At 31.8% G+C, this 72,089-nt stretch overlaps 2 protein-coding genes, 3 non-coding genes and 3 pseudogenes across 5 annotated transcripts; 4 read left to right on the top strand and 4 right to left on the bottom strand.

The window, feature by feature from the left end:
* Positions 1–945: 945 nt before the first annotated feature.
* LOC131179132 (uncharacterized) lies at positions 946–2,694 on the top strand. Its single transcript, XM_058145083.1, has one exon. It carries the CDS (start codon positions 1,040–1,042, stop codon positions 1,826–1,828), a length of 789 nt encoding a protein of 262 aa, XP_058001066.1. The 5' UTR covers positions 946–1,039; the 3' UTR covers positions 1,829–2,694.
* Positions 2,695–2,867: 173 nt separating this feature from the next.
* On the top strand, positions 2,868–4,588 carry LOC131183088 (rust resistance kinase Lr10-like; annotated as a pseudogene).
* A 21,146-nt stretch (positions 4,589–25,734) lies between these two features.
* LOC131183085 (rust resistance kinase Lr10-like) lies at positions 25,735–58,800 on the bottom strand. Its single transcript, XM_058152998.1, has 2 exons — positions 58,565–58,800; positions 25,735–26,787 (listed from the first exon to the last, which is right to left on the bottom strand). The coding sequence occupies exons 1-2, from the start codon at positions 58,798–58,800 to the stop codon at positions 25,902–25,904; spliced, it is 1,122 nt and encodes a 373-aa protein (XP_058008981.1). The 3' UTR covers positions 25,735–25,901.
* On the top strand, positions 34,059–34,165 carry LOC131170013 (small nucleolar RNA R71). Its single transcript, XR_009140962.1, has one exon. It is a non-coding gene; the product is annotated as a small nucleolar RNA R71 (small nucleolar RNA).
* Positions 44,217–44,323, bottom strand: LOC131169846 (small nucleolar RNA R71). The gene has a single exon (XR_009140775.1). It is a non-coding gene; the product is annotated as a small nucleolar RNA R71 (small nucleolar RNA).
* Positions 49,076–49,183, bottom strand: LOC131169796 (small nucleolar RNA R71). The gene has a single exon (XR_009140706.1). It is a non-coding gene; the product is annotated as a small nucleolar RNA R71 (small nucleolar RNA).
* A 5,029-nt stretch (positions 58,801–63,829) lies between the features above and the next one.
* On the top strand, positions 63,830–66,412 carry LOC131179131 (rust resistance kinase Lr10-like; annotated as a pseudogene).
* Positions 66,413–66,628: 216 nt separating this feature from the next.
* LOC131179130 (protein GAMETE EXPRESSED 2-like) overlaps positions 66,629–72,089 on the bottom strand; it is a 15,642-nt pseudogene continuing 10,181 nt past the window's right edge.

Here is a 72,089-nt window from a genome sequence, read left to right as displayed (position 1 = left end):
AAAGTTTTCAAGAATTCAATAACACATCCTCATGGATAAGAATGGGGACAGCAGTGGTGGTAAAGAGCAAATTGGTGACTTCTGGCAAGTGATGAGAGAGACTGCAAATTTGAAACATCAAAGTGGGACCAGTTTTTAAGCGATGACTGACTGATGACTGATGTTGAGTGGAGAAGACTTTTCTACCATCAGTTTATATTAATTAAAATGATAATAATTTTATTAATATTAATTTTGTGTATTTCTTTTTTTAATATTAATTTTTTGTAACAAGAATGTTATTTGCCTTTTATTATTATGGTAGTTAATTTTTTTAATATTAACTAAAATTATGGTAGTTCTCACATGTAAGGAGAATTTTTAATATTAATCTTTTATGGTTATTGAATATTTTTATTTAAAATTATTAATTAATTTTATTTATTTATTTATTTTGCCATGTAAGCGCCAATAATACAACAGATAGAGCCCAGAAACACCGTTAATGAGACATTGGAGAAAGGCTCATCATTGTTTTGCTGCTTTATCACCCAAATGATTTGCAATTAATGCTACGGAAACAAATCACTATGCTCCTTCTTTACGTGGGGATATCCACAACATTAGTTGCCCTTTCCGATTACAATCTGATCCTAATAATTGCGGACACCATAGATTTGAGGTTTCTTGTGACAATACTATGTTCAGTCCATCAATTGCGATAATTTCCACCATCCGACTGGTGAATGCTGACGTCCATTACCTGATTTGATTGGTCCACCATACAAACTGTCAGAAATTTGATTTTAATGGGTTGAAATTTTAATCAATGTCCAATTTCATAAGAAATTTAAAATTAATTAGGATAAGAAATTTAAAATTAATTAGGATATATATATATATATATATATATATATATATATATATATATATATATATACACACGTCAACATTTTTTCCCAATATAAAAATACGGTGGCTCTTCACCACCACCGGTACAAATGTTACGGAAAATATAATTCAGAACAAGCTTATCGATCGATCTCTTTGCTGTCCTCCCATGACTACAGAAACGCTCATCTTTCTTTTCCTGCTTTTCTCCCAAAGTTGCAATGGAAGGGATACAAGTCTCTGTGCCCCTTCTTCATGCGGCAATAACCACAACATTCGTTACCCTTTCGGATTACGAACTGATCTAAATAATTGCGGAGACCATAGATTTGAGCTTTCTTGTGAAAATAATTTCACAGTGTTAAATCTATTCCGAGGAAAATATTATGTCCAGTCCATCAATTACGATAACTTCACTATCCGACTGGTGGATGCCGGCGTTCATCAGCATAATTGCTCCTCCTTTCCTCGTTTTCCTTTACCAGTTGATTATTTTAATGATGATGAGATTGTTCCATATTCCTATTATAAATACCAATGGACAAAGTCAGAAGAAGACAAATGGGCTAAGTTGGGAGAACCTCCCATGTTATCGCAGATGATTATTTTCATCAAGTGCCCAAATCCAGTGTACTCTCCCCTTTACGTGGACACCGCTCCTTGCGTTTTACGTGGATTCAATTCTTCTGTATCTGCTTTGAAGAGGCACTACTCTTATGTAAATATCGGAGACATGAAGGCATCCGAATTGATGGAGTCGTGCAGCGTGGAGATGATAAGTATGTTTCCAGTTTCAGCAAAGAAGAACATGTCCTTTATTGAAATTCACAGGGAGCTTGCATTTGGGTTTCAGCTTTCCTGGCACAAGTACATCATCAAATGTGAAAAATGTTATTCTCGGAGTTGCTATCGGGACAGCAGAAACCGTGTTCGATGCATGTACATGCAGGGTGAGTAATGCTTTCATCCATTTTATATATCATAATAATTATTCACTTTCACGCGCAAATTCGTTCGATTCATAAATCACACGATAATATTTCTATATTATTATTATGAGATAAATACATAAAATATATATTATAAATAGAGACATAATACATATTATTGATAATTAAGATCTACACTCAGATCTAATATATGCGATGTACGATTATTTTATTCTTAATTTGTTCTTTTCAGTATAACCTAATCACAAAAATAAGCCAAAATTTTTTCGTATTTTTCAATCTAATCCAAATATTTAAATTTTGAAATAATTAGTTAAATTTTCAAATTTTGTAAATATTTTATCCAAATTTTTCATAATGTTGAAAAATTGTTATCATTTTATCTAATTTTTTTTCTACATATTATTTTCACTTTGTTTTCTGGCTGATCTAACCTTACCATTATCATCAATAATTTTCAAATTTCATTTAGATATCTATGATGCATCAAAATTCTTAATCCTTTGGTCAATTTGGTTTCTTTGTCATGGATTCTCTCTCTTCATTACCACCAAATCTCATCATTATGTGATACTCAATGGTTATGAAAATGAAATTATAAAAGAACCGGTGAATGTGGTAAAGTTGGATAGTTATAAACAAGTGAAAAAATGAATTCAACATTCAATTTATAAAAATTGGATAAAATTTTAACAATTTTTATAAATTTAGCTAATTTTATTAAATTGAAGCTTTTGGATTAAATTGCCAAAACGTGATAAGATTTGAAATTTTTTCTTTAATTAGGTATCTCATTATTAGATTATAACTTATTAATTCATTTAATGTTAGTTATTAGCAAAGTAAAATTTATTTTATAAAAAATAAAATTAAGATAAAATTTATTTTAAACAATGATCCGCTGCTCCTGAGCCCAAAATATGAAACATATATATATCAAAAAAATATATATTTTGCTCCTTTCATTTGAATCCAATACGTTTTCAACATTTTTTTATGCATAAATGAATTCAAGAAATAAAATTAGAATCATTTTCAATTATTTTCTTCCACAATTTGTTTCTGCCAATGACATCATAAAAGTTTCTGGTGAATATATTTTTTAATACTGACTTTTTTTTTTTTTGTTTTTCCTTAAATCGGGAATCATCTTTTGGATAGGAGGTAAGATCTCTCTTCATTTATACAATATGTGATCATATTTAATTAATTATTACTTCTTTTAACGATTTCTTGTACATTTATTTTCGCAGTGTATTTGCCAGCGATATTGACTATTTTTGGTAAGAATTCCTTTCATAGATGATTCTAGGGAAATAGAGTCTAATTATATGTAGAGACAACATATATAAAAGCACATGACACATTATGTATAGCTAGTTAGATTTTGTTGGGTAGACTAAGTCTATATCTTTAAATATGGACCAAACCAATGATATTGTGGGATTCTGAATTTCATTTCAGCATTTATGTTCTATTCTAAGTAAACTTTTTGAATTTAATTCAAAATACTGCAATTTCATTGATTTAGTCTCCTAAATTTGGTTTAAGCAAGAATTAAACTTTGCGCGATCAGAAATAATATGAAATAACTAACGATGTTTTATACCCCTTGATCTTGATTGTTTCCATATATTTCATCAGGAATGTTTCTTCTTGTAAGAAACTTATGTGGGACACCATGTGTAATAGCATTTCTCATTTATAAATGGTGAAGGAGATATTTATCAGGATATAATGCCATTGAAGAATTCCTTCAGAGTCCCAATAACCTTATGCCGATAAGATATTCTTATTCTGACATTAGGAAGATTACTCGAGGTTTCAAAGAAAAGTTGGGCGAAGGAGGGTTTGGTTTTTTCTATAAAGGAAAGCTTCGTAGTGGTCAATTTGCAGCAATAAAGACGCTGGGTAAATCTAAAGCTAATGGACAAGATTTTATCAACGAGGTTGCTACTATTGGGAGGATCCACCATGCCAATATAGTACAATTAATTGGTTTTTGTTCTGAGGGATCAAAGTTTGCTCTTATATATGAATTCATGTCCAATGGGTCTCTTGATAATTATATTTTTTGTAAAGAATGATCTATTTCTTTAAGTTGGGAAAAATTATATGAGATATCTCTTGGAGTGGCACGTGGCATTGAATATCTACATCAAGGATGTGACATGCAAATTCTCCATTTTGACATCAAGCCTCATAACATTCTTCTGGATGAAAATTTCACACCAAAAATTTCTGATTTTGGGCTGGCTAAACTTTATCCAACCAAGGGGAGCATTGCATCTCTTACGGCTGCAAGGGGAACAATAGGATATATGGCACCAGAGTTATTCTACAAAAATATTGGGCGTGTCTCATACAAAGCAGATGTGTACAGTTTTGGAATGTTGTTGTTGGAAATCGCAGGCAAAAGGAAAAACTTAGAAATCGCAGGCAAAAGGAAAAACTTAAACGCAACGGCTGAAAATTTGAGTCAAATTTACTATCCATTTTTGGTATATGACCAATTCTCAAGTGGAAAGTTAACAATAGAAGACTCATCAGAGGAGGAAAATAAATTAGCTAGGAAAATGATTATAACGGGATTGTGGTGTATACAGATGCAACCTTGCAATCGTCCTCCAATGAACAAAGTATTGGACATGCTTGAAGGAGATTTGGAAAGCCTAGAATTGCCTCCAAGGCCTCTTCTATATCCTGCAGAATCAATGAATATGGATGGAGAAGAATCGTCATCAATATCAAGTGATGTGACATCTTAGATACATACTATTGTCTCATTGAAATAGTTGGTCTTCAACTTTAAAATGTCTGAACATAAATGTTCTGAATCCTCTTTTACTTTTATAAATTGCTATAAAGTCACAGACGACTTGATGATAGATTGTAATAATTCTGTGTTTAACTTGTGAGTGTAAGGTATCCTTATTATTATCATCTTCAATGTATGATAATGCATTTGCATTGGCTTCACTATTTATTAATTTTGAATTTCCTCTGTTCTTAATAACATGAAATTCATGCGTATACCTTTGAGTTCAGAAAATCATGACAGTTATATATATATATATATATATATATATAGAGAGAGAGAGAGAGAGAGAGAGAGAGAGAGAGAGAGAGAGAGTTGATATTCAAGTAGCTATTTAAAAGTTACATATATGAAATTATTAATTAAATGAAGTTGAAAAATATAAATAAAATAAGGTTCCATTCTTTTAGTTGTAATATATGTATTTCCAGTATTAATACCTTCTATCATAATCTCAATACAAATATTAAAAACACTAAAATAAGAGTCCTAAATTATATATATATATATATATAATTACTTATTTAATTAAAAAAATTTTTATTTAAATTAAAAAAATTATTTTTTAAATCACAAAACAATTTTGAGTCATATCCTAATAATATATGGGTAACAAGAAATGAATTATTAGGTTGAGTTATCGTCTTAAAAAAACTGAAAATGATTTTATTGGATCAAAGTTTTCAGGACTTCAACAACACACCTTGTCATATAAGAACTAATTGATGACTTTTTTATTATTATTATTATTATTATTATTATTATTATTATTATTATTATCAACAGCTAATTGATGACTTCTTGCAAGTGATGAGAGAGATTGCAATTTTGAAACATCAAAGTGGACTTGTCTTCAAGTGATTAATGACTGATGACTGATGTTGAATGGAGAAGACTTCTCTATTTTTAGTTTATACGCCTAATTAAATTATAAATATTATATATATTAATTAAAATTATGATAAATTTTACGTGTACTTTTTTAATATTAACTAAAATTATGATATTTCCCACACGATAAGAATTTTTAATATTATTTTTTTGTGGTTATTTAATATTTTTATTTGAAATTATTATCTAATTTTATTTATTTATTTATTTAACTCTGTAAGAACCAATAATAAAATAGGTACAGCCGAGAAGAATTGAAAATGGAGATAATCACAGAGGAAATACATCCATCTCTCTCTAATATTAATTTTTAATTAATTAATTATATTTATTTATTGAATAAACTACAATTAGTCTTTGTTTTCCAAAACTACCTAATTTAATCTCCGAGATTTGAAAAAAACTTAAAACTTAGTCTCTACTATTACAATTCCATTAAGTTACTATTAATTTTAGCAAAAATGATTGAAATACTTTTATCTTTATTTTATGAAAATAATTTAGTCCTGTGATTTTATTGTTTTAATAATTTAATCTATGAAATTTTATAATATTAATAATTTAATCTCTATATTTTTAAAATATAGGTCCCATTAAATTAAGGATTAATTACCTTAAGATCGTTAGCAATTTTGAGTAATTACAAAATTGGATATATTTTATAAATTGATCCTTAAATATTATAATTATTTATAAATAAGCCTTTATAACTTTAAAAAAAATCTATTTATGTCATTCTTATTTTAATGATATATAAAAAATTATATATATTTATCAATTTATAATATTTTCATGTATTATATTATACAAAAAAGGAAAAAAAATATTAATATGGACGCAAATTGTTATTAAAATAAAACTTCAAGAATTAAATTGTTTTCAAATTAAAAATAAAATTAAAAGTATTTTGATATTTTTGTTAAATTTAATGAGAATTAATCATAATTCTAATGATATGAACTAACTCATAGATTTATTAAAATCACTACAAGAAAATTAATATTTAACGAGAGGAAAAATCATCGTTAAAAGTTAAAAAGTAGTCGTTAATAATAATTAACAACCACAAAAGTTGGTCGTTAAGTCGTCGTTATAGGCTCCGTCGTTAAAAAGTTTAACGAGGACTTTATATAACTCGTCGTTGATACTAATAACGATGACACAATAAGCGATCGTTAAAATTATAGTATTAACGACTATTTTAGCCGTCGTTAATATTATTAACGACGGAGAAAATGGTCATCAAATTTAAATTAAAAATCGTTATTTTACAATGTAACGGCCTCTAAAAACTATTAACGATGAAAAAATTAGTCGTTAAAAAATATTAACAACAGCAAATAATGCTCGTTAATGGTTATTAACAATTAAAAAAAATGTCGTTAAAAAGGATTAACGAGAGCAAATGATGATCGTTAAAAACTACTAACGATAGTAAAAACTAGTCGTTGAAAATAATTGAGGATGAACATTAAAAATTAATAACAACGATGCAAAATGGTCGTTAAAAATGATTAACAACTATAAAAATAGTTGTAAAAACATATTAACAATAACAAAAAGAGGTGATTGACAATCAATATGAATACAAAAATCATCATTAATGATGATGATTTAATTGTGTTAACTTTTAAAACTCTAAAAAAATTAATAAGCAATTAATAATAATAAATAATATGCTTCATAAGTAAAAAAACATTCATACATCAATATGAAAAATGTCATAACCGTCTCAAATGTCGGTTTAATATTAATTATTTACACTTAATTTGTTTATGTCAATAAGGAAACTATAAATACGTGAAGGCTGCAATAAAATTCAACAATATCTTCCAAGTTACTTTTGAACACCTTCACCCAAAAAAGTTACTTCAATGCTTTCACTATTTGCCTAATCACATCTGCATCAAAATATAAAAATATAATTAGATTGCAACAACTATGAAATCCACTAATAGCTTGAAATGAGTTTCACATTTAACTTAAAATTTGTTAATATTTTATTTCTAAACAGTTTAAGTATAAATATCAAATAAAAAATTTGACAAAATTCCGTTTGTATTTTGAACATTTTCAAAATTTCAAATAAATAATTCAAATTTACAACTTGCATAAAACGTAAATTCAAAAATAGTCATCAACTTCCAATCCAATTTCCGTGCTCTTTAATTAAATTATATACATTTATCTTCAATAAATATATAATAGTGAATATTATATTTCCATTTATAAATGTACAACTTAAAATATGACCTATATTAAAAACAATATAAAGAATATAGTAGATGAAAAAGAAGATAATTTACCTTATCACAATCATGTAGATTGATCTGTAGATAGCGGAGTTCTAGATGGAGCATTAGAGTATTGGCTCAATAATAAGTCCTCCAGGTGTTTCATCCTAGTTTCTACTTCAGACAAACGATCCTTAAGCAATCGATTCTCCTCTTGAAGGCCAACATTGGAACGAGATTTCTTAACTTCTTTTGCCTTTATTCCACCCCCATAACCAATAACTTGATCACGATGTCGTGTTTCAAAACATTGTTCTACTACCTCCATATGAGACAAAGAAGGGTTGGATTGGATGACATCACGTATTTGATCCTATAATAATTATGATTAATCAATGACACAAATATAATAATTTATAAAAAGAAACAAATTTGCAATAAAAGTAATATAACATACATATTTCTCTTGAACATTAGAGTCAACCAAATTTGCACCCTTCTTATGAGTTTCAAAGAATATAGTTCCAATATCTGGTGGATTGCCATCCTTGCCTCCCTTTACAAAATACAATATTGTTACACAATAGCATAATATATTTAATCTCCAAAATGCAAAAGCATGAAAAAATTTCACTAATATTACCAAATCATAGATAATTTGTCCTGTAAGGTTTGCTACCAAGATCGATGAAGCATAGTTAAATTTTTCCTATTTTCAGAGTTTCGAACGCTTGTTTCCTACATTAAAAAAAATATTTAAAAACATTATGTTAACCCTTTTAAAAAATAATAAAACTGAAGATAAAAATACTTATATTTAATTTACATAATTTTTAATATTAGTAAAATAAAATGTCATACCTTAAATTTTCTAGTGCAAAAATGGTTCTTAACTAACCACTCCCAATCTTCTTGATGCATCTCTTGAGGAACATTTTTCAACATCTCTGGAAAAGAACCACAAGGCTTTATATTGTGGCGTTTCAAATCCCCTCTCCAATTATTCCACAAATGATTCATATGCTCTAAAGTCTTTTCTCGATATAGCTCAATGTCAAAATTTCTAAATTTCTCCTATATAAAAAAAAGAATGAATAAATAAATGCAAATTAAATTAATCTAATGTTTTATTAAAAGTAAAGGTACCTTGACTGAATCCCACATATGATCTTTTGCATCTTCTCCAATTTGCTTCCATGAGTGCACTCTTATTGGACAAATGTTTGGGTCACGCACTATTTTGCCCAAATGTCTTGACCATTCTGCATGATTTTCTCCAACAACTCGATTATTATAAAAAACCCCATCCAGTTTCTCTCCATCCTTAAGTGCTGCAATCTTTTTACCCTTGTTCATTCCTCTTGTTTTTCTCTTTTTTTGTATAGTGGAAATATCTAAATAAAAAAGTCTCTAGAACTTCATTAATAATATAGAAATAATGCATCAATAATAAATATAAATTATTAATAATACATATGACAATAATTATTTGAACCTTCTTGTGTTTCTTCCTGAGCTGGATTGTTATTACTTTGATGTTGCCTTGTTGTATTACATTGCATAGTATCAAAATCTATCAATATTAAAAATAAAAAGTAAATTATTAATGTAAACTAAATTCATAACGCTGAATGAAATAGAAAAATAGGAGTTGAACCTTCATACACTTGTTCAGGTATTTGTTCTTGTATTCCACCATCTTCTTCCCTATGATCAACATCTTGAACAAGAGAGATGTCATTATGTGGCTCTAACGAACAACGTGCAATTGATACAGTTTGACTTTGTGTAGATGTCATAGGTAAAAATGATCTTGATCGATGTCCATGTCCCCTTGCCCTTCTTAATGCACCCGGTGGTATAAATGAATTCTTCACTATATTTGTCCTAGGTCCTTTCTTTTTTTGTGACCCCATTTCTAGCGTCATTTACCTGGAATATTAGCACATCAAATATATGTGAATTTTTTTTCAAACCAACAAAATATATCATGACATAAATAAATATGGGGAACAACATAAATAAAATATGGAAAAAAGACAAAATGAAATGTAAACTACATTGAATAACTAAATTACACATAAACATCCAAAACAAATTATGTATATGTTATAGAGTTTATTTTGAAAAGAAATATTATACAGTAGCATTCAAACAATAATAATTAAATAAACTTCAAGATCCATGTTTTCTTTTCTTCTGTGTTGAAGATATATCAATTATTTGTGGCTCTATATCCATCCTCTTCCAACTAATTTGGTCATTTGCATCAATCAGTAGTTGTTTCTCCAGATTCAAGATTGATAGATTCATCAGCTTGATATGCTTCACTGAATTGATTCAAATCAACGGGGTCAATGTCTTCTTCTAATGGGATGTCATAGGAATCTCGAGGATGTGCCTTTATCACACAATGCCAGCCTTTGTGAATATTGTCTGGAACATAAAAGACTTGTGATGCTTGGTTAGCTAAAATGAAAGGTTCATTTGTTTTCAAAGTTCGTTTACAGTTAACACTAACCCCCCCATATTCATCAATCTTAACCCCCCTCACTCGATCATAAACATCCCACCAATTACAACGAAATAACACCACATGTCTTCCTCCAAGATATTGCAATTGAATAATCTCAGTTAAGACACCGTAGTAATCTATGTTGTTAACTTCATCACCAATATCTCCAATTACAACAACTCCACTATTTTGTGTCCTCAAACCTTGGTCATGATATTCAGTATGAAACCTATATCCATTGACAATGTAACCATAAAAAGATGTCACATATCGAGCAGGACCACGTGATAATGAGAGTAGGGCTCCCATCATTGGACTTGAGTCATTTTTATGCAACCATGCAACCTATAAAAAAAATTTGTTTGAAAAAGTGAAAAAATCAATTCCTAATGGTTACAAACAATTGAAATAATTAATTACTCAAAATACATACAAAACTTAAAGTGTACTTACTTTCGTCTTAAACCATCTAACAAAATTTTTATTCCATTGACCTTCTGACATACCTACTAAATTGGTTGCTGGCAATTGTGAATAATCTCTAAGGGGCAAAAAAAAAAAAAAAAAAGAGGATTATAGGCGATTGTGATAAATTAAAAAAAAAAAAGAGTACATACAATATGAATAAACAAAAAAAAATATCATACTCGATGTATGGCTGGACTTCATCACAATTCTTTAATACATAAATATGAGCTTGCTCCCACTGCTGTGTATCAAGATCACGAGTTTTACTAGCACCTAATCCTTGTCCTACTTTGGAGAAAATTGATAAGCCTCCTTTATTTTTATTACTGCCACCATCATAGTTGCGCTCCATTCGATTGAACTTTGTCTCAATGCCATGCAAGTACCTTGAGCAAAGGATATTCAATAAATAAATATTAAAAAAAATTAAATAACATTGATCACAAAAAGGATGGTGCCAAAATATTATATGAAGTGGAAATTTAAAAGTATGGTCAGAATGGAGGAATTTGAAAGACAAAGAACTATAAAAGTGAATTTTCTAAATACAGAAGGACTTATGGAATAATTGTGCATTGATCAAAGAAAGGGAGACACTTGGTAAAATAAAAGCCACTCCTTTTTGTTCCTAAATCAATCAGCTGTACTCTCAATCTCCCTCAATTTTTCATTTTCCTTCATCCTCTATTTTTTGTTTCTTCTTTTATTCATTTTTGTTAATTAATAATATATATTTATTTTATACGTGTATTAGTATTTTTATATTTTAATAAGATTATTAAAATTTAAAAAAATATTTAAAAAAAAAAAAATAAAAGTCATTTTCCTTAAATATGGCATAATTAAAATTTATATTTTTAATAATTTTTCTACTTATCTTTTAATTTAAAAAGAAAATCAAAATAATTCCATTTTTTTCTCCCATTTTCTTTTAATCTAAAGTAAATATTAATAATTGACAATAAATAATAGCTAGTTACAATATAAAATTTTGATTTCTAGTTCTCAGCTTACCTAAAATCTCACATTCCTTACTTTTGAAACTCATTAATAACAACCTTCAATCTTAAGAACTAATTTGGGCATGAGAACATTGGTTATGGGCTAGGCTAGCGGGACTCATCCATATTCCATAGGCCTATTCTTCAATTTTCTCTAACTATGGGCTAATCTCTCTTAGTTTGAGCTTTTCTCATAAATTTGGCTCCATAGATAGTTCTTAATTTTCATTGGATTACTAGTGTTTTATTATGAGGTAAAAGCTTCCAGTACTATTAATGGTAGCTATAATGAGATTTCTACTTATTATCAATCTCATTATTCATTTCTACAACATATTATTTATATCATATAGGGATATTTTTATAGTAAGTATATATTATATAAGGACCAATTTATAAAAATATAGGGGCTTAATTGTAAGTGTTTTTATTGTATAGGGATATTTTAAAAAATATAGAGGCTTATTCATAATTATTTATATTATATAGGGATCAAGATTGTTGAGTCAGGTACTTTTGATAAGTTAATGGACTATGCATAAACTAGCACAAGATCCTTACATGTGTAACATATGCACCTATTGTGGAGCTTTTGAACTTAAGGGTCATGTCAAATTATTTTAGTCCAAAGTGTCCTAAATTTTCACACTCTAATTAAATTAGTAATTAATTCAAGGCATATTTCATGTTGACTATAGGAGAGGAGGTCATTATCTAGCTAATTCAACTAAATTATATATATATATATATATATATATATATATATATATATATATATATATATATATATATATATATATATATATATTCTTTCCATATTATGCTTATATTATGGTTAGTTTATATTATTGTCATTTATCATTTTTATTAACTAATTAAAAAACATATGCTTGGTGTTACCTAAGCACATGCATAAGAAAAGGTAGGCATTATTTATCATCTTCACCACTTTAAATAATGTTGACAATAAGGGATAAAATGCAAATGAAGGAATAATGCTAACTTGTGCTTGGTGGGTTGTTGAACTAAATGCTAACAGATATGTGCTCTAAACATCACAAGAACATTTAGGAGTTTAACAAGAGATGAGGATTAAGGAAGTGGAGGGAAAGGAGAAGGCCTTGTTGTTCAGTTAGATTAGAAGGTGAAGGGAAAATGAAGGTAAATTATTTCCCTCCCTAACAAATTAACAATTACACATACAGGTATTAAAGCACTTAGAATTTAAAAATTAAATAGGGAGAAAAAGAACCCTAGACAGAACTTCCATTTGGATACTCACCTTATCCTTGATCAGAAGTAGGACAGTTATCAAAACAAGTACATCTTGTATTCTAAGTCCTTTAGGAACACCATCTACAATCAGATGGAAACAACATATTAGCTGTAGATCAAACAAAGCATCAAAGAATTTGTAACACAAGATAATATAAAATTCATGATGAGAGAATCAATCACCTGCAAAGTTTGGCGAGTCAGTTATATCTTCAGTAATGTGAGATAAGAAAAGAACCCCATAACTGAAATTGAGGTTGAAAAGACACCACAGATCAGTAGAGAAATAGGCACAACATCCGGTTCAAAAACAAAGAATAAATGAATTCATACATATTAAACTTGGCAGGAAAAAAAAAATGAAAGCACAGCACTCTTTGAGAAAGTGATATGGAGGTATGAAAATTAGATTACTAAGCTAAAATGCCAATATGATTCCAGCCTGCAGCTGGAGTTATGGATACAATGATTCTCTATAAATAAGAAGATTTTAGATGCATCTCAAGCTCAACGTGTGTCTTGAAGAATGTTCTTATAATGATCATAAATGGTATTTAAGACTTTTCACAAGATTTAGGCATTTAGATGAATGTCGTAATTTTACACTTTACAAATGGGCTTCCTAAATTTGCATAAAAATGTTGAAAATATATGCTTCAATTTCTCAATAAAAGAAACCATAATTGCGTGAAAACTAAGCAAATGCATCTTCTAGCAATTATAGGCACATGCATTTCGCAACAAACAAAGAAATAAAATAAAAACATCAATGCAAGACTTGAAATGGATGGTAATTTGATTTAAAAAAAGAAGAGGAAATGTGTAGAAAATTTATGTTTATTTGCATCATTTAGTGGCCATTTGGTACTTTAGGAGCATAATGAAAGTAACAGCCAACAGAACAACAGGTAAGGAATTCATTCCATCATTGTTGATCCTTAGGCATCAAGCCCTTTGATAACCAAAACTATTCTGCTTTTAATGCAAATAATCACTGTAGAAGGAATTTCAGTATAACACCATTCAAAATTTATATAAAATTAACATATAGTACAGATGATAGCCGAGTTAATACCATTCCTCATATTACACTGCCAAGCCTTTCTTCATACTCAATGCCATCCCCATCTTCAAATAGCTTCAAAAACTGAGCTTGCTCTTGCTCCCTTTTCTTCTTTTGCTAGCACTTGAAGGCTATCACTATCCCAAGAATCAATATAATCGAAACCACAGCACTCATTAAAATTAGCTTGTTCCCTTTATTATGCAAACCTGAGGCAGAGTTGGAATCTGAGACAAATGGAGAATCCAAACCATAACCATTCTTCTAACGAATAAAAGATTATACATCAAGTCATGAATTAATTAATATTCATATATAATGCATGCAAAACACATTGGAAGCAGAAATTTTCAAAGTCTAATGGCCTTAGAGGTTGATTTAAATATGCAATATTTAAGAAAATAATAGGTTGATTAAGGTGTTCAGCAAAAGTATTAAGTGCAACTGATGAACTGGAAACATGATGAATGAAAATACTAGTCATTGCCCAAAACGCAAAACCAGATTTATCCCTTATTGGCACTACCAAAAATATCTAGTATCATTGGGATTAAAACCACATGCCCTTAATGTTAAACAGAGCAGTCAATAATGCAGAGCACAGATGAAACTAGCAGCTAGAGGTACACAGCGTGGAAACTAACAAGACCCAACAATCCAACAATCCAACAAAACCCAACAGGAAACTAACAAGCTTAGTGGAGTAAGGAATGGAACGAAAAACAATGGAAGAAAAAGGATAGTTTGAATAAGCAGAAAAATAGCTCCTACGGCAAATGTAGCCACAAAAATGAGATTGAAATCAACTGCGTCTATGCCCAAAGCAAACAGGAATGCCATGAACATTTGGAAAATAGAGGCACCAACCAACCATGAAGCTAAACAAATCGCAGGGTGTGAAAGTTTCAGATCATATAATTGTGCCCAACACAAGATTATAGATGCTGCCACCGAGAAATTCAATGCTAGCAAGTCATATAGAAAATATAAATGCTTGAGGATTTTTACTTTTTGAGATAAGTAAATCAACAAGACCCAACAGTCCAACAAAACCCAACAACCAAGAAGAGCATAAAAACCTCCAAGAATCTCCATATCACAAAAATCACAACAGGAAATAATTAAAGTGCCTAGCTGAATGGATGAAAGAACACCACAAAATAAAATCAAGTTCTTCCATTAGAACACGCAAGAGAAAGTTTTTTCCTCAAAAATAGAATCAATTACATGGTCTGAATCAAAACTTGCTAAACAAATTTAGCATCAAAAGGAACTCAACAATTGGAATTGAAATTGTAAATGTAAAACATACCTATTGAAGACACACCCACACAGCAATACTTCCAAATCCACGCTTGGCAACAGGTGAAAGCTTTCAAATCTAGGTTGCGAGAATCTGGAACACTCAATTTTGAATGAAACCCTAAGGACCAATTAACTCTACTCTTATAGAACCCTATGAAACACGTATGTTAAGGCTGCAACATTAGGGAGAAATTGGTTTTGTGTGGAAGTTACTAATTGGAAGGAATTAGGAAACCTTAGAGACAAAAGAAAAAACCCGCCGCTGGAGGGAAACCAAATTCTAAAAGGAAAAAAGTATAATTAATCAACAAGGGCAATATTTTTCCTTGTAAAAGACTTTTAAAAATTAAGAAAATAAATCAATAAAAAAAGTTTATATATAACGACCAAATTTTATTGTTTAACGAGGAAATTTTATAATGGTTGTTAAAATTTTACATAATTACAACCAATTATAGCATTGGTCGTTATTCATATATTATTAATGAGGAAATAATAATTCGGTTGTTAAAATTGGTCGTTAAAAGTAATAATTCTTGTAGTGAATGTCAAGGACTCAAGTACTTATTTTTAAAAATACAAGGACTAATTTATAGATTTAACTAAATCTCAAGAACTAAATTAATAAAATAAAATCTCAAAGACTAAATTATTTTCAGATTAAAAATATAGTTAAGGGCATTTTGCATTTTCGCTAGAATTAACGATAAATTAATTGAAATTTTAACAACAGGGACTAAATTGTAGGTTTTATCGAAATTGATAGACTAAATTACTTGGTTTTGAAAATACAAGAATTAAGTTACATGTTTTATCAAACCTTAGGGACTAAATAATAATTTACCCTTATTTATTCATCCAAGAATGCTTCTCACTGCAAGAAAAACTTATGTGGGACTCCATGTGTGATGGCAATTTTGATTTGTAAATGGCGATGGAGACATTTATCAGGATACAATACCATTAAAGAAATTCTTTTATAGTCGGAATAAACTTTTGCCAATAAGATATTCTTATTGAAATGTTAGTAAGATTAATTACTAGTGGTTTCAAGGAAACTTTCACTGAAGGAGGGTTTGGTTTTGTGTATAAAGGAAATTTTCGAAGTGATCAATTTGTAATAATAAAGATGTTGGGTAAATCTAAAGCTAATGGACAAAATTTTATCGACAAGGTTGCTACAATTGGGAGGATCCACTATGCTAATGTAGTACAATTACTTGGTTTCTGTGCTGAAGGATCAAAATGTGCTCTTGTATATGAATTCATGTCCAATGGATCTCATGATAATTATATTTTTCATCAAGAAGACTTATTTCTTTAAGCTGGGAAAAATTATAGAGATATCTTTTGGAATGGCTCGTGGCAATGAATATCTAAATTGAGGTTGTGCAATCCAAATCCTCCATTTTGACTCAAGCCTCACAAAATTCTTCTTGATGAAAATTTCACACTAAAAATTTTTGATTTTGGGTTGGCTAAATTTTATTCAACCAAAGGGAGCATTGCATCTCTTGCAAAGCATTGGATGTGTTTCAGACAAAGCATATGTGTATAGTTTTGGAGTGCTATAAATGGAAATCACAAGAAGAAGGAAAAACTTAAGTGCGTTGGCTAAAATTTGAGTCAAATTTACAATCCGTTTTGGGTATATGACCAACTTTCTCATGGAATGTTAGAAATAGAAGATGCATTGAAGAAGGAAAGTACAATAGCTAGGAAATGATTATAACAGGATTATGATGCATACAGATGCAACCTTGCCATCATCCTCCAATGAACAAAGCTGTAGAGATGCTTAAAGGAGATTTGCAAAGCCTAGAATTGCCTCCCAGGTTTGTTCTATATCCTGTAGAACCAATTACTACAGATGGAGGAGAATCATCATTGACGTCAATTGCAGAATCAAGCAGCTTGATTGAAAATCTAGGTTAAGCGACACCATATAAAATGGATATGCTCTGAATTAAGAATAAAGTTAATGACTTTATGATAGTTTGTAACGATTTTCTTTTACATGCATTTTCGCTATTTTGGAATAGCTAGCTTGAATGTGGGAATGGATTTTCATTAGCTAAAACTCAAGCTTATAGAGTTGTTCTGTTAATGACACAACATTCGCTTATATCTTTTAAGAAAATGGATTGAGCCTAACTCACCTCTAAAAGCTAGCTCGAGGGGGAGGGGGGAGTGTCCAAGGCCATATAAAGACACATTATCCCTATCTTAAACCAATGTGGAATCTTAACAATATCACTATTCATCGGTTCTCACAATCCTTCTAGCAAATGTATCTTAAGCAATAAGTTTAAGTTTTCCATTATCGTTTCTAACATAGGTCATCTGACCTCACTTGTAGCAATAAAGAATATACTATTAAATTAATTAATGTATTTAACAAACCATCTCATTGGAATTGAACTTTTGAATTAACGCTAATAGCTAGTTTTGGATTTCACTGTTGCTTCTTTCATTTGCAAGATGGGGGATGTTAAACTCAACACTGGGGCGTGTAGACAGAATTTTGAAACCAAATTCACTGAAAGTTTTAGGAACCTTGACATGTCTTGTGTAGCTGATCATGCAGAACCTAAAAACTCCTCTTCTGAACCAACATGAGACATGTTGAAAATAACTAAATTCAACATGAGACATATTGGAAGACGCTGGCAAATTTGCTGACTTGAAAAAATTCTCTCACTTCACACCTTTTACACCTTTTGTCTTTATCCCTTTTGAGCATACTTTTGGGGCAAAACTTTAAGAGGTATATATAAGTAATATATTCTCATTTTTACTATAAGGAAAAAGAGAGAGAAAAATCAAGAAAAGAAAACATAAGGAAGAACGCCATCTTAGAAGAAGACACCACTTGCAAAGTGACATTTTTCAGCTTTCATTTTTAGAGATTTGGATTCTCTTTTTTTGAGTTCTTTTATTTTTAGTCTTATTTTAATGTTTTCTTACTCTATTTCACGTCTTTTACTTGTAAATAAAAACATAAGTGAGTAGATACTTAAGATTTTAGAGTTAGGTGTAATGATTTTAAGTTTTATTTATGGATTTAAACTGGTTTTAATCAGATTTTAATATATATAAGTTTTGATTATTATCTTGTATACTTTATTTATATACATATTATTGGTACCCTTTGAGTTTCATTCTTAATATTAAATTGAATGACCGAGAGATAAAAATCTATAATAGATAATCATGATATTAAACTTAATCACATAGTGTTAGAAATAAACTAGTTGGTTAAGAGAAATTTTAAGTTGATTAAAGAGCAGCTTAAAGGGTTTTGGGTTATTAAATTAGGCATGAGAATGGGTGTCACGACCTAACCTATGGGCCGGACCGGCACTAGGACCTGGGCCAGCCTAAAGCCCCCGACGCCCGTAGTAAGCCTAACTATTACTCAATCCAACTCTAAGGCCCATTTGGGCCCAATTTCAAGAAATCAACCGGACAGAGTCCGGCCATAAAATGGACCTTTCAACGGAAAGTTTTTGACTCACCCGACCTGTAAACACAATAAATAATCAATTGGGGAGCTCAGCTCACCCTCTACATACTCATATTATCATAAAAATAAATGGGAGCTCAGCTCTCTCATCCAGTCCATCAAACATGCATGTGATAATAATTTTACAGGTCCAAAATAATAATTTATATTACAGACCTAAATCAATTAAATACTTCTAACACATGCGAAAATTCTAGAAGTTTGTAGAATTACAAAAACATGAATAGACGACCTGCGAGGGAGAAAAGCAGGTTAACCTCAAAAATGTCTTCCTGTGGCCTGGAAAAATATTAAACAGGAGTGAGCGTTCGACTCAGAGAGTAAAATATCAATTTTAACCATAATCTCTACAACTATCTAAAACTAATGCACTCTGTAGAGTGAAATGCAACATCAGCAATAATTTCACATCATAACAGCAAAAAGGTAATTTGGAGCACTCACGCACCCAGTAATATCAATCATAATATATGAGAGCTGATTCCCTATACAGCTCTCTTAAATCCAACCTGTGCCAGTGAAGAACTCAGCTCGGACTTCCACTTAATAATCAAATCGGGGTCCCAGCGAAGAACTCAAGCCGTGTCTACCCCGAAGGATCGGGTCCCAGCGAAAATCTCAAGCCGTGTCTACCCATCCTATCCATAGTCCACACCACATCATACGCACGCCAACGCAAGCACACTGCTCCAAATTACCACAACAACATCCATGGCACTTTAACAGTTGTGAATGCAACATAAAACGTGCCTAGAGTTTAACTACATAGATACATACATATAAGTGATGCATGGGCATGCTTAATCATATAATAATATCGAAATTACAATTAAAATTAACATTTTACTCACAGACTTGACAGCAATCACTGTGGCGACTGAGTGAAGGAAGAAGGCTGTCCTGGCTCACCTGACAATTTTATTACAATCATTTAATAAATTTGACTCAATACAAACTAAAAAAAGACCAAATACGTCCTAAGTCGTGCCGAAAATCCGGCAGAGTCTCCCCTATACCTAGGACCTACCCAACCTGCAAAAGGGCTCAAAACGCACTTCTATATTCACAATTCATACACTCACAACTCAATCACATCACACAGCCCCTCCTGGGCCCATCCAAACAGTCATCAATCACAATATGTAAATTTACAGTTTAGTCCTTATAATTGATCATTTTTGCAAAAACTGCCCAAATAAGCTCTAAAAATTCTAAAACTTTGCCCCGCGGTCCTTAGCAATATTACTAGGCTATTGCAAAAAGAATCATAATTTTCTAAGCTACCACGAATATTTTACGGATTTTTAATCCCATTTAAGCACTAGAAAATTATAAAAAAGTAAAGTTCGGGTTTACCTATGCCGATTCCGACTTCGAGGACGCGCTCGGGACATCTGACAATGGTAGGGTAGCCAAAACCTCGATCCAATTCAGAGACTTTTTTGGTGGCCGGTCTGTCTGGCTGGAAATTCATAGACCTAGACAACTGTTGAATTTCCGCGAATTGAAGATACCTACACGAAGCCCACAACACGGGGGTTAGTACATAAATTTTACAGAATTTTCTAAGCTCATTAAATGCTCGGAAAAATACTGCGAAGTTCCGTGGGACCCACCGAAAAACGGTATCGGAAAATTTCGAAATTTATATTGCCGTGAAGCTCTCGACGAGTGGAGCGCTCTGGTACTCTCGGTTTTCTCATGGGGTTCACGGTTTGCGAGAAATCTAGCCCAAAAGTCAAAATGGGCTAAAACTTCCCAGGCAAAAATTGGACAAACCGCTCGATGGATTTCGGTGTTCTTGGTGTCTATGGAAAGCTCTCGACGAGTAGATGGATTTAGATACAAGACCCGATCCGATTGGTGGCCGGATCGACAGGATTTCGGCCGGGAAGACGAAGCGGCGCGCTTGCGCGTCGCGTCGCTTCGTGCGACTTTTGCCGGCGTTCCAGGCGGCGGCCGGCGAGGGGAGGTGGCTGGGAGGCGCGTCGGCCGGCTGGGGTGGCAGGGGAGGCAGTGGCGCGGCAAGGGGAGGAGGGAGGAGAGAGAAAACGGGAGAGAAAGAGAGAGGGGTCGGGACGCGCGCGGGGAGGAAGAAAAAGGAAGAAGCCGGTCCGATTAGTTCGGTCCGATCCGGTCCGGTTCGATTCAGTCGGTTCGATTCAGAATACAAAATTTAAAATTTTTACTCTGCCTTGGGACAGAAAACGAGGTCCAAAAATTTCAAAAAATTTTCAGAAAACTCAGAAAAATTCGTAGACTCTAAATATATTTTTAGTTTTGCCACGTGGTCTTTAAATTAATTTTTAAAAATCATCAAAGTTTTATATTTTCGGGAAATCAAACCCGATTTCGAAAATCCGAAAAATTTCAAATAATTTCCTAAAATTTAAATAAAATAAAATATCAATATTTACTCAAAAATAATAAATTTAAAAATTAGGGGTGTTACAATGGGGTTTAGTTTCCTTTAAAACACTTTTTAATTTGCTTGAAAGAAAAATTAAAGGAAATTAGAATCAACTTCCTTTAAACTTGCATTTTCCTTAAACTTGGTTTTGCCTATCCAAATCTCAATGAAATTTACTTCATGAATCTCAACTTTATAATCATCTTTGCTATTAATTAATTAAATCTTTATTTACTTGCTCGTATTTTAGAAAATTAGTGTAGCGTTTAGAAATTTAATTGTTTGCCTTATTATTATTTCCTTATATTCCAATTTAAATTATTGTATCTCGTACTTTACTTTTTGATACAGTTTATTGATAGCCCAAATAATCGAAACTTTTATAATTTGATATTCAAACATCAAATCTCTATAGAATGATATCTTTTCTTACTACTTGAACAATCTGTATACTTACAGAATACGAACCACTATATTTGGCCGGCATTATTAGATTTACATGTGTAAGTAATTAAGTTTTCATTTTTCTTTTATTGAACTAATTATAATTTTTTTTATCTAATTACTGACTTAATTTCTTCCTATTTGGAAATTCTCAAGATTGAAATATTAGATTAATTGGGATTTATTTTCATTAGAGTTATTGTCCTTATCTACTTTAATTAATTGGGATTGAAATATGAGACAAGCAGAAATTTCAATTCCTAACTTAATGTGGAAGGCAAATGGGGCTGTTACTGTGTGGGGTTCAGCCATATGAAATACAATGTCTTCTACGGTGCACGTTCCAGCTTGTTTCTTTTTTCTACGCAAATAGTCCCAATTCTTAGTCAGTCTTGACCATAAATGTTCTGAATCCTCTTTTACTTTTGTAAATTGCTATAAAGTCACAGATGACTTGATGATATTTTGTAATAATTATGTGATTAACTTGTGATTGTAAGGTATCCTTATTCACATCATCTTCAATGTACGATAATGCATTTGCATTTGCTTCACTATTTATTAATTTTGAATTTCTCTGTTCTTAACCTGTAATTCAGGTGCATAGCATTGAGTTCAGAACTTAAATGACATTTTTTTTCAGTTTATAGAGGACGGAAGGGGAACATAAACCTGAGTTTGGGCGGATTGAGCGATACACTTACTAATATATATTATGTCTTTCAAAAAATGAAAGGCGTGCATGATTTGATATTCAAGAAGTTATTTAAAAGTTTATTATATGAAATTATTAATTAAATGAAGTTGAAAAATATTAATAAAATAAGGTTTATTAATTAAATATATAGTTGAACTATGAATCAATACAACTGACCAATTCTTTTAGCCATAATATTTTTATCTATAGTGTTAAAGTAAAATAATCTCTCATATAATATTTTTATTTATAGGATTAATACATTCAATCATAATCTGAATGCTAACAGTAAAAATACTAAAATAAGAATCTTAAATTATATAGAAAATAATTATCTATTTAATGAAAAAAAAATTTCTATTTAATCACAATACAATTTTAAGTCATATCCTAATAATAAATGGATAACAAGTAATGAATTATTAAGTTGAGTTATCTTCTTGAAAAAACTAAAAAAGATTTTATAGGACTTCAACAATTTGTCCTCATCATAAAAGAAAATCAGATCCTACAGGATAAGACGTCGACAGCTGCGGTCGTAAAGAGCTAATCGATGACTTCTTGCAAGTTGCTGGTAAAGACTGCAATTTTGAAGCATCAAAGTGGACCAGTTTTCAAGTGATGAATGACTGAAACTGATGTTGAGAGGAGAAGACTTCTCTACCTTTTATTTATTAATTTATTTAACTCTATAAGAATCAATAATAAAATAAGAGGAGCTGAGAAGAATTGGAAATGAAGATAAGACACGGGCAATCTATCCATTTCTCTAATATTAATTTTTAATTAATTATATTTATTTATTAAATAAATTATAATTTAATCTCTTAAATTTAATAAAACTTATAATTTAGTCTTTATTTTTTTTTAAATCAAGTAATTTAATATAAGAGGTTCAATAAAACCTACAACTTAACCTTTACCGTTATAATTCTATTAAGATACCATTAATTTTAATAAAAATATCAAAATGTCCTTTTTTTATTTTATGAAAACAATTTAATCCCTAAGATTTTATATTGTTAATAATTTAGTCTTTATATTTTTAAAATATGGATCTCATTAAATTAAATTACTTTTATGATTGTTAAAAATTTTGGTTAATCGCAAAATTGGATATATTTTATAAATTAATCTTTAAATATTATAATTATTTATAAATAAGCCTCTATAACTTTAAAAAAAATTATATTTATGTCATTATTATTTTAATAATATATAAATAATTATATATATTTATCAATTTACAATATTTTCATGTATTATATTATATTGTCATATATATAAAAGATTAAATTACTTATTTTTAAAACTATAAGGACTAATTTATAGGTTTAACCAAATCTTATGGACTAAATTATTTTTAAATTAAAAATATAGTTAAGGACATTTTGCATTTTTCTAGAATTAATGGTAACTTAACTGAAGTTCTAATTATAAAAATTAAATTATAGGTTTTGTCGAGTCTCAAATGTGAAATTGCTTGATTTTAAAAATATTATAACTAAGTTATAGGTCTTATCAAATTTAAAGGACTAAATTATAATTTACCCTTATTTATTCATCCAAGAATGTTTCTTGTTGCAAGAAACTTATGCAGGACTCTACGTGTAATAGCTTTTTTCATTTCTAAATGGCGATGGAGACATTTATCAGAATACAATACCATTAAAAAAATCCCTTAGAGTCATAATAACCTTAATATTCTTATTCAGATATTAGGAAGAATAATTACTGGCGGTTCCAAAGAAATGTTGGGTCAAGGAGGCATTGGTTTTGTGTATAAAGTAGATTTTCGGAGTGGTCAATATGCAACAATAAAGATGTTGGGTAAATTTAAAGCTAATGGACAAGGTTTTATCAATGAGGTTGCTACAATTGGGAGGATCCACCAGGCTAATATAGTACAATTAATTGGTTTCTGTGCTGACAGATCAAATTGTGCTCTTGTTTATGAATTCATGTCCAATGGATCTCTTGAGGGTCATATTTTTCATCAAGAAAGACCTATTTCTTCAAGCTAGGAAAAATTATATGAGATATCTCTTGGAATGGGTCATGGCATTGAATATCTACATTGAGGTTATGCAATCTAAATCCTCCATTTTGGCATAAGGCCTCACAATATTCTTCTTGATGAAAATTTCACATTAAAAATATTTGACTTTTAGGTTGGCTAAAATTTATCCAACCAAAGGGAGCATTGCATTTCTTACAGTTGCAAGGGGAACAATAAGATATATGACACCAGAGTTATTCTACAAAAACATTGGACGTGTTTCATACAAAGCAAATGTGCATAGTTATAAAAATTTTTTGTTTACTTATAAAACAAAAATTTTGTTTTTTATTTTTATTTTTTAAGAAAACTTTAACTTTTTTTTTTTAAATATGGAAAACATATTCACTTTTCTTAATTCAAAAAATAAAAATTATTAACATATTTCATAAATTGAAAAATAAATTATTACAAAATATATTTAAAATATATTTTATTTTTAAAATTTTAAATCAAGTCAAGAAAGTAAGTCTTCCCATGAATTGTGTCCATGTATATTACATAATCCCACGCCACAAAATAATTTATCAAATCAAGTCAAGAAAGCATGTCTTCTCATGAATTGTGAAAGTAATCTTATTGAAAGATTCAACAACACAATTGGTGAAAAAAAAATTTGGGTAATTTATAAATTAAATTCTGGAAGAAAATTATATAAGTTGGTCTGTTCTTTTTTATTTTATAAGAATTTAATCCCTAAAATTTAAATTCATTAATGGACTAGTTTCTACAATCCATATTCACGGTTAATTTTATTAATTCTACTAATTTTTTCAATTTAAAACAATTTAGTCTCTTGGAATTGAACTTTATACTGTTGAGAGTTCTGAACTCCATGTGCATCTTTCATTTGTAAGCAAACTTTCAGGCACCTTCACAGACAAACCATTGAGAGTGCTCATGAAAAATTGCATTTAATTTTCTGGTATTTGATATCTAAATGGAATAATTACTTTCTTTATAAGCAAAATTTTATTAATGAAATTAAATCAGAAAAACCTAAGTGTGGGCATCACAGACTAAAACTAGACCTACAGGCCTCCCAAAACACCCAATCTATAGGGGTGGCACGCTAAGTGAAACGTACGTGAGTCTAATTGCCCCCAGTTGATGGTATTTGACATTACATGCCAAATTCATATGTATGCAGTGCATTACCACTGAAACGTATGCATTAGCAGCAGTTCAATCTATGAGCTCAGCTGGTAGACTGGTTACCAAAAGTGCATCAAATTCCCAAAGAATGTGATATAATTGTAAGCATTTATGGTTTTGCGTACCATACCAATTCTCCTCATGTTACAGCACATAGGTCGATTAAGAAAGTGACAACTAGTAAGCCAAACACTAAAAAAGATTACCTCAATTTATGATTTTACTCTGCTTCTGAGATAACCTCCAACTCTTGGAGAAGTCGTCTCCCTGGTATTCTTGCCTTTGTTTTTGTTGGAACTGAAGAGCTAAAAGGATTGGGAGGTGTTGGTAGATTCTCTCCTTCCCCTTCCAACATATGAACAGCAACTTTCATAGAGGGACGATCTGCTGGGTTCCACTGAATGCACCAGAGTCCCACAATTGCAAGTTTCTTTGCAATTTTAGTATCTCCCTCTTCCTCAATCTCGAACCTGAGGTCTTCTCCTTCTTCTAAAAGATTGTAAATCCATTCTGGGAAGTATATTTGCTCATCATTTCCTTCTGCTACATCAACAATTTTCCTTCCTCCAACCATTTCTAACACTAACATCCCAAAGCTATAAACATCTGACTTGTAGGAAACAGTCCCAAAGTTCCTTGAGAACACTTCAGGTGCGATGTAGCCAATGGTCCCTCTAGCCGTTGTCATGGACACTGCACTCTGATCCTTAGCACAGAACTTAGCCAATCCAAAATCGGAGATTTTGGGATTGAAGTCATGATCAAGCAGGATGTTATGTGGTTTGATATCGAAGTGGAGGATTCTCTGATCACACCCCTGATGAAGATATTCAATTCCTTTAGCAATGCCAAGAGCAATATCTTGCAGCCTTTTCCATCCAAGGAAATGGTTCTTGGTGTCTGCTGAAGAGATGAATGTTCTGAATCCTCTTTTACTTTTATAAATTGCTATAAAGTCACAGACGACTTGATGATATTTTGTAATAATTCTGCGTTTAACTTGTGAGTGTAATTCACAAATGTATGATAACACATTTGCATTTGCTTCACTATTTATTAATTTTGTATTTCCTCTGTCCTCAATAACATGTAATTCATGTGTATGCCTTTGAGTTCAGAAAATCATGACAGTTATATATATATATATAGAGAGAGAGAGAGAGAGAGAGAGTTGATATTCAAGTAGCTATTTAAAAGTTACATATATGAAATTATTAATTAAATGAAGTTGAAAAATATAAATAAAATAAGGTTCCATTCTTTTAGTTGTAATATATGTATTTCCAGTATTAATACCTTCTATCATAATCTCAATACAAATATTAAAAACACTAAAATAAGAGTCCTAAATTATATATAAATAATTACTTATTTAATTACTTTAAGATCGTTAAAATTTTTAGGTAATTACAAAATCAGATATATATTATAAATTGATTCTTAAATATTATAATTATTCATAAATAAGCCTTTATAACTTTTAAAAAAAATCTATTTATTTCATTATCATTTTAATGATATATAAATAATTATATATATTTATAAATTTATAATATTTTCATGTATTATATTATATAAAAAAGGAAAAAAATATTAATATGGATGCAAATTGTTATTAAAATAAAACTTCAAAAACTAAATTATTTTCAAATTGAAAATAAAATTAAAAGCATTAGGGCATTTTTGCTAAATTTAATGAGAATTAATTGAAATTCTAACGATATGAACTAACTCGTAGGTTTATTAAAATTTCAAGGATTAAATTGCTTGTTTTTAAAAAATACAGAAACTAATTTGTAGGTTTAATTAAATCTCAGGAACTAAATTAATAAAATAAAATCTCAAAAACAAAATTATTTTCAGATTGAAAAAATAGTTAAGGGCATTTTGCATTTTCGCTAGAATTAACGACAACTTAATTGAAATTCTAATAGTAGGGACTAAGTTGTAGGTTTTGTTGAATCTGAGGGACTAAATTGCTTGGTTTTGAAAATACAAAGACTAAATTACATGTTTTATCAAATTTCAGGGACTAAATTACAATTTACCCTTATTTATTCATCAAAAAATGCTTCTTGCAGCAAGAAACTTATGTGGGACTCCATGTGTGATGGCAATTTTGATTTGTAAATGGCGATGGAGACATTTATCAGGATACAATACCATTAAAGAAATTCTTTGAGAGTCATAATATCCTTTTGCCAATAAGATATTCTTATTCAAATATTAGTAAGATTAATTACTAGAGGTTTCAAGGAAACTTTCACTGAAGGAGGGTTTGGTTTTGTGTATAAAGGAAATTTTCGAAGTGATCAATTTGTAATAATAAAGATGTTGGGTAAATCTAAAGCTAATGGACAAGATTTTATCGACAAGGCTGCTACAATTGGGAGGACCCACTATGCTAATGTAGCGCAATTACTTGGTTTCTGTGCTGAAGGATCAAAATGTGCTCTTATTTATGAATTCATGTCCAATGGATCTCATGATAATTAAATGTTTCATCAAGAAAGACTTATTTCTTTAAGCTGGGAAAAATTATAGAGATATCTTTTGGAATGGCTCATGGCAATGAATATCTAAAGCGAGGTTGTGCAATCCAAATTCTCCATTTTGACATCAAGCCTCACAAAATTCTTCTTGATGAAAATTTCACACTAAAAATTTTTGATTTGGGGTTGGCTAAATTTTATTCAACCAAAGGAAGCATTGCATCTCTTACAAAGCATTGGATGTGTTTCATACAAAGCATATGTGTATCGTTTTGGAGTGCTATAATTGGAAATCACAAGAAGAAGGAAAAACTTAAGTGCGTTGGCTGAAAATTTGAGTCAAATTTACAATCTGTTTTGGGTATATGACCAACTTTCTCATGGAACGTTAGAAATAGAAGATGCATCAAAGAAGGAAAATACAATAGCTAGGAAAATGATTATAACAGGATTATGATGCATACAGATGCAACCTTACCGTCATCCTCCAATGAACAAAGTTGTAGAGATGCTTAAAGGAGATTTGCAAAGCCTAGAATTAACTCCCAGGCTTGTTCTATATCCTGCAGAACCAATTACTATAGATGGAGGAGAATCATCATTGACGTCAATTGCAGAATCAAGCAGCTTGATTGAAAATCCAGACACCATATAAAATGGATATGCTCTGAATGAAGAATAAAGTTAATGACTTTATGATCGTTTGTAATGATTTTCTTTTACATGCATTTTCACTATTTTGGAATAGCTAGCTTGAATGTGGGAATGGATTTTCATTAGCTAAAACTCAAGCTTATAGAGTTGTTATTTTAATGACACAACATTGGCTTATATCTTTTAAAAAAATGAATTGGGCCTAACTCACTCCCAAAAGCTAGCTCAAGAAGAGAAGGGAGATGGGAGGGAGGGGCACAGAGAGGAAATTCAATCATGTCAACTGATCAAACATCTACAGCATAGAATTAATTAAATTGATTCACTGATAAAATTTAACATGGTATGACCTATAATAATCATCAAACCTTGTCCAAGTAACGTTAAGTGTGACCTATAAACTTACATGGCTTTTTCTTTTTTTCACTAACAAATTAAGTATTTCATACTAATTAATGAATAAATAAATAAATAAATAAATAAATCATGCATTAAGTAATGCAATTTTTTAGCCAAAATTCTCTTACCTAATATAAGGTATGTATCTATATACACTATCTTCATAATTTGAATAATATAGCTATCTTCATAATTTTAAATCTATCAAGTTCTTATAATTTATATAATATAACTATATATTTTCTCTCCTTTACCTAATTTGGTTAACATAAAAGTTACTTTAAAATAATAGAAAGGGCTAAATACTTCACAAACTAAAATATAGGAAATTAAATAATATAATTTTCAAAATGAAAGGATTAAATAGTTAATTTTATTAGAATACAAAAGTTAAATAATTATTTTGCCTTTACTATTTATAGCCGGCATTAATCTATTGTATTTACATGTGTAAGTAATTAATTTTTCATTTTTCTTTTATTGAACTAATTATAATTTTTTTTATCAAATTACTGACTTAATTAAATTCTTTTCATCCTATTTGGAAATTCTCAATATTGAAATATTAGATTCATTGGGATTTATTTTCATTAGAGTTATTATCGCTATTTACATTAATTAATTAGGATTGAAATATGAGATAATCAGAAATTTCAATTCCAAACTTAATGTGGAAAGCAAATGAGGCTCTTAGAGTGTGGGGTTCAACCAAAGAAAAACTGAATGCAATGTCTTCTACGGTGCTCATTCCAGTTTGTTTCTCTTTTCTACGCAAATAGTCCCAATCCTACACTATCCTACCGTGTATAATCAGACCAATCATATAAAACTGTATATATATCTTTGAATTTCATTTATGAATTCATATCTACCTAGAAAATGATCAAAAAATCATACATGTCTAGCTCACAGAAAATAATTGCAAGTTAAAATTAAATTGTTTCATTCAGAAATTTCAGTTTCCAAATTTAATGTGGTAGGCAACGAAAGAAAAAGAAATTGACTGAAAACACCATGCTTGCCTTCTAGGAAGGAACGTGTAGGTCTATTTAGTCAACAAAACAAATGCAAAATAGTAAGAAATTTCAACCATAGGAATTATATTTAACCAAAACTTTTCTCTTTAGTTTCTACTCTTCCTTCTACGAAAACTTAATGCAATTTCTTCCACGCTGCTCGTTCCAGCTTAATTGCTTCTTCTTTGATACGCATGCAAATAGTACCAATCCTATCCTTCCCTACCATATTGTAATTCTTAGTCACAATCTAGACCATAAGATTATTATATCTTTAAAATTGTATAAATCAGATCGACCATCGATGAATTTAGGGGTTCAATTAAAATATGTGGTTTCTATAAACAAAAATAAATGAAAGTTGACAAGGAAATATTTTTAAAATGAAATTGAGTTATTATGCTGTCAATTCAAAAATATAATGAATATTTTTGAACTTAAAATATATTAATGGCTTAAAATAAAAAAAAAAAAATCCAATTTAACTCAAATCTATTTTTTTACATAATCATAAAAAGTAAATTCAATTAAAATTTTAGATTAAATAAAATAAATGACATGATTCTAAGTTATGAAAAAAAAAAACTTTTTTATAATCTGAGTATGATGAAATTTAGTAATAGCAATGAGATTATGAGAAGAAAGGCTCATCTTTGTTTTGCTGCTTATCTCTCAAACGATTTGCATTACTACGGAAACAAATCACTATTACTATTAGGTCTTTCACTATTAGATTAAACTCATTAATTCATTTAATGTTAGTTATTAGTAAACTAAAATCAATAAGCTTAATTACTAAAACACAAAATCTTTTGAGGGCGTTTGGTTATATAATTGCAAGTTTAGAGTATTTGGTTATTAAAATTATAAGTTTGGCTGATAAAATTTAAATTTTTCTAAATTAAATTTTAGCTTTAATTATAATTGCACTCAATCTCAAAAATTTCAAAATTGTAAAGTTTGGCTATAATTGCAAATTATTATAAACATTTGGCTTGCACGTCCAATTGAAAATTTTATTTTATAAATTAGATACAGCTAAACTTAAATGTTCGGGTATTAAAATAAAAAATAAAACGTTAAGATAAAATTACAAATTGATGATAAAATTTAATTTTTTTTCCAATTGATCTTAATATTATGTCTTTCGAAAAATGGAAGACATGCATGATTGTGAAAGGTGAGAATCAAGTAGCTATTTAAAAGTTTCATATATGAAATTATTAATTAAATGAAGTTGAAAAATATAAATAAAATAAGGTTTATTAATAAAATATATAGTTGAACTTTGAATCAATTCTTTAAGTTTTATATATATATATATATATATATATATATATATATATATATATATATATATATATATATATATATATATTAAACATCTTTAAGGCATATATAGTTCTTTTGAGAGAATCAACCCAATTTTTTTTCTCATGAATCTGTGGTTTAATTGTTGTCAAATTGCTAATGACAATAATGTATATGTACATATACGATTTCATATCATGGGCAATAGTCCATTTCTCTTGAATTATATTTCTTTCTCTTTATCATGTATTAAAGTCAAATAATTTCTCTTATAATATTTTATTTATAATATTAATACCTTTAATCATAATATCAATAAAAATCGTAGAAACACTAAAATAAGAGTCTTAAATTATATAATTATCAATTTAATTAAAAAAATTCCTATTAAATATAAAAAATATTTTTTTAAATCAAATAAAATTTGTGAGTCATATTCCAATAGTATATGAGTAACAAGTAATGAATTATTAGTTGAATTATCGTCTTGGAAAAACTGAAAATGATTTTATAGGATCAAAATTTTCAGGACTTCAACAACGTATCCTCATCATAAAACAATAGAACTCACAGGCTAACACGTCGACAGCAGTGGCGGTAATGTGTTTGATAACTTTGTGCAAGTGATGAGGGAGACTATAAATTGAAGGAAAACCCTTAGTTGCATCAAGGCGTACAAACTATTATACACTCAACTAATTAGAAGTCAAGAAGAAATTGTATTTTGTAGTGGAACCACCATGTTTTTTAGCAGAATTCACAATTATCTTAATGTAATGTCAGTTATTCATTGGATGGGTGTATACACCCTAATACAGTTAAAAAGTTCCCTAAATTGAATTTAAAACATTAAAGTGGACAAGTTTGCAAGTAATGGGTGATGACTAATGTCGAGCAGAGAAGACTTCTCTACTTTTGGCTTCTCTATTTTTGGTTTACACAACTAATTAATTTATAAAAGCGCAATTAAGAAAAATTTTAACTTAGAAAATTACTATTTAGTTCTTATATTTTAATAAAATTTAACTATATAATCCTTTATTTTGAAAAAAATATTGTTTCATCCTTTTATTATATTAATCAGTGAACTGTTTAGTCTCTACTATTATTTTAAAGCAAATTTTTTCCTAATTGAACTATTCAGGCTCTATAATTTGAATAATATAACTATCCTCATAATTTTAAATCTATCAAGTTCCTATAATTTGTATAATACAACTATATATTTTCTCTCCTTTACTTAATTTGATTAACATAAAAGTTAGTTTAAAATAACAGAAAGGACTAATAGACTAAAATAATATATTTTTTAGGAGATTAAATATATTTTTTAAAATAAAATAACTAAATAATTAATTTTATTGTATTTACATGTGCAAGTAATTAAGTTTTCATTTTTCTTTTATTGAACTAATTATAATTTATTTATCAAATTACTGACTTAATTAAATTCTTTTCATCGTATTTGGAAATTCTCAATATTGAAATATTAGATTCATTGGGATTTATTTTCATTAGAGTTATTATCCTTGTCTACATTAAATAATTGGGATTGAAATGTGAGATAATCAGAAATTTCAATTCCAAACTTAATGTGGAAGGCAAATGGGGTTCTTAGTGTGAGTATTTATTTCTTTTGAATTACTCGCCATTCCTATCAGCAATCTTATTTTTATAGCCTTTGCTTCTTAATTAGCTTATTTAGCTAGTCAAGTGAGCACAAAATATTTTTCTTTTAATTTTGTAATACTATAAAAAAAATTTGGATTATAAAATCATATAATTTTCATCTTTAAAGAAATTCAAATTATTATAAAAAAATTAATTTTTATTAATAAAAAATATATTAATAATTTATTTTGAAGGAAATGACAAAAATAGGCTATTTATATGATTTTTCCACCTTCATTTCCTAACCCCATCCTGAGTGATCTCTCAAGAATTTCTCTTAAATTTCCTAATTCCACCCTAGGACGTATACAGCAGTGGTTGATGACTTCTTGCAAGTGCTGAGAGAGACGCCAAGCTTGAAATGTCAAAGTGGACAAATTTGCAAGTGATGACAGATCACTGATGTAGAGAAACCGTTCCCACCGGGTAGTTGACTTCAGGTCAGGCCGCATCAAAGGGCACGTTCACCCCATTTCAAGGGCAATTGATAATATACATAGCAATTTATTTTACCGCATTTCAAGGGCAATTGAATACTTTATTATTATAATCCATTTTTTCATTTACCACTTATTTGTTAAAAGTTATTTTTATTAAATAAAAAAAATAATATTGCATGAACATTTTTAATTATAGAATTGTATACAATATAATTAATAGGTATCCTATCAATTATCAACTATTTTTTAAAAATTTAAAATACTTTAATTTAATTATTTAAATATTTATTTATTAACTATTGGTTGCATTCATAAATAATTCAAGTGATAATAATTAATGATATCCTTGAGTGTATATTATACTTGTGCCACTAAACTCAATAGCTGCTCACTTATTTGATGATAGGGACAGCTTGCACATAGTTTCTTAAATCATTTCCAGTACTCATACAAGCTCTCTCCATTGTACTGTCGGATGTCACAAATTTCTTTTCTTATATTGGCAGCACGGGAAGTAGGAAAATACTTCTTCAAAAATATCTACTCCATCCCATTCCATGAGTTGACAGATCTGGAAGGAAGGTAATACAATCAATCCTTAGCTGCACCTTCCAGTGAGAAAGGGAAAGCTCGAAGCTTGATTTGATCCTCTGAAACTCCTTGAGGTTTCATGCTGGAACACACAACATGAAATTCTTTTAAAAGCTTATGTGGATCCTCACCTGCAAGGCCATGAAACTTAGGCAACAAATGGATTAGTCCAGATTTCAATTCAAAAGCAACATTTAAAGCAGGATATTGAATACACAAAGGCTGTTGGTTTAGATCAGGAGCAGCCAACTCTTTCAAAGTCCTAACAGCCATGGTTTCATTTTCAAAATTTGAATCAATCAATCAATTAACTTAATTCCCTTGGAGATTGGACTCCTTAAGATGTACTCGAAATCTGCCTAGCTTGCTTAGCCAATTTTCTCAACTGTTTAGCTATTTTTTCTGCTTTTGGATCAAAGATCAACTTACCAGATTGAGAAGTTCTTGTCATAAACAAAAAGAAATCAAAGTAAAAATAGAAAAATACCTCAAAACCCTAGAAAACAATCGAATTTGGCCTCAAGAAGGTGGGGCCATAGAATCCTATGGATTCATTGGTCTTGATCAAAACATCGTTTCCTTCAAAATAGGTATGAGCTGCTCTCCAAATTCAACCAAATTTCTTGATGAATAGTAACACCGTAAAATTTTTTCTTTTTTTTTTTTTCTTTTCGAAAACCTAAAAACAGCAACAACTCACAAACAAAATTAATAACGAAATATCCTAACACTAAAAACATGAAATCCAATAAATTTCAGTCCCCGGCAACTGCGCCAAAATTCTTGGTGGCTGTCAAATCCACCATAAATTAAATTAACTGAAATTACCAATTATGAAATATTTTATGTAGTAAGTGGTAAATCCAGGTCGAACCCTAGAGACTGAATTATTAAATTTTGTGCGCTTGTGTAATGGAAAAAAAAAGAAACAAAGGTTTGGGGGGGGGGGGGTAATTCGCAATCCAAAGAAGAAATCAAAAATCAGAAATTAAGAACTAAAATTAAATATAAAACTCTCAAATTAAACAAACTTCAATCCATAGTAATTTGTATTCCAATGCATTGATTTGACCATAGACAAAAGAAATACAATTATCTCTTATTGAATACTTAACGTAGATTTACCAAACAGCAAGGTAAACCCCTGACTTCCCTATACTCATCAATTTGAGTCCAGCACTCTTATTGACTCTAATTATTAACTGAATTGGTATTAAGTAATACTCATCAAATTAATAACTGCTTTAAGAATAGGAAGTAGTTAAGCTAAACAACAGTTTATGAAGCATAAATCATTTAATTCACCCTATTGTTTCCTTAGGTTATTATAGAAAACTGGGATCATAATCAATAAAACCTAATTGCTACTTATGTTTAGTCTTACACAACAATTACGGATTATGAAGATGAACTAGCAATTGACCATATCAAACAATTAACTAATAGGCCTTTTTAGCAAATCATTCAATAGATCAAAGACAATAAAATCAGAAAATAATAGATATTTAAAAAGACATAAATTAAATTAAGAACCTGGTCTCACAAATCAAGCAAAAGAACTTGAATTCCTTGAACTTAATTAAAAACTTAGCTACTCATATTCATGGCTTATAGAAAAATTAAAGAAGAAATCTAAAAAAAAGAAAATGGAGAATGAAGGTGTTTTTGAGGTCAAGAGGCTGCTGAATGGTTGTGTTTTAGCTGCTGCCCAAAGACGCATTTATAATCAAAAACCTAATCCCAAAGATAAGAACCAAACTAGGAAAAGTTTTAAAATTCAAAAGACAGATTTTCAGCCTGCATTCACGTCTCTGAAATCAAGGCTGATTTTCAGTGACTTTCTTTCCGAATCTGTCTCTACCCTCTTCAGGAAAGTTGTACCCCTATTTCTTAGCTTTTCAACGGGTACTCATTTGCCCAAATTCAAGGTCTACAGCTCAAGTTATGGCCCAAAAACTGGGACTGGTTCAGACAGACGGTCCAGCCCATAGTGATGACTTCATTGCCATTTTTGACAATTAAAATGGCCTTATCTTGCTTCCAGCCCTTCATAGAAGTTGTAGAGGTGGCTCTTAAGGCTCAATTGGGCTTGAGCTTGCTTCATTTGGACATCTGAAACTCTAGATACAAAATAAATACTGAAACTGGTCGTGACACATCAAGTCTTGGCTTTTGCAATAGATCCATAGCTCATTTTGTCAACCTTGGAGACTGATTTGGGGTTTGGTCCCTCTTTATCATTTGTAGTGCTCTATCTTAGCTTTTCAATGGATTAAAGAGCACTCAATTTAGAGACCCACAACTTTAGAAACACCTAAAAAATACAGCAAAGGTCAAATACTAAAAATTTCTCCATTTAACACAATTATTCCAATAACTATCTAAAAATATGCCTAAATGATAAATATACTTTAATCAACTGAATTATGCATAAAAACACACTAGAAACACTAAATGTGATTAGAGTAAAATTTATAAATTATGCACTTATTAGTAGATAATATAAAGCCTGTACCTTCAGTCTGATAGGAGCCTTGAAGTTAGGCTTATTGAGGTATTTAATGAAAGGTACCCTCTAATCATTCAGCTCTTCATTTATGAGTACTTCTACCAATATCCCTCTTTTGTGAATAGATGGATTTTATCTTTTCTAAATTACCAACACCCAATAGGCTAGATCTTTTGAAATTCTTAGACTAGAAGTAGCCTGAGCTAGCTTATTTACCTCCCAATAGCTGAATGACCATTGCAAAATAAGGTGTTAGGGCAATACGGTTGCATCTGAACTCCCTTAAAAGCTGTCTGAGCATTAACTGAGAATCTCTTATAACTCTAACTTGCTTTGCTCCTAACTCCAGCAAGATATCCAAGCCAATCATCAAAGCCTTATACTCTACCTAATTGTTTGTGCATTTGAAATCAAATTAAAAGATAAAACTATCTTAGTTCTTATAGGAGACTTAATAAGAATTCTAGCTCTGGCTAATGTCTTTGTGCTTGAACCATCAAACTTTGGAACCCATGGATTGATATTGATCTCATTCACCTCTAGACCACCTTTAACCCTCATCACATCCAAACAAGGGTGGTCTGCTAAGAAATCTAATAATGCCTAACCTTTGACTGCCTTCTAAGGATGGTAGGCCAGAGAGAACTCTATAAGCGATAAGGCCAACTTTCCAACTCTTTTAGTGATTAGTGGCCTTGATAACATATACTTGATTAAATTTGTCTGAGACATCACAAACACTCTATGCTTGATCAAGTAATGTCTTAGCTTAGTACAAGCAAAGTAGAAAGCCAGACACATTTTCTCAATTGTCAAATATCTTGTCTCAGTTATTGAAAGAACCTTGCTCAGGTAATAGAATGCTTGACCATTATCTTAGGCTAACAAACAATCAATTGATTCTTCTATGGCTAAAATGTAAAGCTTAAGCAGTATGCCTTCAACCAGAGGCATAAGCATAGGAGGCTTTGTGAGATACTACTTAATTCTCTCAAAAGCAAACTGATGTTTATCTAGCCAAACAAGCTCATCTTCCTTCTTCAACTTTAGCAGGTTTCTGAACTCTTTCATCTTACCTGCCAAGTTTAAGATGAACTTTCTGAAATAGTTCACTTCTCTAATGAATCGTTGTAGCTCCTTATTTATTAGACGCTTGGCTTCAATGATAGTTTAGGCTTTATTATGATCCACCTTCATGCCTCTTTTGTGCATGAAAAATCTAAGAAAATTCCTTGCTTTCACCCCAAAGGCACATTTCAACTGATTCATTTTTATCTCAAACAATCTCATCCTTTCCACGACCTTCCTTATGTGGCCCAAATAATCCACCACCTTTTTTGATTTGACCACCACATCATCAATGTACACTTCCATCCAGCAGCTGATCATATCATGGAAGATGGTATTTATCACTGTTTGTTATGTAGCTCCTATGTTCTTTAATCTTAAGGGCATCACCAACCATTTGAAAGTACCTTAAAAACTCATCTATCAATATTAATGAGGCAACTTCTATAGACTTTGCTAGATTTGCAAGTAATACTTTTAATTTCTACTCTTTAGCATGCATTGATCTTGGCAGAGGTGAGTGGATAGTGAATATAAGAGCTACCACACATATGTGTTATGATTTACACTTATTCACAAAACCAGTAAAATTATTCTTGTCTAATATTGTTACCTTACCTGATAGAACTTGTAAACCTATCACACACTTTGGAAACATTACTTTATGCCCAAAACTACAACTACAAGATGTATTACATACACCTGATTTTAAATTCAACCTTCTTTTAATTAGAAAATTAACAAAAACCGTAAAATAATTTTTCAATTTTTCGATGATAAATGCATTTTATAGGACCTAGTGATTAAAGAGGTATTGGCTACTGGAAGAGTAAAAGGAGGCTTTATAAAATAAATACTTTTTCATTCAATTTTATTACAAATAATTGCTAATCCTAGTGTTGTAACACCAAATTCTGATGTTCATCAAATCACTCAGTCTGTAATAAAACCTTTACATGATTTATGGCATATTAGAATCAGTCTTGCTTCCAAGACGAAATTATCACATATTACTGGAATAAATTTGAGAATTCTAGTCATCACATGTGTAATATTTGTCCATTTGCTAATCAATAGAGAATTTCATTTCAAAAGAGTCATATTACTTTTAAATTTGTATTTGAGCTTATAAATATTGTCCTATGGGGCCTATATAATGTTCATTCAATTTCAGGAGCCAAATATGTTCTAACCATTGTTGATGACTTTTTAAGGTCCATATGGATATGCCTATTACCTAACAAAGCTAGAGTTTTCAGAACCTTAGATGATTTCATACAGGTGGTCCACACTCAGTTTCAAAAGCTTGTGAAAATCATAAGGTTAAACAATGGCACTGAGTTTGTGAATTGAGAATGCACAAATTTTTTTAGATCTAAAGGCATACTGCATTAGAAATCACATCCCTATTCCTTACAAGAAAATGGTGTGGTGGAAAAAAAACATAAACACCTTTTGCAAATTGCGAGATCATTGATGTTTTAGTCAAATTTGCCCAAACATTTTTAGGGTAAGTTTATTTTGACTGCTATACATATTTTAAATAGATTACCTACTCCTGTTTTACATTAAAAAACACCACATGACATTTTGTGTCAAAAGCCACTAGATTAGAACAACCTTAAAGTGTATGGTTGCTTATGTTTTGCAACAAATCTCCAACCTAGTAAAAATAAATTTTCTCATCGAGCACATAAATGCATATTCATTGGCTATGTCACTCGTTATAAGGCTTACAAATTATATAATTTGGCAACCAAATAGATTTTTATGTCCAGAGATGTTATTTTTCATGAAAATGATTTTCCTTTTACAAAAGCAGAATTGCAATTGCATGATGATCCTTCAATTCCACTTCCAGTAAATGATTCAAACATTCAACACAACTCCAAACACATCACACCCTTCTTCCTCTCCTATCAATTCTCGCCAACTTTTTACACAAACTTCTTCACCAGAAAACTCATATTGCCTCACTAATTTTATCACATGCCTCCACTCTCGCACCTGTTCCTATAAGGAAAAGCACTCGACTTACTTCAAAGACTAGCTAAATGATTTTATAGCTACTATTTCTAAAGTCCCTCTAAATACTAATTTCAGTACTAATGCAACTAATAGTTAATTGGTGTTTGTAAGTACTACTTCTCAAGTTCATTTTCATATAAATTCGCCGTCTCATTTTCCTTCTTTACCTATCACATTACAAATTTCCCCTCCAAATATAGTTATGACTACATGTGTTTTGTAGCAAATGTTTCCCTTTCTGCAAAAACAAAGTCTTTTCATCAGGCAAAGGAGAATAGCAATAGGGTTACAACAATACATGTAGAGTTATATGCATCAGAAAGGAATAATACCTGGTAATTAACTCAACTACCTACAGGGAAGAAGGCAATAGCCTTTAAGTAGGTATTTCAGATCAAGCATAAAGCAAATGGATCCATAGATAGATACAAGGTAAGATTAATTACCAAAGGTTTTAACCAATTGCCTAGTGTTGGTCATAAATGGTCATCAATTACCTTTTATTATTATTATTATTATTATTATTATTATTATTATTATTATTATTATTATTATTATTATTATTATTATTATTATTATTATTATTACCATTGAAGGTAACACGCGATAAATAATATTTTATATAAATGAATTTATAAAAAAAATAACATAAATAATTTTTAAGTATTATATTTAATCATAAAAGATCTTAGTTTTTTAAAAATCGGATTTTAAAGAAAATAATATTTTAACTCATAAATATTAAAGTAGTATTATAAACAATAATAATTATAATAAGAAGAATAAAAAATTAAATAATAATTAATATTTACAGAATAATATAAATAATTTATAAATATTACATTTAATTACAAAATTCTTAATTTTTAAAAATTAAATTTTAAAGAAAATAATAATTTAAATCATAAATTTTAAGGGAGTATTTTAAATAATAATGATAATTAAAAGATAAATAAAAAATTAAATAATAATTAGTATAAAAGATAGTATTTATAAAAAATGACACGTGATAAATTTTTTGAGGAAAGTATTGCATGTTATTTCTCTATGTATATATATATATAAGGATTGTATTTAGAAAATTAAACTATATAATAATTATATATTGTAACTTTCAGGAAATATAGAAAAATAGTTATCAATAAATTTAATTAAAAATTACAAATTGGTATAAATGTGATAGATTTAAAATCTTACCTCCTCTTGAATTTGTTTTATAAAAATATGGACCACTTCTTTTATCAGAAAGTGAAAATGCAACATATATAAAATTAATATGTGTTTTCATTTGGTAAAATTAATAAATTAGTTCAATTAATTCTTAATTTTTCGTTTCTCTAATTAAATTGAACTTTTTAGGTATTTATAATAATAATAATAATAATAATAATAACAACAATAATGATAGCTATTTATTATAGTATTAAAGTGTAATAATTAAATAATTTGTAATTTGTATATACATAATTAGGAAATTAATAACTTAATTATAATTTAAAAAAATTATATAATTAATTAATAAAAAATAAAACTCCAAGTGGGGCAGGTATATATATATATATAATTTTGCCAAATAATAATAAAACAATATAATATGATTAATATTAATATTAGTTATTTATTAATTATACTATAAAAAAATATCCAAAAAATAATGAAAATCGAATATTAACATAAATTTCTTATTTTTCATTACAATGAAATTAAAATTTTATTTCATTTTTTCATAATTCATTTTATATACATAGCAATCAATATATAATTAAAAATATGTTTTTATTAAATACGTGTTAAAATAAAATAAGATCAAGGTAAATTAAAATTTATTAAATATATAAAAAATATAGAGAGGACAAATTATTTAATTTCATGTGATAAGAGGATAAAATATTTAACTCAGTGTGATAATTTTTATAGTATAATTCAAAATTATTTTATTAATTTTAAGATGTATAATTCTTAAATTTTTATAATTAAATGAAATAATAAAAAATTTAAGAATCCTTAAATGAGAAATTTATAAATTTTTGGAATATATCTGCTATTTTTAATTAGTTAGCCATAAAAATTATGATAATAATGGTAATAGTAAAGATATTTTAAAAAAAATTAGAGTTAAATAAAAAATGGAATTAATACTTAATATAAAAGGCAATAATTACTTATATTAATTTTTACACATAATTTACCCTTGTTCATAGCTATTATTATAGATATTAGCATATATTTAGTCAATTTTATAATTTTCACACTTCTTAGTCTAATTTTTGGAATTTATTTGTTTTGTAGGTTAAATTTGGAGAAATTTGGTGTATTTTGATCAGAGTAGCCATTTGGAGGAGATTAGAGTTGAATTGCAAAAATTTTTGAAGTTGAGTAAAAATTGGCCGAGAGTTACACAACCTGTAGCACAACCGATTTAGCTTATGTCGTAGGTTGTGTCGATCGTCAGATATTCAGGCTGAGAGTTATACAACCGGCGACACAACCGGTGACACAACCAATTCAGCTTATGTCGTTTTTACTGGAAATGGCTGACGTGGCATTTTCGTTACTCTGATTTTATACCTCACTTTCTCTGGAATCTTCCACCTTTTTACCCATTCTAGGGCAGACCCCTAACCCATATAAAGTCTCCTTTATCAATTTCTTTTCATAAGGAGGGAGGGAGGCATTTTTGGCAAGAAAGAAGGGAGAAAGAGAGAAGGACGGCAGCCATTTTCCAGCAGCTACAGAGGCCATTTTCTGCACTCTCTAGCAGTAGATTTGGCAACATTCTTCTGGGTTTTTCTACTCCTTAGCTTAGATTCTCATTATTTCTTCATTTATACACTTGGGTTTGTCTTGAAACTATGATTTGTGAGTAGTTATTTGAGATTCTAGAGATGGGTTTGTAAATATTGTTTTGTATTGTGGTTTTGAACTGATTTAGTCATTTAAATGAGGTTTGTTACATTTTGACTTATTGCTTGTGAGCTTGTTGCCTTGCTTGATGAATGGGCCCTCATTAAGTTAAGCTTTAATCCTTAATAGATGGACTGAAAAGTGAATATTTGGGATAGATAATCTTGCAATAAACTTAGTTTTCTTGGTGTTAGAGATAAGCTAAGAGGATTAAGGGGACTTTTCAAAATCAATTAGAGCTTTAATTGGATTTTTGTTAGGTTTGAAATACCGTGAAAACAGGGTTTGATTTAATGAAAACCAACTTTAAAATGCTTGAAAAAGGTTTCAAAAATTTAAGAATTGATTTCCCTCAAAATTGCAATTCTCATGTGTTTGGCTAAATTAGGGATAAACCACATGCAAACAATATGGAAAATCCAATCTCTAGAATCACTTTAATTTTTATTGAATTTAGATTTAATTCCTCCCAATTTCATAAATAGAAATTTCAAATTAAATTTTAATAATCTAGTTTAATTAATCTAGTTAATTGTTTAATTTAGCTTAAATTCCTCAAATATCAATCTTAAATTTTAAATTTCATTTTATATCTTTAAATTTTGCCATTTTAATTAGCTTATCCTTTTATTTCCAATTTAAGCACAATTCCCTGTGGGATCGATATCATTTTTTAAAACTATACTACTGTGACCCGTGCACTTACGGACCCAACATCAAGTTTTTGGCGCCGTTGCCGGGGAATTGTTTGTTTTTAAGTTGGATTTTAATTGTTTTAAGCTAATTAGAATTTTTATTTTCTTTTATTTTCACTGCTGTTCCTTGTGTTTTTCAGGTACTTTTCTTGTTTATGAGACGATCGAAAAGCACAAGTGATACTGAATTGTTGTTCAACCCTGAAATTGAAAAATTCTGCCAGCCAACAAAAAGGAATACAAGAGAAGAAAGGAAGCAGAAAAAGAAGAACAACAAAGATTTGAGCAAGAGGAGACAATTGAAAATATGGAGAATCAAAATAGAGCTATTGGTGGAAACAATGGAGGAAATGAGCAAAATAGGCAAAATGAAGTGGTTAATCAAAATGATCCTCAGAGAAGATCCATGTTAGATTATGCTTTTCCTAGATGTGCTGATGTGAGAGATAACAGACCTATTATTAGAGCTAATCAATTTGAGCTAAAGACTGGTCTCATTCAAATGGTTCAGAATTCACAATTTGGAGGTAGTCCACTTGAAAATCCTCATTCTCATTTGAAGAAATTTTTGATGATATGTGGTACACAAAGACAACCTGGAGTTTCAGATGAAGTGATTCGGCTCACCTTATTTCCATTTTCTCTTCGGGATTCAGCATTGGAGTGGTATGACTCACTTCCACAAGCTACTATAGCAACTTGGGAGCAGCTATCTCAAGCTTTTCTATCTCAATTTTTCCCACCTGGGAAGACTACTCATTTGAGGAATTTGATGGTAGCTTTTAAGCCAAGGGATGATGAAACTTTGTATGAATCTTGGATGAGATTTAAGGAGCTAGAAAGGCAATGTCCTCATCATGAAATACCTAAATGGATGATTGTTCAGAATTTCTACACTAGAGTTACTCCAGCCATAAGAAACACAATTGATTCACAAGCAGGAGGAGATTTCATGAGAATGACAAGTGAAGAATGCTATGATCTATTAGAGAAGATTGCTCATAATACCCATTTATGGGGAAATCCTAGAGCACTTGAGCCAAAGAAGGCTGGGATTTATGAACTTGACTCAGTTAGCTACATGAATGCAAGATTTGACCAGTTGACTCAACTTCTTAGTGATTTTTGCACAAAGGCAACAACCTCAACTCCTACAACTATGCGACAAGTTGCCTACACAGATGGAACCCAAAGTTGTGGAGTTGATTACTCTTCTTATGGTGATGATTATTTGCAAGAACAAGCTGCTTATGCAGGAGGTTATCAACAAAAACCTATGGGAAATGCTTACTCTAATGTGAACAACTCAACATGGAGACCACAAGCAACTTTTGCTCAACAAGGCCAAAGCTCAAATAATGCTCATAACCAGCAGTATATGCAGCAGAATAGGCCTCAGTTTCAGCCTCAGTTTCAGCCCACAAGGCAGCCACAACCTGGATATCAAGCAAGAGCACAACAATCCCTTCCACCTCATGAACCAAAGCCAACCTTGGAAAGCATGATGGAGAAATTTTTTTCTGAACAAAGCAAGATGAATAGCAAATTGGAGGAAGAAATGCAGCATATGAGACAAACCATGGATCAATTACAAGTCCACAACTGCATGTTGGAGACTCAATTGGCTCAACAAGCAAGCTCATCGGGAAGTAAATCCTATGGCAAACTACCTAGCCAACCACAAAACCCTCATGAACAATGTAAGGTTGTGACCTTGAGAAGTGGTAAGAAAATTGGTCAAGAGAGTGAAAACAAGAGAGAAGAAAAAGAGAGCACAAAAGAAGAAAATTCAATTGAGAGCCAGAGAAATGAAAAAGAAGAAGAAAGCAAAAGTGAGCAAGATGAGGGAGAGAAACCATAAATCCCACTTGAACCTTACAAGCCCACCCTTCCCTACCCTCAAAGATTCATTAAGCATAAGCTAGACAAACAATTTGGCAAATTCCTTGAAGTGCTAAAGAAGTTGTATATCAATGTGCCATTCACTGAGGCACTATCCCAAATGCCAAGTTTTGCCAAGTTTTTGAAGGAGATTCTTACCAACAAGAGAAGGCTAGAAGATTATGACACCATCAATTTGGGAGAGCAATGTAGTGCTATAATTCAGAAGAAGTTACCTCCCAAACTCAAAGATCCGGGTGTGTTTTCTATTCCTTGTCATATTGGTGATAATTGTGTGGAAAATGCCTTATGTGACCTTGGAGCTAGTGTTAGCCTAATGCCACTTTTAATATATAAGAAGTTGAATATGGGAGAGTTGAAGCCCACAAACATGTATCTTTCATTGGCTGACCGTTCAATTAAATATCCAGAAGGCATTCTAGAAAATGTGCCTATCAAGGTTGGGAAATTCTACATTCTGGTGGACTTTGTCATTTTAGATATGGAAGAAGACACAAAAGTTCCTATCTTATTGGGAAGACCCTTTTTGGCAACAGCTGGTGCATTAATTGATGTAAAGGGTGAGAAATTGACACTTAGAGTGGGAGATGATCAAATGATATTCAACATCAATCCAGCCATGAAAAGGAAACATGAAGAAGTTGAGTCTTGTTTGCGGGTAGACATTATTGATGAGATTATTCAAGAGCATTTCAGAAAAAGCTATCCACAAGACCCACTTGAAAATTGCTTAGTCCATGGTGGGAGCATTGATGATGACAATCACAACATGGTTGCTTTTGCACAACACTTGGAGAGTTCTCCACCACATCCTAAAGCCACAATTTTTCAACTTGAAGGAGTACAAAATTTGGAGATCAAACCACCATTATTAAAGGTAGAGGATGCCCCAAAGGTAGATCTTAAACCTCTTCCTTCCAACCTCAGGTATGCTTTTCTTGGACCCAATGGAACATATCCTGTTATAATTAATGCATCTTTGACTGATATTGAGAATGAAAGATTGTTGAGAGTTTTGAGAGAATATAGAAGAGTTTTGGGTTATGCAATTGATGATATAAAGGGAATTAGTCCAACAGTTTGTATGCATAGGATTTTCCTAGAGCCAAATAGCAAACCTTCCATTGAACACCAAAGAAGATTGAATTCTACAATGAAGGATGTTGTAAAAAAGGAAATCCTAAAATTACTAGCTGCTGGAATTATTTACCCTATTTCTGACAGTGAGTGGGTTAGTCCTGTGCATGTTGTACCAAAAAAAGGTGGGGTGACAGTTGTTAAAAATGAGAATAATGAATTGATACCCACTAGAACTGTTACAGGTTGGAGAATGTGCATAGACTATAAGAAGTTGAACAATGCTGATGCATACATTTTGCATAATCATTTAGGTTTAATTTCATAACCATTTTATTTGATTATTAGTCACTTTTAGCTAATTTCATTAGTTAATTAGTTAGTTTTTCAGAATTGTCAATTATAGATTAATTTGTAATTTTTACTTTGTTTTGTAGGAAAAATGGTGTTTTTGAAGGACTGAAAAGAAATTTTGCCATTGAGGAGTAACTTCTACAGCCAAAGATGTCAAAAACAAGTTTTAAAGTTGAAATATGCATTGGCCAAATTGCGCATAACTTGCCGCATAAGCTATGCAGATCTGCATAAGGAGAAGAAACACTGTCCAACACACTGAATTGTGCATAAGGAGAGTGCATAGCCTATGCAGATTCACGCCTCCCTTATGCAATCTCACGGAATTGTGCATAACCTATGCGCCAAGTCATGCAGTTTCGCATAAGTGAACCAGAAACAGCCGAAAACTGCATAAGGGACTGCATAACTTATGCAGTCCACTTATGCAGTCCCACAAAGGTTTCATTAATGAGCTGGCAGAAGATTCCCTCAGAAAATTCCTCCTAAAACACACCATTTTAGGGCTCCATGTCAGAAAATGCTATAAATAGCCCCATTTCCCATTTTAGAAAAGGGAGACAAGGAGCAGAAAAGAAAAGGGAGAGGAGAGGCAGAATTTGAAGAGTCACTTTCACCTTCCACACCATTTTCAACCAAGATTTGCAGATTTCTTTCTTTCCTTATATTTTTCCTACATTTCTAGTGTTTAATTTCTTGTTTCTTAGCTTAGATTAAAGCTTATTTTCATATAAACTCAGATTTTCTTGTAAACATTATGGATAGTGAGTAGTTTTACTTTGATTCTGGAGTAAGGGATGTAATATTTTAGTTATTTTTGTGGATTTGAACTGGGTTAGTCCCAATTTAATGAATTTATGAGGTTTAATCCATTTCTTGTGTGCTTATTCACATGCTTAATGAAGGGCCCCATTAAGTTATGTTCTTAATCCTTGGTTGAAGCACCGAAAGGAGAAAACCAAGTGATAGTTAATCAAGAAATTGGACTTAATTAACTTAGATCTAGAAATAGACTAAGGGTTAAGAGGGTTTTAATAGATTGATTAAAGAACCTAATGGGTCTTGGTTAATTTTAACTCCACGAAAGTAGGATTAAGTTAATTAAGGCACTCTTTGTCTCACTCGAAAGAGTTTTCAAGGGATTTTAGAATTAATCTCCTTTAAACCCATAAATTTCATGGATTGGGCTAGCTAGGAAAAATCCCAAAATGACTTAAATATGAACCCTTAACTCCAGAATCGTCTTTCATCAATTACTGCTTGGAATTTTACTTTTGAGAGTTTAGTTTAATCTCATTTTATTAATTTTCATTATTATTAATTTCTTTATTTTGCGAATTATTAAATTAGTTATTGTTTGAATTTAGTTTTGCATTTTCATACCTTATGCTTCAAATTCCTAAATTTCTTTTATCAATTTGATTAAAATATAATTTTAACATATTTTATTTTACATCAAAAATTCAATCATTAACACAACTCCTCGTGGGAACGATATCTTTTTCTATACTACTTGAACGACCCGTGCACTTGCGGTTGGGACCCACCAAGTTTTTGGCGCCTTTGCCGGGGAGTTGTTTGTTTAAGATTGAATTCTTGATTATTTTAGTTGTTTATAGTTTTATCTTTGTTATCTTTTCATTTTGTGTTTGTTTGTTTTCTTTTTAGGTACTCTTAATCTTTTATGAGAAGATCTAGAAGCACAAGTGACACATCCTTATTATTTAATCCTGAAATTGAGAAGTTTTGTAGAGCCAACAAGAAAGAAACTAGAAGAAGAAAAGAAGCATTGAGAGCAGCTGAAATTGAACAAGAAATGGCTGAAGAAAGAGTTGGAATTGGTGGTGGTAATGCTAGAAATGATCGAAACAATGAAAATATAGCTCATGGTGAAGAAGTTGTAAATGCTAATGTGCCTAAGGGAAGTATGATGGATCATGCATTTCCTCATTTTGATGACTTAAGAGAGAGTATAGCAAGACCAAGAATTGATGCAAATAGTTATAAGATGGATTTTGGAGTACTACAAATGATTCAAAATTCTCAATTTGGAGGTCATCCTTCAGAAAATCCTCATACTCATCTTAAGAAGTTTGTTATGATCTGTGACATGCAAAAGCAACCAGAAGTGTCTGATGATGCAGCAAGGCTAAAATTGTTTCTATTCTCTTTGAAAGATAGAGCATTGGATTGGCTTGATTCTTTACCTCACAACTCAATTACAAATTGGGAGCAGCTCACTAATGCATTTCTTGCCCAATACTTTCCACCTGGAAAAACTCAAGAGTTGAGGAATCAAATGATTGCTTTTAGACCAAGAGAAGATGAGACTCTTTATGAGTCATGGATGAGATGGAAGGAGTTGGAGAGACAATGTCCACATCATGCCATTCCTAAATGGATGATAAACCAGAATTTTTACACAAATGTCACTCCTGCTATCAGAGGAATCATTGATGCTCAAACTGGAGGGGAATTCATCATTAAGCATGAAGATGAAGCTTATGAGTTGTTAGAGAAAATAGCAAAGAACAGTCATTTATGGAGTAGTCCAAGAGGGTCAACTCCAACTCAAAAAAGGCAAGTTGCTGGAATGTTTGAGCTTGATCCATTCAACATGATCAATGCCAAATTTGATGCACTCACTAATGTCCTTGCTAAGAAAATGGAGGATTTAAGTATGCTAGTCAGTTCATCATCATGCTCTGGAAGTTCTCAACAAGTTACTTATACAGAAGGAACAATGAGCTGTGGAGTAGATTATCCTTCATATGCTTGGAGGAATCATCCCAATTTTTCATGGGAGAATCAACAAAATCAAGCTTCAACTCAGAACTTTCCACCACAATAACAAGGGCATCAATACCAACAACCTAGGCAACCACCACCTAGTTTTCAGCAAAAGAATGCAATTCCTACACCTCTTCCAAGACAGCAAGAACAAAGTTCCACCACAGAGGCTTTATTACAACAAATTCTTGCTAATCAAACTAAGCGTGATGAAGAGATGAGAGAGATGAAAGCAAGGTTGGAACAAATGCAAACACACAATAGGATGCTGGAAAATCAGATTGCACAACAAGCATGCTCATCAAGTACCAATTCTATGGGAAAACTTCCTAGTCAAACAGAAAATCCAAGGGAGCAATGTCATGCCATCACACTGAGGAGTGGTAAAATAGTGCATACTGAGAAGAGTGAAAAGGTTGAGAAGAGAGAAAATGAGAAAGATGTTAAGGGAGATGAAAAACAAGAGAGTGCAGAAAAAGGTAAAGAGGAGGTTGAAGAGAAAGAAGAGAAATACATACCTCCAGAGCCTTACAAGCCACAGCTTCCCTTTCCACAGAGATTTCAAAAAGCCAAGCTTGATAAGCAATTTGGGAAGTTTTTAGAGGTTTTGAAGAAGCTATATATAAATGTGCCTTTTATTGATGCTCTTTCCTAAATGCCTTCTTATGCTAAGTTTCTAAAAGAAATTCTCTCAAATAAGAGGAGACTTGAAGATTATGAGACTGTAGCCTTAACTGAGGAATGCAGTGCTATCCTCCAAAGGAAACTTCCTCCAAAGCTCAAGGATCCAGGGAGTTTTTCAATTCCATGCCACATTGGGGAATCATGTTCTGTAAAAGCTTGATGTGATTTAGGGGCTAGTGTTAGCCTTATGCCCCTCTCCATTTATGAGAAGCTCAATATGGGAGATCTTAAGCCAACCCACATTTCTCTTCAGTTAGCTGACAGATCAATTAAGTATCCTGAAGGGATTTAGAGAATGTGCCTCTGAAGGTTGGGAAATTCTATATACCTGTTGACTTTGTCATCTTGGACATGGAAGAGGATTCTAATATCCCAATCATTTTGGGGAGGCCTTTCCTGGCTACAGCTGGTGCTTTGATTGACGTGAAAGGTGAAAAGCTTACTCTTAGAGTTGGAGAGGATCAATTAGTCTTCAATATCGGCAATGACAAGAAGAAGCAACATGAAGATGTAGACTCTTGTTTGAGAATTGATATAGTTGATGAGTTAGCAAAAGAGCACTTTGGAAAGAGCTATCCAAAGGCTTCTCATGAAAGTTGTCTTGTCCATGAAGGGAGTATCAATGATGAAAATCCAAAAGAGGCTGCATTTGCACAACATTTGAATAGTAATCCAACTTGTCCTATGGCACCAAGCTTTCAAGTTGAGCAAGTGGAGAAAAGTGAAGTAAAGCAACCATCTCTCAAAGAAAAGGATGCACCAAAGGTTGTCAAGAAAGAAATAGTCGGATTTTTAGACAAAGCAACAAGGATATTCTCATATGATGGAAAGAAAATGAAGTATAGATTCATTGAAGCACCTATTGGAAACAGAGGCAATAAATTCCAATTCCAGCCACCATGAAACATGAAAAGAGTCCAGCTAAGGACTATAAATTAGCGCTCTTGGGAGGCATCCCAAGTTCCTTTTATTTTGCTTTTGCTGATTTACTTTTATTTTCATTGCTTTTGTTTTTATCTTAAATCTCCCCAAATTCAATTTTTGACACTGTTGAATCTTGTCCCTTGTAGATGAGATGTATTTCAATGGAGGAAGGTTGGTGAACTGCTGGGGAGTGATTCTTAACCTGAAATTTTGTCCTTCAACTCTCCCAAAATTGATTGATTTTTACTGTATAACCTGTGTAGGTTTGCTACCTGGTTTATGCAGAGAAAAAAAAAATGATGAATTTTGCAGCAAGGTAGGGTCTGCAGCAGATGGCTTATGTTTCTTGGTGAGGTTGGGTGTGTAACTTTTAAGTATTTGTGCTTATAATGTTAATGTGATGGTAAGTGGGTCATTTTGTAGTTTTGAGCTTATTTGGGTTGTGAGATTCAAGGTGGACATAATGCATTTTCTTGGCATAACTTGGGGAGTCATTTCTCATTTATGGATAAATGCAACTTTATGCAGATTTTATTGAGTTTTAATGTGCTAAATGTTGATTTGCAGAATTTGAATCAAAATGGCATGGGTCACAAATGCCTTTTATGCAGGATTCACTTTTACAAGCATGTGTGATGTAATTTTGATGGATTTTGTATATATTGATGTGTTTTTGGTGATAATTTCTCATGATTTATGCTTAATAGAATTATATTTCTTCATTCTAGGGTATTTTTCACACTTGCAAATTATTTTCCATTGCAATCTCAATCTTGTTGAATTGTGCATAAGCAACTGCATAGCTTATGCAATCCTGCATAACCACAATTCTTGCCATTTTCATCTCTGTTGCAAACTGCATAAGGTAGTGCATAGCTTATGCAACTCTGTATAGCCACATTTTTGTCAAATTTCATACCTACCAAGACTTGCATAAGTGTGTGCATGACTTATGCACATTTGCATGACTTCAAATCCTGCATTTTCTCTCTCTGCCGAAATCTGCATAAGGGGAGTGCATAACTTATGCACTTCCGCATGACCGAACTCTCCAAAACCCAAAACCCAAAACTCTCCAAAGTTGCCTATGAGAGTGATTTGACTTACCTTTAGTTGGGTTTGTGGATTGAAAGTTTCCTAAGAGGTGCAAAGTTTTGAAGTGTTATCCCTTGCCTATATCTTCTTAGCCAAAAAGCCTCCCAACTAGTCATTTGGAGATGGAAGTGTTTAGAGGGAGTTATTGGATATAAGGTAGTCAAATGATGTCTCACCAATCCTAGAACAAATTTTCTAAACCTTTCAAGGCGAAATACCAGCTTATACTTGAAAAGAGAGATGATTAGGCATTCTTTGATTTAAACCTTCTCATTTTAAACTTTTGGCCTTTTTCCTAATTAAAATTAACCCTTGCAAACCCCTTTGAACCTTTTTATTCCTAATTTTTCTTGAAACCCTTATTGCTACCTAGCCAATGAACCAAACACTCCAACCCTTTTCATGAGGATAATTGAATATTAGGTACACTTTATACTCTGATATTAAAAAAAAAAAAATACAATAAAAGGGAGAAGAAATGCTTGTCATCTTGTAAAAGTGCTAGTATATGTGCTTTTCACTATTGTCATTCAAATTGAAAGAAATCCACCCAAAGTATTAAAAAGAATGAGTTTGGGGGTGGCAATTTTAGGGACAATCATCAAAAAGAAAATGCAAGATACAAGTTTAAAGTATCAAAATGTCCCTCCATTTTTATGTGTTTTGTAAACTATGCTAGCACTTGACAATTCTCATTATGTATTTCTCTCCTCCATATATATATAAAAAAAAAAGAGAGAAAAAGAAAAAAAAAGTATAATAAAATAAGAAATGTACCTTATGTTGTCAAGATTGAAAATATTCTCATGCTTTGAATCATTTTTACCCATTTTTCTTCTTAGCCTCATTTTTTAACCCCATGGCCCCATTACATCCCTAAAAAGACCTTTGATCTCTTGATAGTATTTGCTACATTAGTGGAGATAGGAGTAGGGAATTTGCCTATGGGATTAGAAAATTATCCATTCATTCATTTAATTCCATCATTCTATATAGAGACACTTTGACTATTGATTGTTCTAGAATTCCTTTTGAGCATGACTCTCTCTTTTGATTGGTTGGTTTGGGGATTTTGAATGATAATTGACTTGATGGCTAAGCGGTGAAAGCTAGGATAAGCATTAGATTCTTTGCATTTTGAAGGATGGGTATATGGATTGTTGGTATGGCTAAAGGTGTGTTTAGTTACTTTAATAGGTAATTTTCATAGCTCTTTGGATAAGGCACCCCTAAAAATTTTGCATTACATTTTAAAGTTTGCTTGAGGACAAGCAAAAGCTTGAGTTTGGGGGTATTTGATGCATACATTTTGCATAATCATTTACGTTTAATTTCATAACCATTTTATTTGATTATTAGTCACTTTTAGCTAATTTCATTAGTTAATTAGTTAGTTTTTCAGAATTGTCAATTATAGATTAATTTGTAATTTTTACTTTGTTTTGTAGGAAAAATGGTGTTTTTGAAGGACTGAAAAGAAATTTTGCCATTGAGGAGTAACTTCTACAGCCAAAGATGTCAAAAACAAGTTTTAAAGTTGAAATATGCATTGGCCAAATTGCGCATAACTTGCCGCATAAGCTATGCAGATCTGCATAAGGAGAAGAAACACTGTCCAACACCTGCCGAATTGTGCATAAGGAGAGTGCATAGCCTATGCAGATTCACGCCTCCCTTATGCAATCTCACGGAATTGTGCATAACCTATGCGCCAAGTCATGCAGTTTCGCATAAGTGAACCAGAAGCTTGAAATCGCATAAGGGACTGCATAACTTATGCAGTCCACTTATGCAGTCCCACAAAGGTTTCATTAATGAGCTGGCAGAAGATTCCCTCAGAAAATTCCTCCTAAAACACACCATTTTAGGGCTCCATGTCAGAAAATGCTATAAATAGCCCCATTTCCCATTTTAGAAAAGGGAGACAAGGAGCAGAAAAGAAAAGGGAGAGGAGAGGCAGAATTTGAAGAGTCACTTTCACCTTCCACACCATTTTCAACCAAGATTTGCAGATTTCTTTCTTTCCTTATATTTTTCCTACATTTCTAGTGTTTAATTTCTTGTTTCTTAGCTTAGATTAAAGCTTATTTTCATATAAACTCAGATTTTCTTGTAAACATTATGGATAGTGAGTAGTTTTACTTTGATTCTGGAGTAAGGGATGTAATATTTTAGTTATTTTTGTGGATTTGAACTGGGTTAGTCCCAATTTAATGAATTTATGAGGTTTAATCCATTTCTTGTGTGCTTATTCACATGCTTAATGAAGGGCCCCATTAAGTTATGTTCTTAATCCTTGGTTAAAGCATCGAAAGGAGAAAACCAAGTGATAGTTAATCAAGAAATTGGACTTAATTAACTTAGATCTAGAAATAGACTAAGGGTTAAGAGGGTTTTAATAGATTGATTAAAGAACCTAATGGGTCTTGGTTAATTTTAACTCCACGAAAGTAGGATTAAGTTAATTAAGGCACTCTTTGTCTCACTCGAAAGAGTTTTCAAGGGATTTTAGAATTAATCTCCTTTAAACCCATAAATTTCATGGATTGGGCTAGCTAGGAAAAATCCCAAAATGACTTAAATATGAACCCTTAACTCCAGAATCGTCTTTCATCAATTACTGCTTGGAATTTTACTTTTGAGAGTTTAGTTTAATCTCATTTTATTAATTTTCATTATTATTAATTTCTTTATTTTGCGAATTATTAAATTAGTCATTGTTTGAATTTAGTTTTGCATTTTCATACCTTATGCTTCAAATTCCTAAATTTCTTTTATCAATTTGATTAAAATATAATTTTAACATATTTTATTTTACATCAAAAATTCAATCATTAACACAACTCCTCGTGGGAACGATATCTTTTTCTATACTACTTGAACGACCCGTGCACTTGCGGTTGGGACCCATCAAATGCTACAAGAAAAGACCATTTTCCCCTTCCTTTTATGGATCAAATGTTAGAGAGATTAGCCAAGCATTCATTCTTTTGTTACTTAGATGGATATTCTGGTTTCTTTCAAATTCCAATCCATCCTAATGACCAAGGAAAAACTACCTTTACCTGTCCCTATGGCACCTTTGCATATCGAAGGATGCCATTCGGATTGTGTAATGCACCTGGCACCTTTCAAAGGTGCATGATGGCCATTTTTTCTGATTTTATTGAAGAAATTATGGAGGTCTTCATGGATGACTTTTCAGTATATGGCACTAATTTTGATTCATGCTTGACTAATTTGTCTAAAATCTTGCAGAGGTGTGCTGATAATGATCTGGTGTTGAATTGGGAGAAATGCCACTTTATGGTCCAAGAGGGGATCGTTTTAGGGCATTTGATCTCAAATAGGGGAATTGAAGTGGATAGAGCTAAAATAGAAATTATTGAAAAAATGCCCCCTCCAACCACTGTCAAAGGAGTGCGGAGTTTTCTTGGACATGCCGGGTTTTACCGGCGATTTATTCAGGATTTTTCTAAACTTGCTAAACCCTTAACAAATCTTTTGAATCATGATGTTAAATTTGATTTTAATCAAGATTGTATGGTTGCTTTTTGCAGGTTGAAGACGGCCTTAACAACAGCTCCTATCATGCAACCCCCGGATTGGACTTTGCCATTCGAAATCATGTGTGATGCTAGAGAGTTTGCTGTTGGAGCTGTCCTTGGCCAGCGAAAAGATAGAAAACCTTATGCCATTTACTATGCAAGCCGAACCCTTGATGAAGCTCAAGTTAATTATGCTACAACTGAAAAGGAGTTCCTTGCGGTAGTATTTGCACTCAATAAATTCCGTTCTTATTTGGTCAACTCAAAGGTAATAGTTTTCACTGATCATGCAGTAATAAGGTATTTAATGAGCAAGAAAGAAGCTAAATCTAGGTTGATTAGATGGATTTTGTTACTTCAAGAATTTGATTTCGAAATAAGAGATAAAAAGGGTGTTGAGAATGTGGTGGCTGATCACCTTTCTAGGATAAAAACTGAAAATAAAGATGATGAAATTGTGCCAATTGATGAGTTTTTCATGAATGAGCAGTTGTATGTGTTGAAATCTGCACTTCCATGGTTTGCTGATATTGTGAATTTCTTGTCTTGTGATGTCTTGCCACCTGATTTATCTTGGCAGCAAAAGAAAAGATTCTTGCATGATGTTAAATTTTATTCTTGGGAAGAACCTCTTTTGTTTAGGAGATGTAATGATGGAATAATTAGGAGATGTATACCAGAGGAAGAAATAAATGATGTTATTTACCATTGCCATTCTTCTGAATATGGTGGTCATTTTAGTGTCTCAAAAACTGTTGAAAAAGTCTTGACATCAGGTTTCGATTAGCCTAATATGTTTAAACATGTAAGGAACTTTGTAAGTAAGTGTGATAGGTGCCAAAGGGTAGGCAACATTTCCAAGAGAGATGAGATGCCCCAACGGTCCATATTAGAAGTTGAATTGTTTGATGTGTGGGGAATTGATTTCATGGGGCCATTTCCATCTTCTTATGGGAATAAATATATCTTGGTAGGGGTAGACTATGTATCTAAATGGGTAGAAGCTATTGCTACACCTACCAATGATGCAAAAGTTGTGGTGAAATTTCTGAAAAAATTCGTTTTGACTAGATTTGGTGCCCCACGTGCCATAATCAGTGATGGTGGTAGCCATTTTTACAACCACCAATTTGAAAAATTGATGAGAAAATATGGGGTAAAGCATAGGATTGCCACACCATATCACCCTCAAACAAATGGCCAAGTAGAAATCACAAATAGAGAGCTTAAGCAAATCTTGGAGAAAACTGTCAACAAGTCCAGAAAAGATTGGTCCCTTAAATTAGATGACACTTTTTGGGCATATAGAACAGCCTTTAAAACCCCCATAGGACCTACACCTTATAGGTTAGTTTTTGGGAAATCATGCCATTTGCCCGTAGAGTTGGAACATAAAGCTTATTGGGCCATTAGAGCAATCAATTTTGATTTACAAGCTGCTGGACACAAAAGACTTTTGCAACTTGATGAATTAGAAGAATTGAGACTTGATGCTTATGAAAATGCTAGGATCTATAAAGAAAGAACAAAAAAATGGCATGATAAGCATATCAAGAAAAAAGACTTTAAAGAAGGAGATTTGGTTCTCTTATTCAATTCAAGGTTGAAATTTTTTCCAGGAAAATTAAAATCAAGGTGGTCCAGTCCATTTAAAATTGTGAAAGTTTTCCCTCATGGTGCTGTGGAAATTTTTGGTGAAAAATCGGGTAATTTCAAGGTAAATGGGCAAAGGTTGAGGCACTATTCAGTTGGTGAGCCAATTAAGAAGATAGCAACTTGCTATCTCTCTCATTCTCCATAACATCTTGAGTGAGTATGGTCAAGCTAAAGACCTAAACTTAGCATTTTTGTGCATAACTCAAAATTTTTTATTTATTTCTTTCATATATATTTGTTTTAAGTTTTTCTATACTCCTTATTTAGAGTTTGACATTGTTCTAATTTTCTTGTGCAGATGGGATATAATTCATTGCAAGTAAATGAGCATAAAAATTATTTGTTTTAGTCTAGCTTTAAATTTTTAGCTTTAAATTTTAGTTTCAAATTTGTTCACTTATAATTTTCATCTTTCTTTTGTTGAGTATTTGCTGGTGGATCTTGCTGGACTCATTGCCCTTTTTGTTAATTTTAAGAGGAAGTTTTTCCAAATTTTGACATCTTGGTTTAAAAGGAAAATTATTTGAATGTGGATGTGTGAATTGGTGCTTTGAAAAATTATTTTTTATGAGTATTTGATGAACATAACAAATTGAACAATTATAATTCATGTTATGAAGGTTTAATCATTTGAAATCTAATTTGTTTTAATTTTTTAGGTGCTATGAAATTCGGTCAAATTTGGGCAGCAGATTTCACAACCTGCGACATAACCGGTTTTGCTTGTGTCGTCGCTTATGTTCACTGGGCACATTTTGGGCAGATTATTTCACAACCTGCGACATAACCGGTTTTGCTTGTGTCGTCGCTTGTGTTCACTGGGCACATTTTGGGCAGATTATTTCACAACTTCTGACACAACCCCCATCCTTGTGTTCTAACTTATGTCGTCTGTTTGTTTTGTAGGATAAGAACTCACTTCACCAGAATGGGCCAGCAACTACCCCAAGCCCAAGCCCAAAAGCCCATTAACCCATTTTGATATAAAAAAAAAAAAAAACTAACTAAACCAAACCCAAAGCCCATAACCCATAGCCCAAGCCTATCACCCATAGCCCAACCCTAAAACACAAACCCATAGCCCATAACCCGATAACCACATCCCCTCTTCCCTCCTCTCGGCATCGCCCCCGACACAGCCCTCCTCTTCGCCGTAACCTTCGTCTTCACCGTCACCTCCAAACCCCCATCTAAACCACCATTTTCCTTCTTTCCTCTTCTACTTCTCCGCATTCTTCTTCTTTTTCGATCAGGCCCTTCCATTTCACCATGCCCGATTCCCCACTCCCCTTCGAAAACTCCCCTCCCCATTCCTCATAGCCGTCGCAGCCCCAAACCACTCCACCCATGAATGCCGACTGACCGGCAGCCCTTTCTGGTGACGCCCCCATCGCTACATATAAGAAGAAAAAAGCGAAGAGCATTAAGCCCCACAAAACAACAGGCGGCGCCAAGAGGAAGAAACCCGAACAGCCGACACAGCCCCACCCAGTCTCGCCACCAATTTCTGTAGCACCTGATGTCCGCCGTGGAATCCCAAAATCAGCGGTCAAACGCCCAGGGACATCTAAAGGTAACTTCGCAATTCCTTCATCTTTGCCTACTGCTAGACATTGGGTGTTGCCTACTGCCGAAATGAAAAGAAATAAGGCAAGAGTCGAAGCTCGAAAAATGGTTCAAACTCGGTATTTGGATGTGTATACACTTAAATCTTTGAAAATATATGATGAAATGCAGACTCTGTTAGATGCTTTAGGTTGGGTGCGATTTGCACATAAGCAGGAACTGGTTTACCCCATTCTAGTGCAGGAATTTATGGCCTCCCTGTCCACTAGTAAGCATAAAAATGACTTGGATAATGACTTGACAATCAATTTTAGATGCCTTGGTCAAGATAGGGTGCTGTCTATGGATGATTTTCACCACATATTCGGCTTTCCAACTGATGGTTTGCTCAAAATGCCTACTAGCCAAAGGGATTATAATGGGTATGAATTTTGGCAGCAAATTGCACCTTCAGCAGGTGTTTTCAAACCGGGGCACAGTAAGGCCTCTAAGATTGAGAGTCATTCCTTGAGATTGCTTCAAAGATTAATTGCAAATACAATTTTAGGAAGAGGAACTAGTGTTGGCACAATGTCTCAGTATGACTTATTCTTTTTGTGGTGTGCAAAAACTGGTAAAAAAGCTTCACCTAGTTATTATTTTTGCCGTCATGTGATCCGCCAAACTACTAGGGGTACTGGTAACATTGTGTTTGGAGGTTTGGTCACACCCATTGCTCACTATTTTGGTTTTAATCCTCAAGTTCACAAGTGTGCTGCTGTTCCAACTGGTTTGCTATATTTGGATGGACCTCATTTGGCCAACCAAAAATTTTGTATCAAAAATGAGGCTACCCAGCTGTATGAGATTCCTGCATCAACAGCAACACCACCTGGCTCTCCCACTGCAATTAGCTCCTCCTCAGCATCTGAGAAACCATCTGAGCAGCCTTTTACACAACCTCCACGCCAGGCTCCACCAGCTGCCCAACCTACTTCATCAACAGCTTCTGGACCATCCATGGCAACCCTTCTGACATTCATGGAGAATCTCAGTGATGAGATCTATTCTTTTCGGCAAATGACGGATGTCTCTTTTCAAACATTAAGGGATTTAGCTAATATATATTTGGATAGAAGTGCTGAAATGCAAGACGAGTTGAAAGTCATGCGAGCTAAGCTAGAGCAGATCGAAACAAACCAGGCACTCATTTTGAGCATCATTTCTCCACAACAACCACCAAAAGCACCACCACCTCCACAAGATGGCAAGGGCAAAGAAATTCTCATACATGACTGACCAGCTTTTATTTTCAGTTTACATTTCATGTTTTTATTTTCGTTCTTAGTTAATTAGTATTTTTAACTTGTTTAGTTAATATTTTGCTTGTGTTGTTTTTCTTTTACTTGAACCATTTACTTATTCAGTTTTTTTTTTAGTTCCTCATAAAGTACATTTTTCTTTTATATCTTTAGTACTTTGCTCATTTGCTTTGATTTGCTACTTCGGATTTACACTTGATGGTTATATTTTTGAGCTTAACTTCCCTATTTCAAGTTTTTGAGTTTAATTGATTTAATGGATTCCATTCCACTGTTTCTTTTGCAATGAGTGCAGCAGCTGTCCAAATTTTATTTAATTAAATTGGCTGCACTTCAATTAGGTAACAATTCTCATCTCAGCTTGTGTCACTTTCAACACAAGTTGTGCTATCGCTTATGCAACAGGGTAATAATTTTTTATGCACATATAGCCAAATTATCCCATTCCTTGCAATATTTTAACATTGAGGACAATGTTCATTCTGAGTATGGGGGAGAGGGTAAATTTTTTACAAAAATTATTTTTCCTTTTTCATTTGCATATAGTGACATAATCACTCATTACTTCATACTTGTACATATTCACATATATACACCTGCATATAGCTTCACATACTTAGTTATGCATACTTAGTTACATATAGGATGATTATACATTTATACACTCATGCATTTCATTCATTCACTTAAAATTTTTGAATTTTTAAACCAGTCTTTAAATTCCAGAAGCTGCTTATTCAAGCAATCTAACTTGCCTTTAGATGGTTAGTGGAATGAAAGTTCCAGCTGGGTGCAAAGTCTTAAGCATTATTCTTTCTCTTACTTAATAGCTGAAAATTAATATATTTATCTAGGTATGTAGATTCTGATTAGTTATTTTGAGTTTTGAGTGTCTGAATAAGCCTTTAAGGAAGAAAATAGTCATTGTCGTCTCACCATTCCTAGAACAAGCATCCTAGATCTTTCAAAGCGAAATTTTTAACTTGCATTTGATAAGAATATGATTTAGGCATTCCTTCATATTTTAAACCTCACATTTAGCCTTAACCTACCTTAATTTCATTTCAACCCTTGCAAACCCCCTTGAACCTTAATTCCCTAATTTCTTTGGAACCCAAATCATTTACCTAGCCATAAAACCTAAACACTACCACCTATTTATGAGAATAATATTTTAGCAATTAAGTGCATAAAAAATAATAATAAAAAAATTTTGATAAAAAAAAATGGAGGATTGAAACATCTTGAAAAGTGCTAGAGTAATTGTGAAAAGTTGATAAAAAAAAAAAAAAGAGGTCACCAAAATATCCCAAAGGTAATTTTGGGTGTGACATGAAATAGGGACACATACAAAATAAAAAAAAAAAAAAGAGTATAAAAGTAGTCCCTTTATATAATCATTGTGATAGCACTTGAGATTCATTGTGAATTTCTTTCCTCTTGATAAAAAAATTCTATTATAAAAAAAAAAATGGATGCACTTTGAGTTTCATGATTAATATTATTCTCATATTTTGTTTTCCTTATTCCCTTTCTTTGTTAACCACAATTTTACCTTATTTGACCCCATTACAACCCTTAAAAAGACCTAATGATTCTTTGAAAAATGCTTGTTACATTAGTGGAGTTAGATCTTTTATGCTTGCATATGGGTTTGGCAATATAATCTTCCATACATTACTCACCATCTATTTGAGACACATTGGCTATCTATTTCATTTAGGTTTGCTTTGGCACAATTGACTCTTGTAGCTGGTTGGTATTTGTTGCTTGGGTTGATTGGTTAATTCTTAGCTATTCTGTAATTGTTGAGAGTGATTGCTTCATTCTTTGTGCTTCGCTGGTGGGAACTTGGAATGTTGGTGGCTAGAGGTAAGTTGGTGGTTTGGATTAGTGATTTTTGTGTTTTCAAAGACTGATTCTATTCCCTTCCAAATGAGTTTTAATGAAATTTTGCTTGGGGACAAGCAAGAGTTTGAGTATGGGGGAATTTGATGCATGCATTTTAGATCATCATTTAGGGGTAATTTTTGCACATAATTTACCCTTATTTATAGCTATTATTATAGATATTAGCATATATTTAGTCAATTTTATAATTTTCACACTTCTTAGTCTAATTTTTGGAATTTATTTGTTTTGTAGGTTAAATTTGGAGAAATTTGGTGTATTTTGATCAGAGTAGCCATTTGGAGGAGATTAGAGTTGAATTGCAAAAATTTTTGAAGTTGAGTAAAAATTGGCCGAGAGTTACACAACCTGCAGCACAACCGATTTAGCTTATGTCGCAGGTTGTGTCGATCGTCAGATATTCAGGCCGAGAGTTACACAACCGGCGACACAACCCGCGACATAACCAATTCAGCTTATGTCGTTTTTACTGGAAATGGCTGACGTGACATTTTCGTTACTCTGATTTTATACCTCACTTTCTCTGGAATCTTCCACCTTTTTACCCATTCTAGGGCAGACCCCTAACCCATATAAAGTCTCCTTTATCAATTTCTTTCCATAAGGAGGGAGGGAGGCATTTTTGGCAAGAAAGAAGGGAGAAAGAGAGAAGGACGGCAGCCATTTTCCAGCAGCTGCAGAGGCCATTTTCTGCACTCTCCAGCAGTAGATTTAGCAGCATTCTTCTGGGTTTTTCTACTCCTTAGCTTAGATTCTCATTATTTCTTCATTTATACACTTGGGTTTGTCTTGAAACTATGATTTGTGAGTAGTTATTTGAGATTCTAGAGATGGGTTTGTAAATATTGTTTTGTATTGTGGTTTTTAACTGATTTAGTCATTTAAATGAGGTTTGTTACATTTTGATTTATTGCTTGTGAGCTTGTTGCCTTGCTTGATGAATGAGCCCTCATTAAGTTAAGCTTTAATCCTTAATAGATGGACTGAAAAGTGAATATTTGGGATAGATAATCTTGCAATAAACTTAGTTTTCTTGGTGTTAGAGATAAGCTAAGAGGATTAAGGGGACTTTCCAAAATCAATTAGAACTTTAATTGGGTTTTTGTTAGGTTTAAAATACCGTGAAAACATGGTTTGATTTAATGAAAACCAACTTTGAAATGCTTGAAAAAGGTTTCAAAAATTTAAGAATTGATTTCCCTCAAAATTACAATTCTCATGTGTTTGGCTAAATTAGGGATAAACCACATGCAAACAATATGGAAAATCCAATCTCTAGAATCACTTTAATTTTTATTGAATTTAGATTTAATTCCTCCCAATTTCATAAATAGAAATTTCAAATTAAATTTTGATAATCTAGTTTAATTAATCTAGTTAATTGTTTAATTTAGCTTAAATTCCTCAAATATCAATCTTAAATTTTAAATTTCATTTTATATCTTTAAATTTTGCCATTTTAATTAACTTATCGTTTTATATCTAATTTAAGCACAATTCATATCATTTTTTAAAACTATACTACTGTGACCCGTGCACTTGCGGACACAACATCAGCCATCAACTACGATCACTTCACCATCCGACTGGTGGATGATGGCATCAACCCAGATGATTGCTCCTCCATTCCTCGTTTTCCTTTAACTCCTAGCAACTTCTCGGAGGGAGATGATCGATACTGGAATTTCTATTCAGCGCCTATGATTAGTTTCATAAAGTGCCCAAATCCAGTGTACTCTCCCTCTTATCTGGACTGTTCTACTTGCATTAATGGAGGTTCTGCTTTGCAGACGCATACCTATGCGAAGATTATAGATGAACATACCGAGGTATCTGATTTGATGGAGTCGTGCAGCGTAGAGATGATTTATTTGCTTCCATATGAAGAGGCTTTCGAGAACAAGGATAATATATCCTGCGTTGAAATTCACAGGCAACTTGCATATGGGTTTGAGCTTTGCTGGAAGTACAACAACTATTTCCATTTCTACCAGGATACTAATGACACTACTAACCACTTCGGTAAGTATTTAATGTTTTCATCTATTTTTTTTTTATAATATATAATTATTATTTATCAAAACAAAATTAGTTATTAATAACTCTGAGATAACCATATTGATTAATATATTTTTTTTAAAATGAATGCCCGTCAGGTTCTTTTATTAAGTGTGAGCTATAAAAAATTTCAAAAAAAAAAAAATTATATATCGATAATTTTCTAACTTTGTTATCATGAAATCAATTTTGCCACTCATTTAAATTTGTATCATTTCAAATCAAATGAGATTTTAAATAAATTACAAGTCATCTGAAATCAGGCACATTGGATTTTAAATAAATCACGTTTGGATTTCTTATATGATACCATTGTTTTCTATTGATTAATGAAGGAATACAAGATCGGCTCAGGGCATTGATTTATGGAATCAGTGCGATCGTCGATGCAATCGAATGTAAGGTCTCTCTCCACTTATTACATGATACGTGATCATATTTAATTAATTATTTCTTTTTATTGAATATCAACATCAGTAATTTTTTCTACATTTTCCGCAGTTGAGTACTCATTGATATTCACTGTTATTGGTAAGAACTAAGAACTTCGGTTAATGAATCTGAAAATATATCATTATCATATTTATATATAGAGACAACATGAGAACACACGACACACATGAAAACCTTGCACTTCTATAAACGTAACTCTTGCATTGCCTCTCTTGACTGCTTCGTAAATGCAGGAAAGTTTTTGGTTGGAAGAGCTTTGTTTGGACTTCCATTTGTAATTGCTTTTCTTGTATTCAAATGGCGAAGGAAACATCGGTCGGAATATGACACAATTGAAGAATTCCTACAAACCCATAATAACCTTATGCCGATAAGATATTCTTACTCGGACATTAAGAAGATTACTAGAGGTTTCAAGGAAAAGTTGGGAGAAGGAGGCTTTGCTACTGTGTATAAAGGAAAGCTTGTAGTGGTCAATTTGCTGCAGTGAAAATATTGGATAAATCTAAAGCTGATGGACAAGATTTTATTAATGAAGTTGCTACTACTGGGAAGATTCACCATGTTAATGTGGTAAAACTAATTGGTTTTTGTGCCAAGGGATCAAGACGAGCTCTTATATATGAATTCATGTCTAAAGGATCTCTTAATAATTATATTACTTGTCGTGAAGGATCCATTTCTTTAAGTTGGGAAAAACTATATGAGATATCCCTTGGAGTTGCTCATGGCATTGAATATCTACATGGAGGTTGAGACATGCAAATCCTTCATTTTGATATCAAACCTCACAACATTCTTTTGGATGAAAATTTCACTCCAAAGATATCTGATTTTGGGATTGCTAAATTTTATCCAACCAAGGGGAGCATTCCATCTCTTACAGCTGAAAGGGGAACATTAGGATATATGGCACCAGAGATATTATATAGAAATAAATTCTACAAAACATTGAACGCGTCTCATATAAAGCAGATGTGTATAGCTTTGGACAGTTGGTCTTAGAAATGGCGGACAGAGGGAAGAAAGTAAATACATTTGCTGAAAGTGTAAGTGAAGTTTACAGTACGTTTCGAGTTTATGACCAAACTTTCTAGTGGAAATTTACCAATAGAAGATATAACAAGGGAGGAAAATATAAAAGCTAGGAAAATGATGATAACAGGATTATGGTGCGTACAGTTTCAACCTTCTAATCGTCCTGCAATGAACAAAGTTATAGAGATGCTTGAAGGAGATTTTGAAAGCCTACAAATGCCTCCCAGGCCTGTTCTATTTCCAGCAGATTCAATGATTACCGATGGGGGAAGATTGTCATTAACATCAGATGAGTTTACAGAATCAAATAGCTTGGCTGAAAATTCGGGTGGACACATAGGAAATATTCTGCTGAGTGCAGGGGAAGGCCAACATGCCACTCGTTGAACGAGTAGTCTTTCCATTTTAAATGGTAGAACAGAAATCTTCTTCATCTTGCATCCTTTTAAATTGCTCTAAACACTAGAGTTGATTAATGACTCGATGATAGTTTGTAATGATTCTGTTTTTAACTTGCAAGTGCAAGCTACCTTTATTTGCATCCTATTTGTGGTTCTTCTAAACCTAATGATAATGCATTTGCAGATGTTTCACTATTTGTTGGTTTTGTTTTTCCATGCAGCGATTGCTTCTTAAGCTTTAAGCTCCAATATCTAATCATCACTTCTAACATAGGTCATGTGATTTCACTTGTTGGAATAAAGCACAGGAAACTCAAGTATATGAACAAAAGAGTTTGGGAAAAAAAAAAAAAGTTATTTGAGTTAAAGCATCTTCAGAATGTGCAAATCCTTGCATGAAGAATAAGGAATAGACACATGTTTCAATAACAGTAGTAAAACAATCTAATGTCTTCTCAATTCCTTCAATGTCTACATCGCATGGTTTATAATTTCACACAATAGATCAACTTCTTGTTTATGAAACCTTCTCAATAGCAAGTGGCATAAAACTAGGCAGAGTTTTTTAGACGGTGACCACTAGTAGATTGAGAGGGGCTATGTACATCCAGGCCAGATTCTCTGACTCCAAAGTGACGGCAAGAGCTGCATATTCGCAAAAAAAATGTTTGTTAGTGAAGCCAAAATGTGTAAGAAAAGCTCAAACTCGTTTCTCTACCCTAGCTATGAATCCATTTCCAAAATGTGCAGTCATTAGCTAGTCACCGCTGTTGAAAGTTCAAAGGTCGATGGAAGAGTGAGAGAAGTCGAGAACAACCACCAGTGAATTCAGTTGTTTTCTCAGATAAATCAACCCTTGACAGCGTAAGATAATTCAAGCAACATTAAAACTTGTGCTCCAAGTACAACATCCAAAAATTATATGTAACAGTATTATGGGAAAAATGTACTAGTTCAGCTGGAGGACATCATCAACAAAAGTAAGAATGAGCTAGCTAATGTTAAAATGCCTCAAAATACATGTGAAAACCAAATCCCAATGCCCACTTACAGATTCCTTTTGAAAATTTCGCAAACCAGACTGTTTAGAGTTTTGGATTTTGCAGCTGCTTCTTTCATTCACAAGAAGAATTGCACATTTGCATGTGAAGAATAGAAGTACTACTCCAAAAGAGAGAACCATAAAAAATTCAATAATGACAGCTGATCCAAGGGCTGCACCCACAGAATGAAATTAATCTGAGTTTACTAAATACAAAAAAATTTATGTCCTTCACTTTGCAATATTCAGTAATGCAGTGCTCATAACAAGTTATTACTTCAAACAGACGCAGTTTGACTCGATAATTCATAAAAATAAAGCAAGTTTCTAACATCTAACAGAATTAAAAATAATAAAAAAGTAATCTCAAATAAAATAAAGCAAGTTCTGGAAGAAAATTTTTAAGATTGTCACTTACTATGAACTGCCAATGAACTCATTGGCCTTTTTCGGATAAGATTTACAGAAGCCATGACATGTAAAGGCATTGAAATATTGTCAGCACAATCTGAATAACAACCATAATGTCCCATATCATTTAATTTCAGCGTCAAAACAGCACCATTTTCTCCACCCTATCCTCCAAAAAGAAACATAAGAAAAGAAAATCAAGTCTATTAACAAATGGATGCTTAATTTAAGCAGTATATTAAAAAAAAATAATAAAAGTAAAGTGTATCTTCTCACACTTTTAAACCAGATACACTAGCCTGGAATTTATATTTCTTCTAAAACTTCCAATAAATGAGCATGCTCACATGATATGATAGTTGTTGCATGACAACGTTGCAATGAATAATTGTCCCCTGAAATCTGATTCCTTTAGCTTTGACCATAAAACGCTTTGAGATAGTAACATATGTCTGAAGAGGTTGCCATTGATAGCTATTCATTAGCCTCAGTTCAGTTGTATCTATAAGTTCAGCTGGTAGGCTGGTTACCAAAAATCCATCATCAACTTCAACAGAAAACGCGACTATAAAGCGAGACTCTTTGCCTGAAACATATCAACAAGCAGAAAATAAACTACCCAAAAGACATTTCTAACAAGTCTACCTTAATTTTAAGACCTAAAAAGTCCGCCACTTTCCCTTAAAAAAAAAAAGAGTAGATTTTTCTTAATTTCCATCTAGCTAGTTTGATTACCATTAAGAATGGAAAATTCCACCATTAAGTTGTCAGTAGAACTTCCGATTCAGATACTAATGCAATTCACTCGATTTGAAATTTATCATTTATGGATAAAGCGACTTAAACTTCAAATTAGCAAATTTAACTTTCAAAGAAGTACAATTCTCTTTAGATTTAGTATAAAATTTTTCATGTACGATCAATTCCAATGTCTAAAGAAAACATCCATATTTATACCAGGGAAGTTAAGAAGATCTGGATCTCCAACACAAAACTCAAACTTGTCTCTAGCTTTGTTAAAGATCAGTGACTCATCCTCATTGCCCTTCAATGTGATAAATTTGGGAACGTTAATAAATGGAGGATCATTGATAGGTTCCACAAAAGCTGGAACTGCTAAATCATTTATCCCATTCTTGTTGCCGGCAGAAACACGAACAGTATCATCACCACTGAAATTATCATTTCTGATTAAGGTGGGGAAAAAAGTTAACGGCACATACTAAAGACCAGACCATGAATATATAAAGTTGAGAGAGATTTATGCCACAAAAACATCAAGGAACATTGGTGCCGCTCTATTATCCTGCAAACAAAATTTAAAAGCTATAAAATGTGAATACAACTACTTCTCTACCTCCTTTCCTATTCCTATTATTTCCTTTTAATTGAAATAATTCATCTGTTTTTTTCTTACTTTTCTTAACATTAGATGGGCATTAGGTTCCAAAGTATTACTACTAATATTAAAATCCTTTAGTAGACAGTCCATGTATCGCAAAACTGTTCAATAAACCACAGATAATCAAGTTTCCAAACTTAACTAATATTTAACTGCTTTATCCTTCCATTTTATCCCATGTAAATCCTTTCTACGTTGAGATGATGGTCATTTTCTTATGAGATTGTAGATTCATGAAACTTCCCTGTCACTTTAAAAAAGGAACATAAGCAAAAATCGTTGACTGTATCATGGAGAAAAACTTTTTTTTAAGTTCAGTAAGGGGAAGAAGGTGCTCGACTCCCTAATATGGCATTATCAGACAGGCACTCATTGGACTACTGGTCCAATGACTTCACGAATCTAAACAATAGGATAAGTAGATAGTACCCGAGGTATTGAATTGACTGAAGTGCTAGATTCATCAAATCTACAGACCCCTCTAATGTCAAACTCTTTGCTTCATCATCTTCTTTCTTGACAGAAAATTCCCCCCAAATTGGATGCCAAAATCGCATCAGCATAGGAGACAAAAACAGAGTTCCAGAGTCTGCTCTAAGAGTGACAGAAATGTTCTCCATTGGATCAGAAGACCTAATCTCAAACCCTGAGAAACCACTGCAATGCACAAGAATCATAACATCAGAAGAGCATAAATCCAGTAAAACATCAGCCAATACAAAATTTCAAATTACTAACAACAAAAATAAAGTTTAATGAGAAATGGTGATGTACCCATATCTGGGGCTTATCATATCCTCAGTTGCTTGTAGTTGACTCGGAGATGAAATAAATTGGGGTGGGATATTAAGAACAGAAATGTTTACAGCAGCAGAAGCAAGATTGCCATTTACATCCGATATCGTATACATAAAAGAGTCACTCCCATAATAATTTTGATAGGGGGTATATCTAAAGAGATGTCCATCCTGTAAAAGTGAACCATAATCTGGCTGACAAATTACAATGCAAAACAGTATGTCAATTTTCCAAGCAAGCTCTTCCAAGAAATAAATCAGCAATATAAGCATAATCTCAAATGCAAACTGACGAATGTCATAATAGCTAACCATGTAAAAATAATTGCAGTTGCAGATGGAAAAACATTAGGAACATGAAAATAATGTGATCCTCCCATTTGCAAGAAAAGAAAAGACATTATAAAAAAACTAAAATAATTGTCTTACTTTCAAGAATTCAACAATGCTTGCATTGTGTCCAGCAAAGTAATCATTTGCTAAAACATCAAAAGCAATAGACTCATCCCCACACAGAAATTTTATCATCATAAGCTTTAGGAAAATATTCACCTGGAAAACATTGAAACCAGCTATCTTAGAAAAATATCAAATTTTATCCATCTAATGGAAAACAAATTACAATTTAGAGCGCCCATCATGTAGAAATGGTATAAAAAAAAATTCTGGTATGTCCACCATGGCAATCACAAATACATCACTTCCATGCAGAAAGTGCTGAAATGTCTCATTGTCCCCCATTCAGATAACTATGTTCATGAATTTTATCTTTTATGTTCAAACAGATAAATCACTGATCTCATAATTTTATCCCACTAAATAGCCTTTACTGAATGGAGATCTTCTTACATGCAGTTGGAAAGAGGGAAAAAGAATAATAGTATGTATACAGTTAAAAGTGAGGAAAATTACCAAAATCTCCTGTGTTTACATAATCTACACCTTGCTCCTTTTTTTTTCTTTTTTTTTTTTGTCAACATGCATTATATAGGTTATAATTTCTAATTTCACTTAAATTTGAGTCTCTATGTTATTGTTCCATTGACCAACCTCTAACAGAGATGTCAAATAAAACAACTTTAGTCTATTTTTAAATAGAATAGGTTATATCTCCAACAAAAATGTATATCAAGAGGGTTCTTTAAATTGCCCGAGTAAGAAAACATATGTTGCCTCAAAATTATGTTTCTTGCATATATCATCCTTATAAATCCATACTCTTATTAAATTTCCTTTTACCAAAGCAGCTGCTGCACTCAAAAATCAATGCTACACATGATAATTATCATATTTTGTTGAATAAAAATTTCAAAAAAGAGTTGATCACCTTAATTTGCACCTAGCACAAGCCTTTTGGCCTCCCTACTTGAGATAACGTACTATCTCATGGCTTTAAAAACAAATCAAATCAGGCATTTCTACCAATTAGAAACCGATGAATATATAGTGCTTTGTCATTTTTCATAGAATTCCAACGATAGTTTCCTATAAACCTTAAACAAAGTTTAAACATCTTCAAATCACATACTAAGAGGACAAATCAAGTTCATCTTGCTATACCAAAGACACCACCAAATCCTAAAGTATATACATTAATGATAGTTTATAGTGAAGAGAGATTACCATGTATTGATGCTGTTATAACTTACCACCATACACATTGACCCCCAAAGGGCACGGTGAGAAACGTATGCCATCAAATGAAACACACATCTCATAGGTTCCAACATCTCTAGCCATATATTGACAAGTATATGACCCATCATCATTATCTACAAACATCCCAGTCGAAAAACCAGACCTGTTGAAGCAATCTCTAGTTTCAGCGATGTTGTTGGGACAGACAGATTAGAAAATGTGTCCATCAATTGGACCCATATTTCATTCTCAGTAAGCATTGGCACCTTGGGAGCAAATTTCACAACTTTTGAAAGAGATACATTAACCTCACCTACGAAAAGTGAGAAAAACTTTAGTTACATATCAAGGGAGAAACTTATAGTATGCAATTATTTGAGATTGCCACCATTATAGATCAAGCAATAAAAAATAAAACATGAAGGAAAAAAAAGCCAACTACACCAATGAATAACAACCACAAGTGTAAAATGAAACATTAAAATAAAAACTAAGGATTTATTGTCTTGAAGTTCAACTACACGCCTTTTGTTTTCATAAAATAAAATAAAATAAGTGACTAAATTTTACATAGTTCAATCA

The sequence above is a fragment of the Hevea brasiliensis genome, chromosome 1 (genome assembly GCF_030052815.1).
Source record: "Hevea brasiliensis isolate MT/VB/25A 57/8 chromosome 1, ASM3005281v1, whole genome shotgun sequence".
Lineage (NCBI taxonomy): Eukaryota > Viridiplantae > Streptophyta > Magnoliopsida > Malpighiales > Euphorbiaceae > Hevea > Hevea brasiliensis.
Note: the sequence above shows the minus strand (reverse complement) of the source record. Positions and strands in the feature narration are given on the sequence as shown.

Bases quoted from the DNA above. Each gene is read 5' to 3' on its own strand.
- LOC131179132 (XM_058145083.1), top strand. From the start codon at position 1,040: ATGACTACAGAAACGCTCATCTTTCTTTTCCTGCTTTTCTCCCAAAGT.
- LOC131183085 (XM_058152998.1), bottom strand. From the start codon at position 58,800: ATGGGGAGGGGAGTTTTCGAAGGGGAGTGGGGAATCGGGCATGGTGAA. The intron at 26,788-58,564 runs GTTTGTGTTTTA...CTGAACTCAAAG, and splicing joins TATCGGGTTATGGGCTATGG to GCATACACATGAATTACATG.